Raw genomic sequence first — 72,089 nt, forward strand, 5'->3', positions numbered from 1 at the left:
TATCCTTGAAATCTCAAAGCTCCACCACTCATTTGCTAACATCGTTTCCTTCTACTAACATCATCCCTCCCCAAAACATTCATCTCCATGTTGACATTATATTTTTCTAATGTCACACTAATATCATCATTACTATTAGAATTTAATAGTATATCTTCCACTCTTTCCTTTGGCAAGCAGTTTTCTAGATCCCTAAGGTTTGATGCATGAGGACCCATTCAAGATGTGCATTAGAGGCATCTTAAGGATGGAATTTTGTCAGTCTTAGAGTACCATCTTGTAAAAAGATCAAATAAGTGTCTTTATTTTCATTTTGGCAAAATTCAGAGAAAAAATGACTATCATGAGGTAGTTGGAGCTTTTGATGGTTTCAAGAACCTTGTCAAACCCCAATTGTTAGACACACACACCAAATTAAATTAAAAAACAATAATAAAACTATATGTTTTTTTCTTTTCATGCATTGAAGTGTCACAAACATGTCAAATTAACTGCTTCTAGTTTTTATTGACAGATGTTTTTGCATCCATAATGATTAGTGCATGGGAGGAGAGAATAAATTAAATTAAACTAAAAAATAATAATAAAATTATATGTTTTTTTAAATCTTTTCATGCATTTAAGTGTCACAAACAAACGAATGTTTTTGCATCCATATGTGAGTATAAAATGTCTTGGCGTAACAAAAAGATATATTATAAATATTTTATTATAACTACCATACCTATCTTTAAAGGAATATAGGTAAAGTATGCCAAAGATATCATATTTGTTCATTATTTATTTAAAAAATATTATATTTCTATTAAACTATTGACCAAAGCAAAAAACCTATTAAAACTACATTATTATTATTAAAAAAAAATGGATTTTATAGATTATTTTATCAATAACCTATTAAAACTACATTATTATTATTTAAAAAAAGTGGATTGTATAGATTATTTAATATTGATAAATGGTGGAGATTGATGAGAAAATTCCATGAGATGGATTAATTGAGATAATTCTGAAGTTAATTGATTGCATGATGTAGATAGACAAGATCAGTTGATCAATTAAACTCAAATTAAACTCAAAGTGAGTTGGAGTTGAGAGGTGAAAGTGAAGATAAACCAATATAAAATTAAAAATAATAATAAATTGTTTTATTTTTTATTTTTCAAGTTCGTAAGTGTTACAAATACGCCATATTAAATGCTTTTAATTTTTACTAAATTTTTACTTGTTTTACAATAACTAATGCTAAATTTTTTAAACTGAATTTCATGTTTTATACAGCTAAAGATTCAGTTTAATACTGTAGTTAGGTATTTACAGCAAAATTTTTACTGTTTCAGCTTTGTTTATGACTATTGAACAACCATCTTTTTTTTTGTTCACTCTCCTCCAATTCAACTTTTGACTTTTGACATTACACTGTATTATTATTATTATTCCTATTCCAAACTTTGTATTATTATTATTCCTATTCCAAACTTTTTTGGTATGACTATCCTATTCTTCTCATTATACTATTGTTCTACCATCTCAAAACTCAACATAAATTCAATGTTAAAAAAAAAATCACTTCTCCCCAGCTAGCTGTTTTAGAATTATACCTCTTAGTACGACGAGTTAAATTATTTAGATATTCTTTATTCTTTATATGATTTGGACATTTTAACCATTTCACCAAAAAAGGTCATAGAAAAGTGTGATGGACAACTTTATATGACTTGGTAGCTACATGGCATCTTGAAGATGATGATAGTTCTCATAGTCCAAGTGGATATGGAAGAAATTCTAATAATTATAGAGGATAAGAATAATAATAGCCAATCCATGGCCAAGTGTTGTTATGTGAGGATCCCCAATTGAGAAGATCACAAGAAAATATGCCACATAGGCTATGACAGTAAATTAGTAAATTACATGAAAGGATAAGGACCATATCCAACATAAAATACATCAAAGAAGGTCATGGGGACACATTTATTGGCATTGATAATGATAGGGAATACAAAGGAGGAGAACCCCATTGCCCCCACTGGAGAAGGACAATGAGATATTGGAGATAACAATGTAAGTATTTGAGAATATATATGTAAACTTTTCCAAGGTTAATTTGGATTAGTTAAATGAATGTATTAACATTAAGTATGATTAATTTAAATGATATTGAGGATGACAAAGTATGCAAATAAGGGTTTTGAAATGAAATGAAATGCAAAGGAATGGTATATTTAGTTTTTGAATTGAAAATAAAGTATAAAAGTAGATAATTTGTAGAAGCAAATTTGTCGTTGTATAAAATTGATGATCTTGTAGTATAAACTATCTTTGAATTTTATATAGATCTAGTATTATCTAAAGATTGATCATAATTTTGGATCATTTCCAAATAGCATATATCCATTTTGTAACCCACAAACCTTATCAGAAAATCTATATTCATATGAATTCTATTTCGCTTAGATTTTTGGCCTCACAAATCTATTCAATAATTTAGAAGCCCGACTATACAAATTATGTACTTGTGAGATATAGTTTACTTAGATTTTTTTTTTAATTAATCCTTAAAGATTGGCTTTATTTAAAAATATCTAATGAAGATTTCTAATAGTGAGGGCTCTTATTATCATTAATCGAACCCCTAGAATACTCAACTTTATGACCTTGGTAGGTGTTGGTGGATAGGAAGAAATTAGGCAATTGATCTAGGATGCAAATTCTAATGCAAAACATTTTTCATTATATGGTGCATTAGTTTTGAATGGTCCTAACTATGGTCCTTGTGATGCACATAATAATTGTGTTTTTGTCATGTCCCTTTTTAAAAATAGTACTTACTATTTATAGTAAGTCTGATTATCCAAAAATGGTAAATCAAGACCTATAGATAAATCGAAAAACATTGTCCTTTATGGTTAAAGGATCAAATCAAATTTAATTTTGAATTAATAAATAAGATTTAAAATATTTTGGAGGCAAACTATGGAGTGAGAAATTCAAAAGCACGTTTTAGAATGTTAAGTGGTAATTAGCAATTTTGGACAACATGAGCAAGTGACAAGCTATAATCAGGAAAGTTAGGAGGTGGAATACAAGTGGAAGGGAAGTTGCATTTTTGGAAATGTTAAAAATCTTCCCTCTTGGTCATGAGTTTTGAGCATTAATGTTATTTAGAGGATTTTGGTACCATTCCTCATTTAATTGACATGTTATTTTTCTCATTGTTTTGTTGTTCTTTAGAGGTTGTCAAACCTGTGGAGGAGTATGAATAACAAGACTTTGAAGGTTTATAGGAAGGCTAAGGATGAGAGACTAGGGCTCTTTTAGGTGTAAACTCATACAAATTTTTCCATTGTGTAGATTGGTCTCACTTTCATTAGTTTATTTCAACAATTTGTGAGGGTTTGGTTGTGGGTTTACAGTGTGAGTTTGAATTTCTAAATTTTATTGTTATGGATTTAATAACAAAAATGGACTTGTTGGGACTCATTAAATTTAAGTCAAGTTTTGATCCTCATTTCAGAATTTTGTTATTCGCATTTTCAGAAAGACACCTAATCTCATTCAAGTGGCCTAGTTAGAAAGGGGGTAGAATACAGCTAGTTGTTTTTCAAAGGGTAAGGATTTGGAAAATGTTGTACAACTTTCCTTTGACCTATGCAGTGATGTGTAACTTTTAGATTTCAATTTGGATCAATTTATCAAGTACCCATTTCAAGGGGTGAGTTGAAAGTGCATTTTAGGTGCAAATGCAGATTTTACCAAGTAGCCTACTTTGAGTGTTTATATATTTTTCCCCATTGATCGTCATGGTAAAATTCAAAATGGATTAAATTCTATGCATAAATGTGAGTCAGCATGCAAATTTTCAAGTCTTTATGAATCCATTTGCTCAGTTTTCAAAGCTCAATCTGTTTGCATTTTGTATGGTTTGACAAGTCCCTGTTTCAACTGCTAGTCGGAGCCCTATTTTGCATAAGTGTACAAGTTGCCTCAGTGAGTGTCATGTCAGAATGTTTGTTCCGGGCTATCGTTGGTATAAATGACAAGATATGTTTCCAGTTTCAAGCTCCTGCCAATCCGTTTGATCGGTTTTCAAAAGGGTTTCTTGAGCCATCTATTTTCAGTGTTCTGTACTTTCATTGCTGTATCAGTTAAAGTAGCCATTTTCATGAGCGCACCATTTGTACCCAGTTAGCCTTTTGGTCGAACTGAGAACTCTAAGATTTGATATGTACTTCAAGGTACCTATGCCTCAGATTTGAGGGTCTATGAAGATCGTTTGATATTTTTAAGAAAGGCATCATGAGTTGCCTGCGCATTGACTTCATCAGGTCCACGGTGTCGACAAAGCCAGTTGGTCATTTTTGACCATTAATATCTCTTCACTCGGGATTCTTCTTGAGAAACCACTTGACAGAGTTCATGCTTGTATATCAGAGTACACGCCTGTCAGATGGCGAGGTCCAGAAAGGTGTTTTGACTGGTTTGAAAATTACATCTTCGCGATTAAATGCGAAAATGTGGCGCAAGTGCTTGAAAGTTGCAAAATTCAGTTGGATGATCCGAAAATGGTGTTGATCAATTCCAGAGGTATGTTTGAGGTTCTCGAGGCATTTCGAAGGTCAGTTGCATGAAAACAATTTTTTTTTTTTAGTCGAACCCACTTGGGGGCTCGACCTGGCTCATGCCTGTGCATTAAATTTTATGGTGAACTGTTCTTACTTCACGACAATGCAACTTTCCATGCCTTGGTATTCACATCACCATCATCACTATTCAAATGCTTCTACCTCTCATGATAGTAATAGTGATATGATTAAAGTCTACTCTGGAGTAATTTTGTTGTAGGAAATATTTGAGATTTTGGTATTGATAGGATGACAGTTTCATCTTATGATTGCAGACACTTTAGAGAAATCATTAAATGAGTATGTTTGTGCCTTTAACATTAAATGAGTATGTTTGTGCCTTTAACATCAGGTGGAGTTCAGTCGCCAGTCTTGCACAAAGATTTAACAACAAGAAAAAGATGAAATCTGACATGCATTCTATTCAATTAGCAAAGGAAGCTTAAAGAAAATGTCACCAAGACTGCAAAACCTGATGAGGCTGAGCAAACACCAAGTCAAGGAAAGCATAAAGAAGCACCTAAGGCAACAAGAGGTGAGGAACCTGAGCAATTTCAAAGTAAAGGGAAGAGAAAAAGGGCCATTCTCATGTGCCTTCCCCTCCACATGATGGCTGTTATAAGATTATGCAGAAACTCTTATTCAAATCGCATTGTCCAACAAACCCCCTGCGTGGAGTGGAGTTTAGGAAATGCAGAAGCTTTTAAGCTTTTATCCATAGCAAATTCTCTCTCTCTCTCTCTCTCTCTCTCTCTCTCTCTCTCTCTCTCTCTCTCTCTCTCTCTCTCTCTCTCTCTCTCCATGTGAAATCTCCTAGGCATGACGCCAATGTCTTGTGTGGTGGAGTGGTGATTGAAGAGGCAACAAAAAACCTTCTAGCAAATGCAACGTGGCAGGCGTAAAGCTCTGCATGGGGGTCTTGAGGTTTCAGCCAAATGTATTTTGGCAACTGGTGTAGCGTCTAAAAGAGGGTCTTTTGAAACTCCCAAGCAAATAACATGGCAAAGGTGCATAGCTTGCGTGGTTGGTAAGTAAGGCATCAACAGAAAAAATGCTAACGCAAATGCTTTTGGCATGTGAAGTGCCAACCGTTTTCTCCTCCTCCCTAAGTGATGGTTTATGAGAACCATTGAAAACTTCTGCAAATGGAAATTGGCAAGTCACGTGGGGGGTTTTCAGAGTGCAGCAAGTGCATTGGCAAACATAAAGCGTGAGTGGTGGGTGAGCTGAAGAAATGGTGGAGCTCCCTTGCCAGCATCCTCCCTTCACGTGGCATGGTGGTAAGAGTAGCATGCAGAAAATCCCAAGTTAATGCAATGAATAGATGTTTCCGCTCCTTCACCATGGTAATTCCAAGTGAATTCCCCTCTGCGTGGATGGTGAAGGGGCAGCGTCGAAGTCTCAAGCCAATGTAAACAGAAATTGCAGTCCTCCTCCCCCACGTGAAACCTCTGGCAAGGCGTTGAAGTTGAAGAAGGCTTCAGAAACTTTTAAAACCAAATGCAATCCACAGTTGCAAAGCAATATGCCCCTTCGTGGAGAGTATGGAGACTTAAAATAAAATGTAAATGGTCGTTTCTTCCTCCTTGTGTGAAGTGTGAAATGGAGGCAGATGAAGGTATTTAGCAAACACCATTGACAACCATGAAGGACTCTGAGAAATTTCAAGCAAATGCATAGTCTCTGGCAAAACACTTTATCCCACATTCGCTGGGAAATGAGAGTTTTAATGTCTAAAAGTAAAACCCCACACAAGTATAGTGTCAAAAGCTTGAGGCTTTTGACTCAAGGTGTTGATGGGCGCCTAGGTGGACCCCATGCACACGAGCATGCTTCTCGAGGTGAGCAAGGATGCCAACAAGTGGCGATCAGGTGGACTCACACAGGCATGGATCCTAAGGCAGGTGAGTTTTGTATAGAATGGATGGCTTAACCAGTGAGCAGGTTGCAGAGGATCTGACAAAGCGTGCTGATTTCGGAGCCCGAAGATGCACATTTGTTACCCATTGTGAAACAATGAAAGATGACGTGGCTGTCCAGGTGGAGGTCCAACTCGTGGGTCTCGGTGATGTGGCAGACAGGTGGCGACAAGCAAGTAGCCCAATGGCAATGACGAGGCCGACACGTGGTGGATCGATGAGGTGTGTGGACCCTATCAGCAAATCAGAGGCTGCCACGTGGTAGGGCGTCAGGCCAAAAAGGGGTGAAAAATCAAAGTTAAATTGTATAGTGCAGACTATAGAAAAAATTGAAAAATTTAAATGATGTGCACATATGAAGGATTTAATTCACCTAGAGGTCCATTTTTACCCAAAATAAAAAGTACTATATATCACTGGAAAGCTCTTGGGAAAAGGAATCGAATCATGTGGTTAATTTTAACAAATTTGGGATATTTTGAGAGCACTTTCCATGGGAAGAAAAGGAGATATTCTTGCAGTTATGAAAAAGGGACACTTGGCATGTTCTGATGGATTCTGATATTTTCCCCTCTCCTTCTTATTCCAAATTCTTCTCAATTATAGAGATTACATAATTTTGGAGGAAGGCTCCAGTTTTCATGGCTTCCATTTCTGAATTTATTGACCCAAACTTGTAAAGCTCTCTGGTTTGTTTTAGGATGGCTAATTGTTTTCTAGTTGCAGATCTTACTTGTGTCAGGCATGAGTAAATTCCCCATAATATTGTCTCTAGGCATGTATTTCATTGTTATGAATTGAATCCTCAAGGAGGCTTTAATTTGTCATCTCAAGGAGATTGTATGATTGTTTGTAGGCATTCTTCAGTGAAGAGTTTAAATTCTATAATCAGTCATAAACAATGGAATGTGTCCCAGATTTGATAAGTTTGTGAATGAATCAAGCAATGCATTAGTATAAGGTATTAATGTAGAAATATTGTTTAAGGAAAACCAATTTGTAACTAGGATATACATCTGTAGTTTTTTGAGTGACTCTATTGCCCAATGAATAAGGCACTAGTCTTGCAGATTTGGGGATAGATTGAGATTAATTCATTTAAAGAAAATCTTTTCCCTTTATGTTTAGGGGTTTGTGTTCTATTCATTCTAAGCTCTATTTCATCCTATTGTTTGTACAGATCTAGCCAATCTGTAGTGTTTCCTAACTTGTTGAGCTTGTGAAATGATCTATCTGCCTATTGTTTGATGCTGTCATGGTGAGTAAATGAGTTTGATTTAGTGCATCAAAAGGGTGTCCCCCCCTAGGTCTAGCAGAACCTGAAGTGCAGGAGGATCATTTAGAGTCCTGTATTATGTTATCCAAGCCCTGATGTGTTTCATAGACTGAAATTGGCCGTTTCATAGAAGGATTGTATGTGAACTTGGGTTAATCAATTTTGATGAACAACAAAATGGCGACTCTGCTGGGGAACTAACAATGTTTTGTAATTGCATTTTTCAGTTAGGTTGAGAAAAGTTGTAGTCATCTTGTTGATTGCAGTCAAACCCAGGAGTCTTGCTAAAATTCATTTGGGGAAGAGTCTTAGAAGTGTACAAATCTGAAAGTGATTTTCAGATTTTAAAGTGTATACCCTGGAAATTCTTTTTGCTAAGAAATTTGAAAATATTATGTGACTTTGTTGTGTGTGGTATGACCTAGAAATCTGAAAGTGTTTCAGAGTGAAGATCAGTAGTTTTAAAATTTATTCCTCTTCAAGGAGGTGGTGACTCTATAAGAACAAACCTGAGATTTGGAGGAATTATTCAAATTTCCAGTCAGAAGTAAAGTGAACAACAACATGAATTTTTTCTCCAGGTATTCCTCAAAGTATTAATTAGACAATTCATGTTCCTTATAAGGTGAAAAAGTCACCATAGAAAGGAAAAGAAATTTGTAGTATGCATACTTCATGTTTTAAAAAAAATTTCAGTCAAGTGATGGGAGAAGTGTGTATGATTCTGAAAATTAATGACTGCACGTGTTTTGAAAAGAATTTGTAAAATAGTAAGATGCATGGTCATGATAATGGTTTAGTAGATATTTCAAACTTGATGGATCTAGATGTAGTTCCTAGATCCAAAAATTATTTGTCAAATCTAAAAGAAATTGATAGAGAGATTGCAATATGTCTTCAAGAGATCCAAGATAAATTTGTCTGGTTTTTAAGAAAGAAAGTAGGGAAAAGAAAAGAGGAAGAGTCATCATATGTTTTCTATGAAAGACTTATAGCTGCATTAAATGAGCTTTCAGCTGATGCTAGACCCCATGTGTTTGTTTGGATTGAGTTATTCTTAGATCTTGATGAGCCTGACTCAATTAATTGGTCTACAACCTTGAGAGAAGAAAGTGTCGCATGTATTAAAGAATGGATAGATGAGATTGAGCTAAATAAATCTGAAAATGCACATAATATTGAGTATACTAGTGCTGACAGTGAAATTGATGAATACCAAAGTAATGAAGATGAATTTGTGAGTAGGGATATCTCCCGTGGTTTTGAAAATAATTCTTATGATCAACATGACAGTACAAAATTTTTTCCTCAATATGAGGAGGATGAAAATATAGATTGTTCTTCTAGTGTGTATGATTGTAACTCTTTAGAGTTTTTAGATTTGAGTAATATGAATGACAGTATTGTTAAGTTCAATCCATAAAATATTTGCAATCAAAGTTATGAAACTATGTTGCAACACATAGAAACACTTTATGAGCAACATGATAAAGGCTATGATGCGGATGCAAGTTGTTGTAATGATGAAATGAATGTGCTTAAAGACATGAGCACTGCTGATCTAATACCTTTATCAGATTGGGATAATGTTTACATCTTAGAGGATGAAGCCAAGGAAAATAAAAATGAAGAAGAAGGTTTAGTAAGTAGTGAACAAATTTCAGAACTCTTAGCTGCTGATTTTCAGAGGTATGCATCTAAAAATGTCCCCAATCTCTCATACCGAACCAGTACCTGTTTAGATACTGATGATGTTTTTGAGGGTGTGAAGTATGATACTTATGGTATTGATTCTTTCCCTATTTTTGATTTGAGTGATGAACAAGATGAAAATACATATACGGTTGATAGATGTGAAGATTTAGATTCATATGTTGATATGAACTCAAAATTTAATATGCATTGTGTGGATCTTTCTTTTAAAAGGCATGAAAAATCTAAAATAATTTTCCCTGATTTGCAAGTGGGAAGTGAACCATTGAAAAGTGATGATCATGTGTTTTTACTTGTGCAAGAGGCTGATAGAAATTGTGATCAACATGAAGATGAGTTGGAGTCATTTTATGAAGAGGTTTTCCTCTCTAGTTTGCAAGATAGTATTATGGAAGAGTGGTCATCATTTGAGCAAACTAGCAATAGATATGTGCCTGATGTTCTCAAATTTCATAATAAGTTAGGCCACTTTTCATTTCAGCTAGGAAAGAATGGTAAAGAGTATGGCACTCTTATGTCACCTAGTGATCAACCCTTTCAACAGTTGTTTGGTTTTCAAAGATTTGATGATTATGAACATGCTTTTGATTATGTTTTATGTGATCATTTGATTAGAAATGGAAGTGTGTTTTATCAGGCAAATGTGAATGATGATTTCACTTACCTTTGATTTGTGGAAACGAAAAATAATCTGTTTGATAGAGGTAAGAATTGATTTTAGTTTTGATGGTCTGGGGCCATTTATAAGTTGTATACTTTGTACAGTTTCTTTGCTTCAGTTGTGTGGTTTTCAATAAAGTTCCATGTTGTTTGGGTTAAATAAGGAGCCTTGTTTTTGAGAAGAGAAGAGATGTATTCCGTTTTTGGGTGGTCTGCTTAACCATAGATATCTGGTTTCTTGTGTTGATCTTACAATCAACCATCCCCAGTCAGAGCCACTGTTGGGACTCATTAAGTTTGAGTTATGTTTTGACCCTCATTTCAAAATTTTGTTATTCGCGTTTTCAGAAAGACACCTAATCTCATTCAGGTGGCCTAGTTAGAAAGGGGGTAGAATAGAGCCAGTTGTTTTTCACAGGGTAAGGCTTTGGAAACTTGTTGTACACCCTTCATTTGACCTATGCAGTGATGTGCAACTTTTAGATTTCAGTTTGGATCAATTTATCAGGTACCCATTTCAAGGGGTGAGCTAAAAGTGCATTTTAGGTGCAAATGCAGATTTTACATGGTAGCCTACTTTGAGTGTTTATATCTTTTGCCTCATTGATCGTCATGGTAAAATTCAAAATGGATTCAATTATATGCATAAATTTGAGTCAGCATGCAAATTTTCAAGTCTTTATGAATCCATTTGCTCAGTTTTCAAAGCTCAATCTGTTTGTAGTTTGTATGGTTTGACAAGTCCCTGTTTCAGCTGCTAGTCAGAGCCCTATTTTGCATAAGTGTAAAAGTTGCCTCAGCGAGTGTCATGTCAGAATGTTTGTTCCGGGATATCAATGGTATAAATGACAAGCTATGTTTCCATTTTCAAGCTCCTGCCAATCTGTTTGATCTGTTTTCAAAAGGGTATCTTTAGCCATATGTTTTTAGTGTTCCGTACTTTCATTGCTGTATAAGTTAAAGTAGCCATTTTCATGAGCGCACCATTTGTACCTAGTTAGCCTTTTGGTCGAACTAAGAATTCTAAGATTTGATATGTACTTCAAGGTACCTATGTGTTAGATTTGAGGGTCTACGGAGATCGTTTGATATTTTTAAGAAAGGCATCATGAGTTGCCTGTGCATTGACTTCATCAGGTCCACAGTGTCGACAAAGCCAGTTGGTCATTTTTGACCATTAATATCTCTTCAATCGGGATTCATCTTGAGAAACCGCTTGGTAGAGTTAATTCTTGTATATCAGAGTACACTCCTGTTAGGTGGCGAGGTCCAGAAAGGTGTTTTGATTGGTTTGAAAATTACGTCTTCGCGATTAAATGCGAAAATGTGCCGCAAGTGCCTGAAAATTGCAAAATTCAGTTTGATGATCCGAAAATGGTGTTGATTGATTCTAGAGGTATGTTTAAGGTTCACGAGGCATTTCAAAGGTCAATTGCATGAAAACAATTTTTTTTTTAGTCGGATCCACTTTGGGGCCTGACCTGGCTCATGCCCGTGCATTAAATTTTATGGTGAACTGTTCTTACTTCACGACAATGCAACTTTCCATGGCTTGGTCTTCACATAACCATCATCATTATTAAAATTCTTCTACCTCTCATGATAGTAATAGTGATATGATTAAAGTTTACTCTGGCATAATTTTGTTGCAGGAAATATTTGAGATTTTGGTATTGATAGGATGAAAGTTTCATCTTATGCACTACAAGAGGGGATGATTGCAGACACTTTAGAGAAATCATTAAATGAGTATGTTTGTGCGCCTAACATCAGGTGGAGTTTAGTCACCAGTCTTGCACAGAGATTTAACAACAAGAAAAAGATGAAATCTGACATGCATTCTGTTCAATTAGCAAAGGAAGCTTAAAGAAAATGACCAAGACTGCAAAACCTAATGAGGCTGAGCAAACACCAAGTCAAGGAAAGTAGAAAGAAGCACCTAAGGCAGCAAGAGGTGAGGAACCTGAGCAATTTCAAAGTAAAGGGAAGAGAAAAAGGGCCATTCTCACGTGCCTTACCCTCCACGTGATGGCTATTATAAGATTATGCAGAAACTCTTATTCAATTCGCATTGTCCAACAAACCCCCTACGTGGAGTGGAGTTTAGGAAATGCAGAAGCTTTTAAGCTTTTATCCATAGCAAATTCTCTCTCTCTCTCTCTCTCTCTCTCTCTCCACATGAAATCTCCTAGGCATGAGGCCAATGTCCTACGTGGTGGAGTGGTGATTGAAGAGGCAACATAAAACCTTCTAGCAAATGCAACGTGGCAGGCATAAAGCTCTGTGTGGGGGTCTTGAGGTTTCAGCCAAATGTATTTTGGCAACTGGTGCAGTGTCTAAAAGAGGGTCTTTTGAAACTCCCAAGCAAATAACATGGCAAAGGTGCGTAGCTTGCGTGGCTGGTAAGTAAGGCATCGAAAGAAAAAACTCTAACGCAAATGCTTTTGGCATGTGAAGTGCCAACCATTTTCTCCTCCTCCCTACATGATGGTTTATGAGAACCATCGAAAACTTCTGCAAATTGAAATTGGCAGGTCCTGTGGGGTGTTTTTAGACTGCAGCAAGTGCATTGGCAGACATAAAGTGTGAGTGGGGGGTGAGCTGAAGAAATGGTGGAGCTCCCTTTCCAGCATCCTCCCTTCACGTGGCATGGTGGTTAGAGTAGCATGCATAAAATCCCAAGTTAATGCAATTAATAGATGTTTCCCCTCCTTCACCGTGGTAATTCCATGTGAATTCCTCTCTGCGTGGATGGTGAAGGGGCAGCGTTGAAGTCTCAAGCCAATGTAAACAAAAATTGCAGTCGTCCTCCCCCACGTGAAACCTCTGGCAAGGCGTTGAAGTTGAAGAAGGCTTCAAAAACTTTTAAAACCAAATGCAATCCGCAGTTACAAAGCAATATGCCTCTATATGGAGAGTATGGAGAGTTAAAATAAAATGTAAATTGTCATTTCTTCCTTCCTGCGTGAAGTGTGAAATGGAGGCAGATGAAGGTATTTAGCAAACACCATTGACAACAATGAAGGAATCTGAGAAATTTCAAGCAAATGCACAGCCTCAGGCAAAACACTTTATCCCACATTCGCTGGGAAATGAGAGGTTTAATATTTAAAAGTAAAACCCCACACAAGTATAGTGTCGAAAGGTTGAGGCTTTTGATGCAGGGTGTTGATGGGTGCCCAAGTGGACCCCACGCGTGCGAGCGCGCTTCACGAGTGGACCAAGGAGGCCAACAAGTGGTGATCAGGTGGACTCACATAGATGCATGTTCATTACCCATTGCGAAATAGCGAAAGATGACGTGGCCGTCGAGGTGGAGGTCCAGCTCGCGGGTCTCGGTGATGTGGTAGACAGGTGGCGATGATGTGGCGACAAGCAAGCAGCCCAGTGGCAATGATGAGCCAGACACGTGGCGGATCGATGAGGTGTCATTTGAGGTGGCGCCCAGTGGACCCTATCAGTGAATCAGAGGCTACCAGTGGTAGGGCGTTAGACCAAAAAGGGTTGAAAACTCAAAGTTAAATTGTATAGTGTAGATTATAGAAAAAATTGAAAAATTTAAATGATGTGCACATATGAAGGATTCAGTTCGCCCAGAGGTCCATTTTTGCCCAGAATATCAAGTTTTATATATCACCAAAAATTTCTCAGGATAAGGAATCGAATCATGCAATTAATTTTAACCAATTTGGGATATTTTGAAAGAAGTTTCCACGGGAAGAAAAGGAGATATTCTTGTAGTTATGAAAAAGGGACACTTGACATGTTCTGATGGATTCTGATCTTTTTCCCTCTCCTTCTTATTCCCAATTCTTTTCAATTGTAGAGGTTCCAGAATTTTGGAGGAAGGCTCTAGTTTTCAGGGCTTCCATTTCTGAATTTCTTGACCCAAACCTGTAAAGCTCTCTGGTTTGTTTCAGGGTACAGAGATTACATTGCAGGATGGCTGATTGTTTTCTAGTTGCAAATCTTACTTGTGTCAGGCATGAGTAAATTCCTCATAATATTGTCTCTAGGCATGCATTTCATTGTTATGAATTGAATCCTCAAGGAGGCTATAATTTGTCATCTCAAGGAGATTGTATTATTGTTTGTAGGCATTCTTCAGTGAAGAGTTTAAATTCTATAATCAGTCATAAACAATGGATTGTGTCTCAGATCTGATAAGTTTGTGAATGAATCAAGCAATGCATTAGTATAAGGTATTAATGTAGGAATATTGTTTAAGGAAAACCAATGTGTAACTAGGATATACATCTGTAGTTCTTTGAGTGACTCTGTTGCCCAATGAACAAGGCACTGGTCTTGCAGATTTGGGGATAGTTTTAGATTAATTCATTTAAAGAAATTCTTTTCCTTTTATGTTTAGGGGTTTGTGTTCTATTATTTCCAAGCTCTATTTCATCCTATTGTTTGTATAGATCTAGCCAATCTGTAGTGTTTCCTAACTTGTTGAGCTTGTGAAATGATGTATCTGCCTATTGTTTGATGTTGTCATGGTGAGTAAATGAGTTTGATTCAGTGCATCAAAAGGGTGTCCCCCCTAGGTCTAGCGGAACCTGAAGTGCAGGAGGATCATTTAGGGTCCTATGTTATATTGCCAAGCCCTGATGTGTTTCATAGACTGAAATTGGCCATTTCATAGAAGGATTGCAGGTGAACTTGGCTTAATCAATTTTGATGAACAACAAAATGGTGACTCTGCTGGGGAACTAACAGTGTTTTGTAATTGCATTTTTCAGTAAGGTCTAGAAAAGTTGTAGTCATCTTGTTGATTGCAGTCAAACCCATGAGTCTTGCGAAAATTCATTTGGGGAAGAGTCTTAGAAGTGTACAAATTTGAAAGTGATTTTTAGATTTTAAAGTGTATACCCTGGAAATTCTTGTTGCTAAGAAATTTGAAAATATTATGTGACTCTGTTGTGTGTGGTATGACCCAGAAATCTGAAAGTGTTTCAGAGTGAAGATCAATAGTTTTAAAATTTATTCCTCTTCAGGGAGGTGGCGACTCTGTAAGAACGAACCTGAGATTTGGAGGAATTCTTCAAATTTCCAGTCAGAAGTAAAGTGAACGGCACCAAGAATTTTTTTCTCCAGGTATTCCTCAAAGTATTAATGAGACAATTCATGTTCCTTATAATGTGAAAAAGTCACCATAGAAAGGAAAAGAAATTTGCAGTATGCATACTTCATGTCTTAAGAAAAAATTGAGTTAAGTGATGGGAGAAGTGTGTATGATTCTGAAAATTAATGACTGCACATGTTTTGAAAAGAATTTGTAAAACAGTAAGATGCATGGTCATGATAATGGTTCAGTAGATGTTTCAAAATTGATGGATCTAGATGTAGTTCCTAGATCTAAAAATTCTTTGTCAGATCTGAAAGAAATTGATAGAGAGATTGCAATATGTCTTCAAGAGATCCAAGATAAATTTGTCTGGTTTTTAAGAAAGAAAGTAGGGAAAAGAAAAGAGGAAGAGTCATCATATGTTTTCTATGAAAGATTTATAGCTACATTAAATGAGCTTTCAGCTGATACTAGACCCCATGAGTCTGTTTGGATTGAGTTATTCTTAGAGCTTGATGAGCTTGACTCAATTAATTGGTCTACAACCTTGAGAGAAGAAAGTGTCGCATGTATTAAAGAATGGATAGATGAGATTGAGCTAAATAAATCCAAAAAATGCACATAATATTGAGTATACTGGCACTGATAGTGAAATTGGTGAATACCAAAGTAATGAAGATGAATTTGTGAGTAGGGATATCTCCTGTGGTTTTGAAAATGATTTTTATGATCAACATGACAGTACAAAATTTTGTTCTCAGTATGAGGAGGATGAAAACATAGATTGTTGTTCTAGTGTGTATGATTGTAACTCTTTAGAGTTTTTAGATTTGAGTAATATGAATGACAGTATTGTTAAGTTAAATCCACAAAATATTTGCAATCAAAGTTATGAAACTATGTTGCAACATATAGAAACACTTTATGAGCAGCATGATAAAGGCTATGATGCGGATGCAAGTTGTTGTAATGATGAAATGAATATGCATAAAGACATGAGAATTGCTGATCTAATACCTTTATCATATTGGGACAATGTTTACATCTCAGAGGATGAAGCCAAGGAAAATAAAAATGAAGAAGAAGGTTCATTGAGTAGTGAACAAATTTCAGAACTCTTAGCTGCTGATTTTTAGAGGTATGCATCTAAAAATGTCTCCAATCTCCCATACCCAACTAGTACCTGTTTAGATATTGATGATGTTTTTGAGGGTGTGAAGTATGATACTTATGGTATTGATTCTTTCCCTATTTTTGATTTGAGTGATGGACAAGATGAAAATGCATATACGGTTGATAGATGTGAAGATGTAGATTCATATGTTGATATGAACTCAAAATTTAATATGCATTGTGTGGATCTTTCTTTTAAAAGGCATAACAAATCTGAAATAGTTTTCCCTGATTTGCAAGTGGGAAGTGAACCATTGACAAGTGATGATCATGTGTTTTTACTTGTGCAAGAGGTTGATAGAAATTGTGATCAACATGAAGATGAGTTGCAGTCAATTTATGAAGAAGTTTTCCTCTCTAGTTTGCAAGATAGTATTATGGAAGAGTGGTCATCATTTGAGAAAACTAGCAATAGAGATGTGCGTGATGTTCTCAACTTTCAGAATAAGTTAGGCCACTTTTCATTTCAGCTGGGAAAGAATGGTAAAGAGTATGGCACTCTTATGTCATCTAGTGATCAACCCTTTCAGCATTTATTTGGTTTTCAAAGATTTGATGATTATGAACATGCTACTGATTATGTTTTATGTGATCAGCTGATTAGAAATGGAAGTGTTTTTGATCAGGCAGATGTGAATGATGATTTTATCTTACCTTTGATTTGTGGAAACGAAAATCATGTGTTTGATAGAGGTAGGAATTGATTTCAGTTTTGATGGCCCGGGGTCATTTATAAGTTGTATATTTTGTACTGTTTCTTTGCTTTAGTTGTGTGGTTTTCAATAAAGTGCCTTATTGTTCGGGTTAAATAAGGAGCCTTGTTTTTGAGAAGAGAAGAAATGTATTCCGTTTTTGGGTGGTCTGCTTAACCATAGATATCTGGATTATTGTTTTGATCTTACAATCAACCATCCCTAGTCAGAGACACTATTGGGACTCATTAAATTTGAGTCAAGTTTTGAGCCTCATTTCAAAATTTTGTTATTCACATTTTCAGAAAGACACCTAATCTCATTCACGTGGCCTAGTTAGAAAGGGGGTAGAATAGAGCCAGTTGTTTTTCAAAGGGTAAGGCTTTGGAAAATTGTTGTACACCTTTCATTTGACCTATGCAGTGATGTGCAACTTTCAAATTTCAGTTTGGATCAATTTATCAGGTACCCATTCCAAGGGGTGAGCTTAAAGTGCATTTTAGGTGCAAATGCAGATTTTACCAAGTAGCCTACTTTGAGTGTTTATATATTTTTCCCCATTGATTTTCATGGTAAAATTCAAAATGGATTCAATTCTATGCATAAATGTGAGTCAACATGCAAATTTTCAAGTCTTTATGAATCCATCTTCTCAGTTTTCAAAGCTTGATCTGTTTGCAGTTTATATGGTTTGACAAGTCCCTGTTTCAGTTGCTAGTTGGAGCTTTTTTTTGCATAAGTGTAAAAGTTGCCTCAGCGAGTGTCATGTCAGAATGTTTGTTCTGGGCTATTTTTGGTATAAATGGCAAGCTATGTTTCCAATTTCAAGCTCCTGCCAATCCATTTGATCGGTTTTCAAAAGGGTTTCTTAAGCCATATGTTTTCAGTGTTCCGTACTTTCATTGTTGTATCAGCTAAAGTTGCCATATTCATGAGCGCACCATTTGCACCTAGTCAGCCTTTTGGTCGAACTAAGCATTCTAAGATTTGATATGTACTTCAAGGTACCTATGTGTTAGATTTGAGCGTCTACGTAGATCATTTGATATTTTTAAGAAAGGCATCATGAGTTGCCTGCGCACTGATTTGATCAGGTCCACAATGTCGACAAAGCCAATTGGTCATTTTTGACCATTAATATCTCTTCACTCAGGATTTGTCTTGAGAAACCATTGGGTAGTGTTCATGCTTGTATATCAAAGTACACACCTGTCAGATGGCGAGGTCCAGAAAGGTGTTTTGACTGGTTTGAAAATTACGTCTTCGCGATTAAATGTAAAAATGTGCCGCAAGTGCCTGAAAGTTGCAAAATTCAGTTGGATGATCCGAAAATGGTGTTGCGATTACAGAGGTATGTTTAAGGTTCCCGAGGCATTTCGAAGGTCAGTTGCATGAAAATGAATTTTTTTATAGTCGGACCCACTTTGGGGCCCGACCTGGCTTATGCCCGTGCATTAAATTTTATGGTGAACTGTTCTTACTTCACGACAATGAAAATTTCCATGCCTTGGTCTTCACATCAGCCTCATCATTCTTCAAATGCTTCTTCCTCTCATGACAGTAATAGTGATATGATTAAAGTTTACTCTGGAGTAATTTTGTTGCAGGAAATATTTGAGATTTTGGTATTGATAGGATGACAGTTTCATCTTATGCACTACGGGAGGTGATGATTGCAGACACTTTAGAGAAATCATTAAATGAGTATGTTTGTGCCCCTAACATCAGGTGGAGTTCAGTCACCAGTCTTGCACAGAGATTTAACAATAAGAAAAAGATGAAATCTGACATGAATTTTGTTCAATTAGCAAAGGAATCTTAAAGAAAATGTCACCAAGATTGCAAAACCTGATGAGGCTGAGCAAACACCAAGTCAAGGAAAGCATAAAGAAGCACCTAAGGCAGCAAGAGGTGATGAACCTAAGCAATTTCAAAGTAAAGGGAAGCGAAAAAGGGCCATTCTCATGTGCCTTCCCCTCCATGTGATGGCTGTTATAAGATTATGCAGAAACTCTTATTCAAATCACATTGTCCAACAAACCCCCTGCGTGGAGTGGAGTTTAGGAAATGCAAAAGCTTTTAAGCTTTTATCCATAGCAAATTCTCTCTCTCTCTCTCTCTCTCCACATGAAATCTCCTAGGCATGAGGCCAATGTCTTGCGTGGTGGAGTGGTGATTGAAGAGGCAACAGAAAACCTTCTAGCAAATGCAACGTGGCAGGCATAAAGCTCTGCATGGGGGTCTTGAGGTTTCAGCCAAATGTATTTTGGCATCTGGTGCAATGTCTAAAAGAGGGTCTTTTGAAACTCCGAAAAAAAATAACATGTCAAAGGTGTATAGCTTGTGTGGTTGGTAAGTAAGGCATCAACATAAAAAAGTAACGCAAATTCTTTTGGCATGTGAAGTGCCAACCATTTTCTCCTCCTCCCTACGTGATGATTTATGAGAACCATTGAAAACTTCTACAAATAGAAATTGGCAGGTCACGTGGGGGGTTTTCAGACTAAAACAAGTGCATTGGCAGACATAAAGTGTTAGTGGTGGGTGAGCTAAAGAAATGGTGGAGCTCCCTTGCTAGCATCCTCCCTTCATGTGGCATGGTGGTAAGAGCAGCTTGCAGAAAAATTCCAAGTTAATGCAATTAATAGATGTTTCCCCTCCTTCACCATGGTAATTCCAAGCAAATTCCCCTCTGCCTGGATGGTGAAGGGGTAGTGTTGAAGTGTCAAGCCAATGTAAACAGATGTTGCAGTCCTCCTCCCACACGTGAAACCTCTCGTGAGGCATTGAAGTTGAAGAAGGCTTCAGAAACTTTTAAAACCAAATGCAATCCACAGTTACAAAGCAATATGCCCCTGCGTGGAGAGTATGGAGAGTTAAAATAAAATGTAAATGATCATTTCTTCCTCCCCACGTGAAGTGTGAAACGAAGGCAGATGAATGTATTTAGCAAACACCATTGACAGCCATGAAGGACTCTGAGAAATTTCAAGCAAATGCACAGTCTCAGGCAAAACACTTTATCCCACATTCGCTGGGAAATGAGAGTTTTAATGTTTAAAAGTAAAACCCCACATAAGTATAGTGTCGAAAGCTTGAGGCTTTTGATGCAAGGTGTTGATGGGCGCCCAGGTGGACCCCACGCGTGTGGGCATGCTTCCCGAGCGGACCAAGGAGGCCAACAATTGGCGATCAGGTGGAATCACACAGGCACATATCTTGAGGTAGGAGAGTTTTGCAAAGAATGAACGACTTAACCAGTGAGTAGGTTGCAGAGGATCCGATGAAGCGCGTTGTTTCGCGAAGCAGAGATTCTCGCCGGTTAAGCTTCGCGAAATGGTGAAGTGTTAAAGAGCTTGCAGGTTCCATGAAGATCGATAGTCGGCATTGATTCGCAAGCCAAAGATGCTCGCCTGTTAAACCCTGCGAAATGGCGAAAAGCTCAAGAAAGGGCGAGTTAAAGATCGAGCATGTTCCAAGGAGATCGATGACGTGTGTGATTTCGGAGCCTGAAGATGTACATTCATTATCCATTGTGAAACAGTGAAAGATGACGTGGCTGTCTAGGTGGAGGTCCAGCTTGCGGGTCCTGGTGATGTGGCAGACAGGTGGTGATGACATGGCGACAAGCAAGCAACCCAGTGGCAATGACAAGGCAGACATGTGGTGGATCGATGAGGTGCCATCCGAGGTGGTGCCCAGTGGACCATATCAATGAATTAGAGGTTGCCACATGGCTGGGCGTCAGGCCAAAAAGGGGTGAAAAATCAAAGCTAAATTGTATAGTGCAGACTATTAAAAAATTGAAAAATTTAAATGATGTCCACATATGAAGGATTTAATTCGCCCAGAGGTCCATTTGTGCCCAAAACATCAAGTATTATATATCACTGAAAATCTCTCGGGATAAGGAATCGAATCATGTAGGTAATTTTAACACATTTGGGATATTTTGAGAGCAGTTTCCACGGGAAGAAAAGGAGATATTCTTCCAGTTATGAAAAAGGGACACTTGGCATGTTCTGATGGATTCTGATATTTTTCCCTCTCCTTCTTATTCCCAATTCTTCTCAATTGTAGAAGTTCCAGAATTTTGGAGGAAGGCTCTAGTTTTCATGGCTTCCATTTCTGAATTTCTTGACCCAAACTTGTAAAGCTCTCTGGTTTGTTTTAGGGTACAAAGATTACATTGCAGGATGGCTGATTGTTTTCTAGTTGCAGATCTTACTTGTGTCAGGCATGAGTAAATTCCCCATAATATTGTCTCTAGGCATGTATTTCATTTTTATGAATTGAATCCTCAAGGAGGCTATAATTTGTCATCTCAAGGAGATTGTATGATTGTTTGTAGGAATTCTTCAGTGAAGAGTTTAAATTCTATAATCAGTCATAAACGATTGAATGTGTCCCAGATCTGATAAGTTTGTGAATGAATCAAGCAATGCATTAGTATAAGGTATTAATGTAGGAATATTGTTTAAGGAAAACTAATTTGTAACTAGGATATACATTTGTAGTTCTTTGAGTGACTCTGTTGCCCAATGAACAAGGCACTGGTCTTGCAGATTTGGGGATAGTTTCAGATTAATTCATTTAAAGAAAATCTTTTCCCTTTATGTTTAGGGGTTTGTGTTCTATTCTTTCCAAGCTCTATTTCATCCTATTGTTTGTACAGATCTAGCCAATCTGTAGTGTTTCCTAACTTGTTGAGCTTGTGAAATGATCTATCTACCTATTGTTTGATGCTATCATGGTGAGTAAATGAGTTTGATTCAGTGCATCAAGAGGGTGTCCCCCCCTAGGTCTAGCAGAACCTGAAGTGCAGGAGGATCATTTAGGGTCCTATGTTATGTTGTCCAAGCCCTGATGTGTTTCATAGACTGAAATTGGTCCTTTCATAGAAGGATTGCAGGTGAACTTGGGTTAATAAATTTTGATGAACAACAGGAGTCGTTTTACTAATTTTATTTCATGATAATACTAGACATTATATGTTATAGATCTTGGGTTATGAGTTAGGTGGCATCTCTATGCATTTTGTGTGGTCGATTATCTCTAGGATTGAGAGTATTGTTACATATATGTTTTTTTATCATTGATGCCAAACAATGTGGTCTAAAAGGGTTTTTATATGGACATCAGGAGAGTTAGCTACAACGTTAAAGTATTTGCAGTTATGTTTTTGGACCAGACGCACTCTGATTGGTACTGTAGTTTGGACGTGGACAAGTTGTGTTGGTAGTTGATCCGATTGATATCAGAATGCTTTTGATGGTGAGGATAGTTGGAAGCTTGAATTTTTTAGTCTAGGTGTTGCTTGTTTTGGTTCAGACTTTTGCAATTGTGAAATTATGTGATTGGTACATATGTGTGGGGTTATGATATCAAATTTAGATGTAACATATATTGTTCAATTGATTGCAAGTGAGGTGTTCTTTTAGCCCGTGTTGCACGATTGGCTTGGTTTGGTCAGTATTATATTCTATGTGTTTCATATTTTGGTCTTGTTGGGAGTATTTAAAACTGAGTCAAGTTTATAGGCCCATTTCAAAATTTTGCCCTGCATTTCCAAATGATTAAAATAAGTCAGTTTGAATGGCCTAGTTAGCAAGGGGGTAAAATGGAGCCGGTTGATTTTCAGAGGGTAAGGCTCGGGATTCATGTCCCACACCTTTCATTTGGCCTATGCAGTGATGTGCAACTTTCAAAATTCAGTTTGGATAAGTTTACTAGGTACCCATTTCGAGGGGTGAGCTGAAAGTGCATTCTAGGCACAAGTGCAAATTTTATTAAGTAGCCTACTTTGGGTGTTTATATCTTTTTCCATGTTTATTATCATGAAGAATTTCAAAATGGATTGAATTTTATGCATAAATGTGTGTCAACATGCAAAATTTCAAGTCCTTATGAATCCGTTTGCTCAGTTTTCAAAGCTCAATCCGTTTGTAGTTTGTGATGTTTGCACAAGTGTAAAAATGTCCTGGTGAGCGTCATGTCAGAATGTTTGTTCCAGGATAATGTTGGTATAAATGGTGAGCTACGTTTCAAATTTCAAGGCTCTACCAATCCGTTTGATCGGTTTTCAAAAGAGCTCATTTTGCCATCAAATTCAGTTATCCGCACTCTAGTGTTATATCAGTTAATGTAGCCGTTTTTGTGAGCGTGCCATTTGCACCCAGTCAGACTTTTGGTCAAAATGAGAATCCAAAAATTTAATATGTACTTAAAGGTACCTATGTTTCAAATTTGAGGGCCTACGAAGGTCGTTTGGTATTTTTAAGAAAGGCATCATGTGTTGCCAGAACATTGACTTCATCAGGTCCGTAGTGTCGACAAAGCCAGTTGGACATTTTCGGAAATTAATATCTCTTCGCTCGGGAATCATCTTGAGAAACCATTTGGTAGAATTCATCCTTGTATATCAGAGTACACGCCTGTCAGACGGCGAGCTCCAGAAAGGTGTTTTGACCACATTGAAAATTACGTCTTCGCGATTAAATGCGAAAATTGTGGCGTAATTGTCTGAAAGTTGCGAAACTCAGTTTAATGATCTGAAAACGATGCCGATCGTTTCCAGAGGTTTGTTTGTTGTCCGTGAGATATTTTAGAGGTCAGTTGCATGAAAACGAAATTTTTTTTAGTCAGACCCACTCTGAGGCCCGACTTGACTTGTTGCTCCAGGCATCTTTTCAGGCAAAGTTTTAATTGTTATTTTAAAATCATATGATATATGATTCAAGGTTTAAAGTGAAATCCAGATAGGAGGAGATTATGGACCCTAGCTTCTCACTAGACCATGAGTGGTGGTTCTTAGTCTTATTGTTTGGTAGCATGGTATGGAAAGAAGAATTTCAACTTTCATGGTGGTGTATGATATTAGCATTGTGGATTGGCATGGTTCTTAACTTTTCCAATTGGAGTCATTCAAGCAACTACAAATCAGCAACCAGGTTACATGTCCAAAATATAGAGACCACTTAAGTGAATCATTTATGATTTAAGAGTGAAGTCGAGTCATCTTGCTGAACATTGGAAACCTCAAAGCAGATTTAATGAAGAGCCCAGCCAATCCTCCCTACGCATGGAGTGGAGTCTTGAAGATGTAGGACCATTGAAAACTCCATGGCAAATGAAATTGCCAAGTTCTCTGTGTGGATGGTGGAGGACAGGATTTTAAAAGATCTTTTAAACAAGTTTTTTGCTGGCAGCAACATCCTCCATTTGCAAGCTCCCAGCCAAAACCCCCCACGTGTTAGCAACCACAGAAAAATTCCAAAACGAATGCAATTTGCAGCCAAATCACTCCTCTTGTGTAGTGATTGAAAGGTTTAACAGCGAAACCCACTTCCTTGGCTAAATTTCCTTGCATGGAGTTTGGAGGGCAGCAAAAATACTTCCAAATCAAATGCAAGCAGCAGTTAATCCTATCCTCCTATGTGGCTGTTTGGAGACCATGTTAAAACAATCAAATGCATTGAAACAACTGAGTCCTCCTGCATGGTATTTGTGGGAGGGCATCTGCAGTCTTAATAAACAAATGAGGCAAATGAGAGGGGCAGCGTTGAAGGAAGTATTGAAGAGTTAAGCTTTAAATACAAATGGAAATTTCTACAGTCTCCCCTCCCTCACGTGGTGTCTAGTGTATGAGTGTGGTGTTGTGAGAGGATAGAGTGTTCAAGAAAAAATGCAGTTTGCTGGGTGTAAAGCCACTTCCTCCCCATGTGAAGTCTCTGGTAGCAGCTACAGCAGTTAAAGAATTTCTCAAACAAAATGCAATGATCAACAAATCCATTATTCCCTCTCACGTGGCAGGGTAAAGGATTAAAACTCTTGCATCAGATGTTTCAAGCAAAAGAAAATGATAAAAACGCCATTAAGTTGTAGAGAAAGCTTCAAAAATGCATTCCCAGGTATAATGCATTATCCCACATTCACTGTGGAGGGTAACTTTGTGGTATTTAAATGCAAAACCTTACTATAGTAATATGTCTAAGCCATAAAGGCTTTTGACGGATGGTGCCCGATGGCGCCCAAGGTGGGCCCACGCATGAGCACGGATCCTTAGGTGATGGAGGAGTTGACTGGATGGCGACTAGGTGGACCCCATGCAGGCACGCTTCCTGAGGCAGGCAGGCAAAATTTTGCAGAGGAAGGCCGGCTTAACGAGTGAGCAAGTTCGAGATGGATCAACAGTGCGCGCTATTTCGCGAAAGGAAGATGCATGCGAGTTACACCCTGTGAAATAGCGAAAGTGAACGAGAGCCGTCCACGTGTCATGATAGATGGTCATGGCAGTCCAGTGGTGATGACATGGCAATGAAGTGGCGTACAAGCAAGCAGCCTAGTGGCGGTGACGTGGCCGACAGGTGGCAAAGGATGAGGTGTCGTCCCAGGTGGCGTCCGATCAACCCCATCGACCAATCAGAGGCCGCCACATGGCAAGGCGTCAGAGCACAAATGGAGGCAAAAATCAAAATTAAAATGAATAAATGATATAGTTCTGACTATATTAAAATTTGAAATATTTAAATGACTGAGCACAAATGGGAATTAATTCGCCCAAGGTCTAAATTTTGGCCAAAATATAAAGTATTATATATCGCTGGAAAGCTCTCGGAGTGAAGAATCTGATTATGAGGTTAATTTTGACAAATGTGGGATATTTTGGAGGCAGTTTCCATGGGAACAAAATTTAGTTAGAGAGGAGACACTTGACAATTTAGTTGCAAATTTGATTTGGTTCCCTCTCCTTTTTATTCCCAATTCTTCTCTATTGTAAGGGTTCCAAAAATTTGGAAAATGCTCCAGATTTGATGGCTTCCATTTTATGAAGATCTTGACCCAAGTTTGTAAATGCTTATGTTTGGTTTCAGGGTATAGAGATTGCAGTGCACTGTTGTAAATATGGTTTTAATTGCAGGTCTTACTTGTGTCAGGCATGAGTAATTTCCCACAAGATTGTCTCTGTGATATATTTTTTCATTATTATGAATTCAATCCTCAAGGAGGATGAAATTTGTCATCTCAAGGAGATTGTATGATTGTTTGTAGGCATTCTTCAATGAAGAGTTTAAATTCTATAGTCAGTCATAAATAATGAAATATGTATCCAAATCTGATGAATTTGTGAATGAATCAAATAGTGCATTAATATAACGTATTGATGCATGAATATCTTGTTTAAGGAAAACAAACTTGCATCTATGATTCATATTTGTAGTTCTGTGAGTGACTCTGCTGCCCAATGAACAAGGCACTAGTCTTTGACAGATTTGGGAATGGTCTCAGATATACATTTTAAAAGACAAATCTATTTCCCTTTATGTTTAGGGGTTAATGTTCTATCCTTCCAAAGCTCTATTTCACCTATTATTTGTATAAGATCCAGCCCATCTATACATGTTACCTAATTTGGTGAGCTTGTGGAATGGTTTGTCTGCTCATTGTTGATGCAGTCTTATGTTTGTGATTGTTGTATTCAATGCATCAAAAGGGTGTCCCCCCCTAGGTCTAGCAGAACTTGAAGTGCAGGAGGATCATTAGGATCCTATGTTATGTTGTCCCAGCCCTGAAGTGTTTCATTGATTGAGATTGGCTATCTCATAGATAGATTTACAGGTGTCTTGGGTTATCACTTTTGGTGAACAACAGGTCTGATTGTATATCTTGGGTCAGAAATATGCATACATGTTTCAATCTTTCTTTTGGCTGATTTGGTGAAGATAAATTTGGTTCTTGATTGGTATATATGTGATGCTTTGTTGAAAAGAAATTGAGCTTGACATATATGCATGCGAAATTTAGTGGTGAGTGTGTGTTCAACTTGATGCAAGGATGTCGATGTGATTATAATTGCTACATCATAAGGGATTGCATTGCAGAGGTGACAGTTGATATAGAAGCTATGATCTAGAGGTTTGGAGGTCCAGATATTTGAGTAAGGTCAGAGTTTGTGCTATAACAAAGACTGTAATTTTCATACTAAGATGCACTTGTTCATACAATTATTTTTCTATAAGTTGTAATTTTATATCTTGCCCTATTGTAGGTAGCATCAATGAGCAAGTCTTTTTGTTGTATCTTGCACCAAGTGTAGTTAGCCTTTGTCTGTAAGTTTGGAGCAGTGAGCTCTCTTTCTATAAATCATTTCTATATAGTGGATTGATTCCATGAGTTGACACTCACTGTGGTTTTTCCCAGTTTAGGTTTTCCACGTATAAAATATTGGTTTTCATGGTATAAATTCTTAATAATATTATTCTATACTCTTTGATGTGCATGTTTGAAATAAACTTTTTGAAGCAAGATTGAAGTATGAGATTTTAGTTAATGTTGATTCATGCCCCCCCTCTTAGCATCCCGTTTGTGTTCAACAATTTGTATTAGAGAAAGGTTCCTCTTGAATAAGCTTAACCACTTGAGGTAGATCCGAAGTCTTGAACACTATGTTTAAAGAAGAGTTGAATAATATGGACTCTTTAGATCAAGGTGATTGGTATGATGTTGGAGTTGTCAATATGGAAGGAGAACTGAGATCTACATTGGATGATCTGGATGAGTGTAGAGACAAATATAAGAAGGTAGTTGAGAATATTTCTTTCTTAAGGGGTTTATTGGACAAAGGAAAGAAGGCTATTGATGAATATGAAACAAATCTTGATGGCAAGACTAAAGAATGTTCAAAATTAGAAGAAGTGATGAATCTGAAAAAGAACTCAAAGATGTTAAAGATTAGATTAGTAATGGATTAAGTTTGAAAGGTGGAAAGGAGATTTAGAAATATTTCTTGTACAGTTCAAAATAATGAAGAGTTTGGTGAATGCTCGAAGATCAATGAAGAAAAAGGAAAAGAAATGAAGAATACTACTGATGATAAGATGAATTTCATGTCTAATGAAAATTTCAATTTTTTTGTGATAAACCGAAGACCTCCTCTTGCTTCTTCAATGTATTTATCTTTCAAAGGCAATTGTTTTTCATGTAATGCAGTAGGGCACAAAGCAAATGATTATAGAAATTAGATAAGGAGTTATTCTTTCAATGCAAACTTTTATTATTGCAACAAATTTGGATACAAGGTTAGTGAATGTAGAAGCATAATGAATACAAACAGATATGTCAGATCTTTCAAAGGATATTGCTATGTTTGCAATGGATACACGCACAAAGCCGTTGAATGCAGGATGAATAAAAACTTCAGAAGGGATGTGAATGGGAACTCTATCCAGAATGGTCCAGTATGTTATAATTGTAGCACTGTTGGGCATATTGCAAAATTTTGTAAAAGCAACAAAGGAAAGATTGTTGGTTCGAAGAATGTAGTAGACTCTAAAGTAAAAAGAAAGTTTTTGTGGGTGAAAAAATAAGAAGAAAGGACTATTCAAGAAATGTTGAAGGTGTCTTGACATTCATTATTGATGTAGTTCCCTCTTCTTGTAATTGACTTAGATTGCAAGGTGTGTGAGGAGAGCTTTAATGAAAACATCTTTTGATCCTTTCTTGGTTTGATGCTAAGCTTCTTCTCAACATAGTAGATGTGTGTGAATATTTTTCAGAGGTTCTAAGCATATCTTGCGGTCCAGATGTGAGTTTTGATGGTTTGGCAAATAATGTATCATCTTTTTGGAAAACCTAACTTGTGAGTATTTATTTCTGTGATTACGATCATTTGTGCATTTTTTATTTGAGAAGCAAAGAAGAGAGAAGTAACGAGATCAAGTGAAAGTGAATAAAAGATTGTAGAATAGTGATTTGGTAGTATGTCAAAAATTGTAAGTATTAATGATAATCCTAGACCTAAAAATGAATTGAAACCCTTTAATCTGACAAATGTAGATTTGGTTAGAGATTTTTTTGGTATTGATGATTGTGTTATTTTCAAGGAATTTTTTTCAGTACATTCATGTTGATCTAGAAGAATACAATCATGAGAAGATTAGGACTTTCAGGCAGAATTATTTTGTTGATAATTCACAAAGGTTGAAGAGTGAATTTGGCAGTCCAGGGCACAAGGGTTTAGATACTTCGAATTGTTTTTTGATGATTAATGATGAAGAGATTATAAGAATTGTTCTCAGCATAATTAATGGTGAATTTATTTGGCTTTATAGACCATATTTGATTTTAAAAGACATATTACAAATTGTGACAGGGTTGTGCACGATTGGAGAAGTACCTATGCTGAAATTCTATAAAGAATGTTGAAGTGAATTGATTGACTTGGGTAATTTCAGATGGAAGAGTTTTAAAGATTGATACTATAAAGGATGTGGACATTAGGTATGCAACAATGGGGATATCTTACAAATTCTATTATAGGAACAAAAAGGGATTTTGTGCATCCACCGAAGTGCACATGTGGTGTATAAGATGGTTAAGGAGAATGCAGAATATGATCTATGCGAGATTATATGACGACAATTGTTAAATAGAATCAAATTGACAAAGAGTGAAATCTATTCATTCCAGTATGGTTCTCTAATTGTCTGTTTAGTATTCTATTTTATGAATGTTATGCCCAATGTTGAAAATGTTGCTTGGAGAAACAACATGACCACTGGGTCGCAGAATAAAGGTTATTTACATGGATTAGGTGATAGTTTGTGTAGAAATTTCATTGAGAAGCTCAGAAGTGTTTTTATTTGAGGAACCATATTCTTCCTAAGGTTATAGATTGGTATGGAAATGACATTGTATTTCTAGTAGATAAAGACAATTTCTTTTTGGAAGTTGTGGTTCTGATAGTTTCTTGGGTAAACCTGTTACCCTATGAAGTGTTTGAAAATGAATGTACGAGTTTAGTAGAAAAATTCCTGAAAATGCTAAAGGATCAGAATGTAAAAAGGTTTGGAATAAAAGATTAGATTCTAGGAGGGTCCAGAGTAATGAAGCCATAGAAAAGAGCAAATAAATCAAGGAAGATATCTATAGAGGCTTCTCCTTCTAGTTCTGAAATTTAGAAGAGTATAAAGAGGGTTTTGAAGAACAAAGACATTGAACTAGTGACTATTGATAGTAATGATGAAGAAGAGGATAAGAAAGTAGAATATAGAGTTGCTCAATGTGAGGAAGGTGAAAAATAGTAGAAAGGTTTTTATGAGGTAACTGATGATGATGATCTTACTAAAGAAAAGGTGCTTGAAATGATCATAAAGCCTGACAATGTGCAACGTATTGGTGATTCATATCACAATCATGTTTCTTATGAGCAAGATTTTATTGGAAAGGCATTTGTGAAGTATCTAGTTCAAAATAATTTGGTTGCTATTGATATTGTTGATCTTCTTCTAGAGGATCTTGTGTAGATACTTGTAGAGAGAATGGCCGAAGTAGATGACAATGGTGCTATGGAAGGACTTACAAAAATAAATTTGCAAGAAAAGATGGTATAAAAATGTAAGCAAGCACATCAAGTGCTAATTCTTAATTTAATAAATTTCAGGTGATCATTGGAAGCTGCAGAAATGTTCCATAAATTCTATCTGAGGTGTCTTGCTACTACACAAAATTTCAAGGATGAAATTGATCGAATTGAGTCTCAGTTAGTGGAAATGACTAAGAATTATAAATTCTATGAAGATTCTTATGGAAAAGAAAAAGACAAGGCTCAAAAATTACATGATCAATTAGCTTTGATAAGGAGACAAAGAGATGAGTACATGAGGATGTTTGGAGAGCTACGAGATGACATACAATTGAAAATTTCTTCATACACAAGAGTTTTGGCTAATGCAAAAATTGTTGAGAAAGATGTTAAAAATATACTCTTTTGATGATGTAGTAGACAAGCGTATTGACTGTGAATATTAGAGTAGGATTCTAGTTGCTGCTACTTGTGCTTGAAACACCTTAGTGATTAGGATGAAGAAACAATTCAAAGATATTTGGCTAGGTAACTCTAAATAATTTTTGTATTATGAGACTTTACAATTTGGCCTTTGTCTTTGATGGCAAAGGGGGAGAAGATTACTGAATTTTTTCTTTATATATGCTTTAGAGGATTTTTATAGTTAGCGGGAGTTGTCCTAGTTGTGCAAACATTTTTGGTTGTTTTCCATCAATGACAGAGGGCTATTGTTATAGATATATGATTTGTTGTCATTGTTGAATATCTGAGCAACCAAGAGGATGGGTGAATCAATTGATAATAAAATAAATTTTTAAACTTTATTCATAGATCTGGAACAACTAGCAAAATTAATAAAACAAATAAACATGAAAACATATGCACATAATAGATTAGACACAAGAAACACCAGAATTTAAGTGGAAAACCCAAGAAGCGAAAAACCACAGAGAATACTAATTCTCAATATATAAACACCAGTTAATGTGACACTAGTTAATGTGATTTTTATTAAGGATGGCTCATTGTCAGGATGCTCATTGTGGGAGGGCTCACTGCCCAAAAAGGCTCACTGTTGAAGAGAGAAAGATACAAGAGAATCCACAATTGAAATATAGCCTACACAACCGGAATTGCTTCCGATATCAATCCGCAACACAACTCAACACAACAATTGGATTCTTTCAATCTTGCATTTCTTCAACACAAAGCCACACTCAAAATCATCTAGATCAAACTTTTATATGTTGTAGATCTGAAGAAACATAATCCTCAATGTCGGCCAAGACAAAGATCTAAAATAGGTCTCTACTAAACATTCTAGTGGTAGGAAGGAATGAGAAGTAGACTCCATTACAACTTTCCTCATAAATCATATCAACATGCTACAAAAATTGCCAATGTCAAACCCAAAATATTATCCACATGCTATACAACTGTCGTTACACAACTTCAATGTCCAAACCAAAAACCTTGACTTCTGGACCTACGAATGATATTAGCAACACATCTTTCAAAAAGCCAAGACATATGGGAAATCTGGGAAACCTCCAAACGCTCAATGCCATCTCATACATACACAACTGCTTGATATACTACATCCTTTACCACATTTAGACCTAATCCAAACCACAAGATTTGACATCAATGACAACATATAGCATAATTCTAATAGTCATTGATGCCAAGCAGTGTGGTCCAGACGAGTTCTGTTTGAAATGGTTGAATGGACTAGAATACTGATATTCCCACCGAATCTAAAACTTTCCACAATTTTTAAGCTTTTACTAATATGATAATTTCATCAATTAAATTCGTCAACATGAAATAGAAAATGCAGAATAAACAAATAACACAACCACAAATGGAACACCAGATTTTATATGTGGAAAACCCAAATGTGAAAAACACAAAGAGTGTTAGCTCTCAAGATAATATAACTAGTTATGTGGTGTTTACAAAAGGGGTGGCTCACTATTGGATGACTCACTGCTAGATTACAAAAAGAGGCTCATTGCCAGAGTGCTCATTGCAATAGAAAATAATGAACTGAGAAAAATTGTATCTCCTAATGCATGGGTCAGTTCCAGATTAAGCTCAAATAATAACTTACAAAACTCATAGAAGATCCAGTAAAGGATTATTGTTGTACTATCCACAATCACTAGCAAAAAATTCGGTTAGGGATTATTGCACTACTTTTTCAAACCAATCACTTGTAGCACATCTGATAAAGGATTACTACAACATTGTCTGGATTTTGACTCTTCTATATACTCCTTCAGTCATACAACTTATTTTATTACTACAATTGATTCATTGTCCACAACTATGTCATTTGCATACTTCTTACTCTGCTATACACACTCTACTTTCTATATCATACTCTTCACACACTCTTCTTTGTTCATTTTCCTACATACGTTCTATATGTATATATACTAGTAAGCTCATACATTGAGATAATATACCATCCAAACAAAAATGATTTACGCAATAATATGTTGCTTAGATCAACATGTTATCCAATAAAGCCTTAATTGAAAACATGATAACAAAGTCCGCCTCCACATAATCACCTTCACACTTCCTTCACTCATTTCATTTACTGATGCATACATGTTAATTATTGGAATAGAATAGGGGTCTACCGGACCCATAGACTCAAACCCATAAGCACAAAACTCCAACTCCTAACTCCAAAATGTAGATACCACAAATGCCAGAACATGAATTGTAAAGTGGAAAATTGGATCCTAGTGACTCCCCATCTAGGAGAGAGAAAGGAAGTCACTAGGATGATTTTCACTTGGAAGAAGTCTACATTCAAAAGAGGGGCTTGAATCCACTAGATCCAAATCCAAGGGAAACAAGGATGAGAATTCCAAGTGGATTACAAGGGTTGAAGTATGATTTACCCTCTTTTGTAAATAAGAAAGTTGACTTGTTGACTATACGGAAAAGAGATAGGAAATGAGTGATATGAGAAGCTATCAGTTTGGGATCACATTGTAACTTCGGATCTAAGATAATTAGACTAATATGGATCTATCCTACAAATTTGGAGAAAATTCGTCGGGACCGTGGTGGGACTGTACATGGTCCTCCACAAAATCCGTGAAATGAAAATGGTTCTTTCATCTCTACAAATGAAACCCAAACCTGCAATTACAGTTGTGCACCTACAACCTACAAACAAAAAAGAGAGGAAAAGGGGGTTGTGGATAAGGGTTTACCTCAGTCAAACCTTGGTTGAGGAATCAACCTTGAAAGAAAGTAATTACAAATTCTTGAATGCAAACAATGAAAATGTATACCTTGTAGATCTGCAACTTGTTGATGATGATTGGTTTGCTTCTTGAATGTAACCACCAATGTTGTATGAAATAGTATTTAACATGATAAAACCCTAACACACACACATGCTTGCAAATAAATGTTGCAATGTTGCTCCAATGGATGAATGAAGAAGACTTGAATGCCTGATGATGACCTTGAAATCTTGTATCTTATCCTTATTCCTCTTATCCCCCCCCCCAAAATGAGGTAATTGAATCCCCTTTAATAAATGCCTCAAGGATTAATTTTCAACCACTGAAGGCCGACAAAGAGGAACTACAAACCCCAAAGACAAATTATGCATAGGAGACCAGGTAGAACTAACTTAGAGCCACCCTAAGGGGTGGGGACAGGGGCACCATGCCCCTGTCTTGCCCTATTTTGGGGCCCGGACAGGTTCTAGAGTCTAGCCAAGAAGGGTTCAATCATTAAAATACAAAAAAGGGGTCTCGGTTAGGAAGGAAGATGTCATCACCGAGGTGAGGACCTAAAATATGGTTAAAATTGAAGGGGTCGCAATTTTATGACACTACATTTATCCCCCACTTTAGCGGGAGTATGGCCTATGCCAATACTACCGGTAAAGTAGAAGAAAAGGAAAGATGAAGATGAGAGATGTGGAGCAATATCACAAGGAGTATAAGACATCACTAATATTGAGGAGCAAAAAGCCCCCAACCTTAGGGTCTCAACTCATGCCAACATACGCAAGAGAACACAAAAAGGCACAAGACACACAAAAACAAAGACAAAGCATAAAAGAAATAGGACACGAACAAGACACAAGATAACAAACCAACTAGCCGAAGAGACCTCGATACTCAGATGTATCAACAACTAATCAGGACACAAAGACCAATGCCATCACATAAACACGAGCGATCACATAAAAGAGAAAAGATGACATCATCCATGAACCATCAATAGTAAACTTATGAGTTCATGAGAGGAATAAGAGAGAGAACATGAATACACACTTTGGTGATCCATGAGAAGAAAGGCGAAGGAGAAAGAAACCATGGACGTCTTGCCCCTAAAACTAGGTGATCCATGGAGATCAAGACATGGAAAATGTCTCCCCTAGAGCCTATCTAGGTGATCCATGTAAACAAAGAGTGAGAATACCGTTAGTTCCACCCAACCTCATGCGCATGTGTGCAAGTGAGGTTTGAAGCGCCTCATAGGAGTCTATGCCCGAGTACGCTACAACTTGTATAGAATCTATTGTACAAGTGTCAAGAAAGGTGTGACATCTCGCTCTAAGAGTTTGTGTTCTGGTTCTGAGAATAATCACCCCACATAAAAAGAAAAGTGGCATCATCTCTCTCTAAGAGACCATGCTCTGGTTTTGAGAATGACCCATTGTACAAAAAAGAAGTTAAGACATCTCGCTCTAAGAGTCCGTGCTTTGGTTCCGAGAATGACCCACTGTACAAGAGAAAAAATGATGACACCTTTCTCTAAGAGGTTTCCCTCTAGTTCCAAGAATGTCTCACTATACAAGAAAAGGAACGACATCTTTCTCTAAGAGGCTTCCCTCTAGTTCCAAGAATGTCCCACTGTACAAGAGAAAAAGTGATGAAATCTTGCTCTAAGAGGTTTCCCTCTGGTTCCAAGAATGTCTCACTGAACAAGAAAAGTGACAACATCTTTCTCTAAGAGGCTTTCCTCTGGTTCCAAGAATGTCCCACTATACAATGCATGAGAGAAGTATAGTACAAAGGAGCAGTGTGGATGCCCCCCCCTTAAGATGTCAACATAGGGTAATGTTGATATCTTAAGGAAATAAGAACAAGGATACCTACCTTCATCACAAAGAAGATATCCATTATAAAACAATGTCATAAATCCAAACAAGAGAGGGAATACTCTTTAAGCAAGGATAAGATAGTTGAAAAGAGATATCTTGTTGTAAGTGTAAAGGTGATCCTTGGAGGAGAAGAGATATTTGTTCAAAAGACATGTACCCCCAAGAGGAGTTTTCTTAGACAAATATAACATCTTCTAGAGAAAATAATAAGAGAGAACAAGAATGAAATCCTTCCTCCTATTCCTAGGTGAAAGGGATTCTTGATGAGGAATGAATCACTTTTAGCCCCAGAGGGATGGGTGAATTTATCATAGATGTACATTACCAAGTGTAAAAGAGGTCATAGTCGAGGACTAACACCTCTTGTATAAGAGAGTATCCTTGATCCAACAACCAACAACTGTGCAAAAGGAATGACATCAAATAACTCACACCATCCACTTAATAGGGCAAAGTGGATCCCTAGATAAAGAGAGAGAGAGAAGGATCATTGCCCCCCAGTCTAAGGGACAATGAGAAGAGCTTACGCAATCTACTAGAGAGAGATTAAATATAAGCAAATGTGCAATGAACTTACATGACCACATGCAAGAAAAGACATTAGTAAATGTAAAATACATGTCTCAAGAAGTGGTAATCTTCAAAAGGAAAGAAAAAAACATCATATATTCCCCAAGGGGGATTAATCATAAAAGCATACCATTGTAAGAAATGATAATCACATATGAAAAATGCAGCCCCTAAAAGAAATAATGATAAGAAAAAAAAGGAAAAGGAGTGAAAATCCTTACCCCCTAAGTGAGGAGAACAAGGAGAAACATTACACATTTTATGATGGTGATTAGTTTCAAGTGATATGTCGTCCTAGTGGAACATATCCTTTCAAGGAAGGGATAGATAATTCTCAAGACATCATTCCTTGCTAAGGGGCATATCATACTTGCGAATAATCGAAACCATAGAAGAGATAAAATTTACAAGAGAATGAAGGAAAGAGAAGAAGTATAATACGCATTAAAGATGCCCCTCTCCAAGAAAAGAAGGAAATCAAAGAACAATTATATGCTCACATAAGAATAACCCTATGCAAGAAAAGAGATCAAATAATGAATTATGCACAAAGATAGAGATAAATGTATAGAAAGAAGAAAAAATGGACTTCATGTTTCTTCCCCAAAGTATGTGAAAGTGAAACAATACCACCACTATTGATAAAGAGCCTGCATTAAATGGGCTAATTATGCTATAGGGTGAAGAGCAACATGAAGGGAAAAGAAATGCTAAGGCACTATGTTTTTACCAAGAAATATAGCTAGATCTATTGTGAGACAAATTTGTGCAAGATCATATTGCAGTTGAACAAATTTCTTAAATGCATAACATTTTTCAAGAGAATGTGAATATGAATCATGAAAAATGCAATATTCAATACTTTTCACTTGCTTAATATTTTTGTTTTTATTTTGAGGGAAGGAAATGTTCTTGTCATATTTCAATCTCCAATAGATTATTGCAACTAATCTGTCAGGATGATAAATATTGTCTTGACATAAAGGAGAGGGTTTGTTAGAAGAAGAAGTTTCATTATCCATAATTCTAATTTTTCCACTATGCCATCTTGAATAGATTTTTGAAAATCAGTACAATCATCAACATTATGGTCATGGGTTTAATGAAATGAACAAAAAGGACGCTTTGAAAAAGAAGCATTCTTGTGGGCTCTCTTGATTTGTTGTTTTTGAAGGTAATCTTTAAAGTTTTGAAGCCTAAGGGATTCATCCATAGAAAGAGGGGTACTACTTCCTAGGCCTCTTGTAGTAGTTTGTGTAGGAGGATTTATAGGTACACGGATTCCATGCTCAAATTTCCCAATTCCTTGTCCTTTGAAACCTTGTTTTGTAATTATATGAAAACCACGACTATAAGAATGTTTCAATTGACTAGATGGAGGAACAAGATCATGAATTTATTTGAAATATGATGTGTAAGGAGGCAAAAAAGGATTTGTAGATGAAGGAGGAGTATCATGTGAAATGACAATCTCTTTTCCTTTATCAAGCTTATCCTTTTTGGAAGGTTGGGGAAGAACATATTCATCATCTAAAAGCTCATTATTAGTGATTTCTATGCGAAGGGAAAGGTCATGAATAAAACACATGACATCATCCTCCCTACATATACTTTGATGTTGAAGATAGGTTCTAGGAGAATAAGGAGAATCTAAAGATGTGATAATGTTGATGTTTTTATTTTGCCCCCTTTTCTCAAGGGTGCCTGTAGAAGAATAAGATGGATCCATTTTACTTTCTAATGCTTGCTCTTTTTTAGAGAGATCATTGGTTAAAGAATTAGGTCTCATCTCATCCACACCAGATACCCTAGGAGAGGTACAAAGGTTAAGATCTCTAGATTTAGGGTCCACAAAATATTTAAGGTGGTTAACATAGGAAATGCATTGTGTTAACAACATCACCATAATGCAACACAAATGATATATGAAACCTTTGAGATCTAATTGAAAAGCAAATAATTTGGAAATCCTAACAACACAATATGACCAAGTGCTATGAATAAAGAGAAGCAACAGGAAATGAAAGAAACTCTTATTTGACACATGATTTTAGTAAATGTATGCAAAAAGCAATGTAATCATATGTGAAAGAGAAAGTAAATCCAATTTATTAATTGCCATTAAAAGTCTCTTAAGTGAAATCTGAATTTGCTGGAAAAGCATATCTAAAATTAGAACCTTTCTACGAAAATTAATTTTATGATGTTAATTAGATGAATTTTGAATTTGTGCTTGACCTTTGAGAGTATTAAAATTGATAAAGTATGTTGATTTTCTAGATTTGAGCAGAAAAATACAGTCAATTCCGTTTCGCAAAATCTTGGGAAAAAAGATGAGGACCGTGGCGGGAGCGTACACGGTTCAACCAACTTTTTTCAAAATTTTCAGGGATGATAGGTATTATGATTTTAATACGGAATCCAAAAAAACGACCAACTTGGAGATGTCTAGATCAATCAAACTTGCAACCAAAGGTTGAAATTAGAAGAATCTTAAAAATTAGGGTTTTATGATTTAACCACTGAATTTTCAGAATAAAGAGACAGATTTGAATTGCAATTGTGAAATAGAAATAAGATCTATAACAAGCAATTAAAATTTTACACCTCACAAGCTTAATTTGCTCAAAATGAAAAATTAGGGTTTTTATGCAATTAACCTCTAAAATTTGCAAATAGATCAAACCTGAAAATGAAAATTTGAAATTTAAATTGCAATTAATCAGATCTAAAAATTGAGAAATTGGAATTAATGTGTAAGACGTCAGGTTCACCAAAATGTAAAGTGGAAAATTAGATCGTAGTGACTCCCCACCTAGGAGAGAGAAAGGAAGTCACTAGGATGATTTTCTCTTGGAGGAAGTCTACATTCAAAAGAGGGGCTTGAATCCACTAGATCCAAATCCGAGGGAAACAATGATGTGAATTCTAAGTGGATTGCAAGGGTTGAAGTGTGATTTACCCTCTTTTGTAAATGAGAAAGTTGACTTGTTGACTATGCAAAAAAGAGAGAGGAAAGGAGTGAAATGAGGAGCTACTAGTTCGGGATCGCGTTGTAACTTCGGATTTGAGCTAATTAGACTGATACGGATCTGCCCTACAAATTTGGAGAAAATTCATCATGACCGTGGCGGGAATGTACATGGTCCTCCACAAAATCTGTGAAATGAAAAGGGTTCTTCCGTCTCTACAAATGAAACCCAAACCTGCAATTATAGCTATGCACCTGCAACCTACACACAGAAAAGAGAGGAAAAGGGGGTTGAAGATAGGGGTTTGCCTCAGTCAAACCCCAGTTGAGGAATCAACCTTGAAATAAATTAATTGAAAATGCTTGAATGTAAACAATGGAAATGTATACCTTGTAGATCTGCAACTTGTTGATGATGATTGGTTTGATTCTTGAATGTAACCACCAATGTTGTATGAAATGGCATGTAACATGACAAAACCCTAACACACACACATGCTTGCAAATGAATGTTGCAATGTTTCTCAAATGGATGAATGAAGAAGACTTGAATGCTTGAATGTTTGATGATGACCTTGAAATCCCATATCATATCTGTATGCCTTTTATTCTCCCCCAAATGAGGGAATTGAATCCCCTTTTATACATGCCTCAAGGATTAATTTTCAACCACCAAAGGCCGACAAAGAGGAATTGGAAACCCCAAAGACAAATTATGCATAGGAGACCAGGAAAACCTAGCTTAGGGACACCCTAAGGGGTGCCATGCCCCTGTCCTACCTTATTTTGGGGCTCAAACAAGGTCTAAAGTCTAGAAAAAGAGGGTTCAAGGATGAAAATGCAGAAAAGGGGTCTCAGTTAGGAAGGAAGATGTCGTTGCCGAGGTGAGGACCTAAAATGTGGTTAAAATTGCAGGGGTCACAATTTTATGACACTACACGAACAATGATTGATGCAATAAATACAGTTGATATAACTACTATGATTGATACTGGAGCTTACACAACTGATACTAGAACATGGTACCAACCAAGATAATCATAACTCAGGATTTCAGAGATGAGAATCTTCCAGAAATAGTTAGTTATAGTGTTGAAGTATTTGTAGTTATGTTTTTGGACCAGAGGTCACTATGATTGGTATTGTGGTTTAGACATGGATAGGTTGTGTTGGCAATTGATCTGATTGATATCAACTTGTTTTTTATGGAGAGGACAATTGGAAGCTTTATTTTTGTATCCTGGGTGTTGCTTGTTTTGGTCTATACTTTTTCAATTGTGAAATGATATGATTGGTACATGTGTTAGATTATGTTATCAAATTTATACGTAACATATATTGGTTTGATGATTGCGTGTGAATTTTTCTTTTAGCCTGTGTTGCATGATTGGTTTGGTTTGGTATGGATTATGTTCTATGTGTTTCATATTTTGATCCAGTTGTATATTTTTGGTAAAAAATATGCATACACCTTTTAATATTTCTTTTGGCCGACTTGGTGATGATGTGTTTGGTTTTGAATTGGTATATATGTGATGATTTGTTAAAAATAAATTCAGCATGACATATGTGTGTGCAAAATTTAGTAGTGTGTGTGTGTGTGTGTGTGTGTGTGTGTGTGACTTGATGTAAGGATGTCGATGTGATTGTATTTGCTACATCAGAAAGAATTGGATTGCAGAGGTGATAGTTGATATAGAAGCTACGATTCAGAGGTTTGGAGGTTCGAATATTTGAGTAAGGTTAGAGTTAATTGTGCTATAACAAACTATAATCAACATACTAAGATGCCCTTGTTTATACAATTCTTTTTCGATAAGTTGTAATTTTGTATCTTGCTTTGTTGTAGTTAGCATTATAAGTCTTTTTGTTGTATCTTGCACCAAGTGTAGTTATCCTTGGTCTACAAGTTTGGAGAACTGAGCTCACCTTCTGTAAATCATTTCTTTATAGTGGATTGATTCTGTGAGTTGGAACTCACCACGGTTTTTCCCAATTTTGGTTTTCCACATATAAAATAATGGTGTTCATGGTATGAATTTTTTATGATTTTATCCTTCTATACTCTTTGATGTTCATGTTTGAAATAAACTTGATTTGAGATTGAAGTATGAGATTTTAGCTAGTAATAATTCACCCTCCCCCCTCTCAGCATCTGGTATGTGTTCAACAAGTATTTGTGTGATTTGTATTTCTAAGTGTGAGTAAATCCTTTGCATCCTTGAGGCCATGGGTATTACTATTATTGGATTATTTTATCATGTGGTTTTTTATTAAAAACATTTATTAATAATTTGGAGAGTTTATCTAGTAGTTATAGTAGTTTATCTGTATGTTTGATTGCAGATTTTCAGTTCAATTTGATGTATTTTTCAATAGAAGAGTATCAATGTTACTTGATGTATTTAGCATAAAATATGATGTAACAAAAAAGTACAAAATTGTAATATAAATTCTACTTTGGTTTCATTAAGTTTAAGATTTATTTAGTTGTGTTTTGGAGAGATTTTTGGTATACCCAATTTCACTGTTTATGTGTATTTTGTAAATTTGAGTTGGAATGAAGTTTAGTTTTCAGATCTAATATAAACTTATACAAAATAATATTATATTGGTATCAAAGATTTTATCTTTCCATCTTGATGGTTTAACATAATTTATGTAGCCTAGTGGAAGAGGAGGAAGGCATTTACAACAAGAGAGAAATACATGGCTTTTGCATAGTTCTTCAGAAGAAGAAACTGAAATATAAGCTTCCAAGAAAGTGAGCATGTGTGATACTAAGGAAATAAATAGGAAGTTCCTTCAAGAAATCCAAAATGGTCAAAGAAAAATTATAGAAATCCTTGTAGAAAGTAGAGAAAAGATGAGATTACTTGTAAATAAACTACAGGGTTCATTGTTTGCACATGAGAAGGGTAGTCTTTTAGAAATTGATTTTTTTTCAAAGACATACTCTTAAAAATCCCCACAAAGTATTTTCTTACTTGTAGATGAAGCACCCACTCAAGATCCACCTTCTAATTATTGAAGCCAAGGCATGATAGAGATGGGGGGTTTAACTCACTAGAAACAAATTTTAAATGCAACACATAAACAATTAATCAGCAACACACATCCAACACATGAACACCAAGATTTATATGTGGAAACCCATATAAGGAAAAACCATAGTGAGAACATGCCCACAAAATGTATCCATTATGTATATTATATTACAAAGAAAAGATCTCACTACTTTGGACTTGCACACCAAGGCTAACTACTCATGGGGCAAGATACAAAGAGGACTTGTAAAATCTGATGCTAACCACAGTGAGGACAAGATACAAAAAATGATCTAAAAATAAGGATATCATAATCATGAAGTTATCCTTGAACTCTGCATCAAACGACCAACATAAACACACACAACTATGACCTCAATTGCTAACACTTTATCTCAAATTATCTCTGTCACAACCTCAACACAACTTGCATATTATTTGAACACAACTCTTCTTCTTCTCTTCACCAAACCTCATTGACTATCTTCACATTAGACATCTACACTCCACACCTCATCACATACTTCAATCAATCACATTCATCCCTATATACAACATAGATCATAAAAAATCAAACCAAGTCTGCCTGAACCAAAATACACTTTTAAAACCAAAAATACACACACTGATCCACTCTAGGAGAAAGAGGGGACCAAAATAGATCTTCCAAAGATCAATTCACTGATCCGCAATCATTGGAAAATAACCAATAACATATCCACATGAAAAATAACCAATAACATATCCACATGCTACATATCCATATAAGTAATTAATGGTCAAAACATACTCTCCAATGTAAATAACTCAAATCTGGATCTCGACACGCTATGGTGAGATCCATAACATTGTTGGCATTCTACACTCTTAGGAGAATAGTTGATGTTGTCATTGTTGGCAACCAACTGGAAACCAACTAGTAAACATTTGTCAACCCATCGACAGTCACCGACACCGGCAATAGACTCCTACATACACTGACAGACACTTCACCGACAATGACAATAATGCATATCGACACTAAGGCCAACATGGAATAAACTTTGTTTATTGTTTTATATTGTAATTATCTTTTGTAAGAGCTGACATGGCATATTGTAAAAGACTCATATATATGCACAAGATCTTATAGGTCATTGTGTAAGTAAGAGAGTGAGGATGATATTTTGTGATATAGTTGATAGCGAAGGTTTTTGGTAATAGACCGAGCTTAAACCGGTACTGGACCTGTCATAGTTGATGTTGATCTAAAGCAGTACATTGTATTGGATTTTGATAATCCATTTTGTAAGTCAGTGTGACTTCTGTTTTATGATTTCTTTCAAGCATTCAGAATACTTTAAGGCAGCTAAAGGTATTTTTCAATGGCTTCTTCTTCTGCTCCCGAATTTATTCGAAACCCTACTATTATGGAAAATGTGAAACACCCTAGGCCCATATTTATAAATTTCTTGAGTAGCTAAGCAAGATGATTCTATAGGGGCATTTTTGAAAATTCCTAAAGGTGTAGCTTTTGTTGAATACCCTAGGATGTATATACATTGCAATATAGAAGAACTAGGTTCTGAAGAATTGATGAAAATATATACTAAGGTGATTTGTGATGAAAATGGTGCTATCAAACCCAAACACAAGATTATAGAAACTCTAGGTTTTGTGGAAATACTGAACATTCCCCAATTTCTGGAAGTAGTAAGAATTGTCTTAAGTAGAACACATGGATAATTTCTATGGTTGGATTCTGTCTGCAAAATTACTGAACAAGCAATTAGGGCAATGACTAGTTTACCCTCAGTCGACAACAGATCTGGCAAAACAAAGAAGATCCCTATTAACAAAGTGATGACCCTAACCGGAGCAATATCTGACAATAGATCACTAAGAGTGAATGATATAAAAGACATCAATGTGAGATTTGTGAGTATGGTGCTAGGTTACAAGACTACACATGCTAACAGACTAAATTTAGTTTCTAGTCTTTGTATAAACAATGCTTATGAGATGGTCAACAACAATACAATGATAGATGTATGTGAATGGCTAAAAGATGAACTCATTGATAATTTGAAGAAGATTAAAGGAGACAAGAAAGGGACATTCTAATTTGGAAATATTTTGGTATGTTTGATGTTGTATTTCACTAAGGAAATCCCCGGTATAGGACCTAAAGACTTTGGATATGATATACTGGTAGGAAAACAATTACAGGAATCTTTTACCAGCATGGGATATTGTAAAAGAGAAATTGAAGAAAATTTTAGAGGAGCTTGATGACATGCTAAAAAGTTAGAAACCTAATGGAGATACAAATGGACTTGGATTTGAGATTGGAGAAAGTTTTGGTATTGCAAACAATCCAGAACAGAACAAACCGGTAAGACAACCTAATGCTTATAAGTTTAATGGCAAATGTTTTAATTGCAACAAATATGGTCATAGAGCAAATCAATGTAGATTTAGAAAAAATCATAGTATTAATGCACCCACCGATCAATGTTCCAAATGCAACAAAGTTGGTCATAATTCGGAAAATTACAGAATGAATGTGAAATGCTATGTTTGTGGAAGATATGGACACCTATCTAATCAATGTAGAACACAAACCGACGTAGGATATGGAAAGGCTATTCAGAGGAATAATGTGACTTGTTATGCTTGTAACAAAATTGGACATATTGCCAAATTTTGTAGAAGCAAGACTTCACCTGCGAACAATAAATGATCCAGTTTGAAAGGCAAAGAAAAAGTAGATGAGGTAAAGCAAGAATTTTTAAAACAATGGATTAGGAAGATAGATCAGAATGTTGATGAAACTATCTATATACCGGTAGAACAGAGTAATCCTCCACCGGTAGGAGATTACTCATACAACTAAGAAGTAACCCTTTGGGGGTATTGCAATAAGTTGGAAATCATGTAGATTACTCTCGATCGATGGTGAGAAGATAAATTTCTTCTTTACTGGAAAATGTGTTAAGTTTTCACGTAACCAACAAGCATTTATTGCGGTTGGTAAGAGAAATGTCATTATAAACCAGCTAACTTCCCTCTTTTTGAACTCATCGAGCATTCAAATTAGCAGAGAGCACAAAAACAAAGCGAAGGCATTCAAGGTGAAGGTGCAGAGTGATTTCTTTCAAGCATTCATAATACTTTAAGGCAACTAAAGGTATTTTTCAATGGCTTCTTCTTCTACTCCTGAATTTATTCAAAACCCTACTATTGTGGAAAATGTGAAATGCCCTAGGCCCGTATTTATAAATTTACCGAAGTAGCTAAGCAAGATGATTCTATAGGGCATTTTCAAAAATTCCTAAAGGTGTAGCTTTTGCTGAAGACCCTAGGATGTATATACATTGCAATATAGAAGAAATAGGTTTTGAAGAATTGATGAAAATATATACTAAGGTGATTTGTGATGAAAATGGTGCTATCAAACCCAAACACAAGATTATAGAAAATCTAGGTTTTGTGGAAATATTGAACATTCCCCAATTTCTAGGAGAAGTAGTAAGAATTGTCTTAAGTAGAGAACATGGAGAATTTATATGGTTGGATTCTGTCTACAAAATTACCCAACAAGCAATTAGGGCAATGAATGGTTTACCCTCAACTGACAACAGACATGGCAAAACAAAGAAGATCCCTAACAACAAAGTGATGACCCTAACCGAGGCAATATCTGACAATAGATCACTAAGAGTGAATGATATCAAAGACATCAATGTGATATTTGTGAGTATGGTGCTAGGTTACAAGACTACACATGCTAACAGACTAAATTTAGTTTCTAGTCTTTGTATAAATAGTTCTTATGAGATGGTCAACAACAATACAATGATAGATGTATGTGAATGGCTGAAAGATGAACTCATTGATAATTTGAAGAAGATTAAAGGAGATAAGAAAGGGACATTCTGATTTGGAAATCTTTTGGTATGTTTGATGTTGTATTTCACTAAGGAAATCCTCGGTATAGGACCTAAAGACTTTGGATATGATATACCGGTAGGAAAACAATTACAAGAATCTTTTACCGGCATGGGAAATGCAAAGGTAAGCAACATAATTGACTACTTCAAAACCTTCTAGGCTAACATGAAAACTAGAGAAAGGCTACCATAGAGTGTAGTGGACAAGTATGACAAAGAAATCTATTTTGTTATCAAGAGAGATGAGACATGGATGGAAGTTGTACTCCCTAGGACTGTATGGGTGACTGCAATGGGATATGAGGTAGATCTAAACATTCTTGAGACATATGCTAAAGCATTACTAGATGCACCGAGAGAACCATCAGAACAAGTTTTTGGTAGTGCTGAAACTATTGAAAGTGATGTAAAAACATTGAAGGAAAGAAAGAAAAGAGAAAAATTTATCAGAGATGCTTCTAAGAAAGTGAAGGAAATCAAGGAAAATGTAATGAACATCAGTGGCATATCGGCTAGTGAGCTTGAACAACTACAACCAGAGGCACACATTTCATCGGTTGACATAACTTTTGGAACCTACAGTGACAAGGCAACAAAGTTTAAGAGAGTATAAAGGAGGAAGAGAAAACCTTCATCGGTACCCTCTCCTTCACCCAAGAGAACAAGGACTTTAAGGAAGAAACAATAGGTAGTAAAGGGACCACCAAATAAATTAACACCAAAGAAGAAACAACAACCTATCACCCCTTCTTTAAATGATTTACTAAATGAAATAACCGATGATGGAAATTTGGCCAATGTACACCAACTGTATAACACATTTAATGATTCAGACAGGGAAAGCATTGAGAACAGTATAATTTTACATATGGACATATACAAAAAGGTTTTAATTGAAGTAGTGGATGACTTACCCAATGATCTATATAGGAGATTGGAAGCAAAAAGGATTGTAGTAATGGAGTTGGATAAGAAACTAAAAGTTGAGAAACTTCTAGCTGTACATCTTGTGATTTCAAAAGAAGAAATTGATGAGCTAATCTCTGAGGCTAACTGATCTGTGTTTACCAGTGGACACCTACAAGTAAGTTTAATGGCCGTAAGAGTAAAAGAGATTGTAGATGAAATTGTTGATAATTGGGATATATTATTTGTGGAAAAGGAAAAACTAGAGGAAATGAACTGGCCAAAGAAAACATTCAAAGTGTATCAGAAGGATAAGGACAAGGGAAAAGGTAAAATTGGTGGTATTCCAAACATCAAGATCACTGACAATTTACTGCCACCTTTGGATACTACACCAGTACATACTGATGATCCATTGGTTATTGACACTGAAGGTGTCACACATGATGACACTAATCCAGAATCTAAGATACTATTCACCATGAATGTGGACACTTAGAAAGTGAATATTTTTGTGGACAAGGACAATGCAGAGGTTAAGGATGACAAAGTTAACTGTGGCAACATGACTGAGAAACTGGTAGAAACTGTTTAGGTTGAGATCCCAACCCAAACAGAGAAATCATTAGATATTGAGAAACCTACCGAAGGAACAAATGCAGGTACAGGGCCACCAAAGATTGAGATACCGATAGAACTTACAAAGAAACCTACTGAGGAAGAGGTACATACTGAGACAAAGAAACTGACAGTAACTGAGACATCAAAACAGTCTGAGAAATCCTTGCTATTTGAGATGCAAACATAGAAGGATCCACTAGATGTAAACACAAGTAAAATGGTTACAACTAATGGAAGCACAGAGGTAATAAAGGTAATTGGTGAGACTTTTGGCGTGAATTCAGACCTACAAATGTTACAAAGGTACTCTTGGACTAAATAAAAAAGATAACAAATTGCAATGCTTTGGCCTAGAAAGTAATTGATAACACTATACCTATTCTTAAATTGATTGAACCTAATTATAACATAGATCATATTAAGGATTCTTTAGGAAAACTGGACACATTGTCCAAATTTATTGTTGACAATGTAATAACGGTTGATAAAGTGAATGAGGACACAATAAAGGAAAGAGTTGAAAAGGAGAAGAACAAATTATTTGATGACACCATAAAGAAGTGCACTGAACACCTGAATACATTATTACCGACACTGAACTCTACTATTTTGGAGTACAAAGAGCTATTTAGGGAAACATGCAAACCTCACCTTCTGACAGAGGACATAGACAAGGAGGTTAGTAAAATACAAAAGGAAATTGATGACATAGCGGATAACTTATTTGGTTCATCTGGTCACATATCAGTTTTTGAGCAAGAAATGGTAGGATTTGAAGAAAAATTAGAGAAACTTGAAAAAGAAAAGGCAAGGATAAGGTCTAATGCCAGAGAGCTTAAAAATAAGCTTGGTCCTAAGTTGGACAATCTTATTTCCCAGAGAATATAAATATCTAAGGCATTACTTCAGGGAGAACAGTCATTGGAAGATCACATGCATTATCTCATCGACACGATCCAACAAACTGAGGTAACTCTGAAGGATAACAAAAGGTTTATGTAGAGTTTGAACTTGGTTTTGGCAGATATCTTTCAGATGGTAACCAACCGGTTACAGACTTTGAGGTGTTATTGCACTCTTTTGACTATTTTTGATAACCTTTGTCATTGATATCAAAGGGGGAGTAGTGGAGAGAAAAATACTTCTTTAGAGGAGATCATTTTCTCAGGGTGACCACACCTTTTTGGAAAATTTTTGGACTTCAGTTTTTGGAACAGTTTTTGGATTTTTCTCATGAGTGTTGCCATCAATGCCAAATGGGGAGATTGTTGGCATTCTACACTCTTATGAGAATATTTGATGTTGTCATTGCTGGCAACCAACTGGCAACCAACTAGAAAACATCTGTCAACCCACTGATAGTTACCAACACTGGCAATAGACTTCTACATACACCGGCAGTGGCAATAATGCATATCGACACTCAGGTTGACATGGAATAAACTTTGTTTATTGTTTTTATATTGTAATTATCTTTTGTAAAAGTCGACATGGCATATTGTAAAAGACTCATATATATGGATGAGATTTTATAGGTCATTGTGTTTTGTGATATAGTTGATAGCGAAGGTTTTTGGTAATAGACCGAGCTTAAACTGGTACTGAACCTGGCATAATGCTAATCTAAAGAAGTACATTGTATTGAATTTTGATAATCCATTTTGTAAGTTAGTGTGACTTCTGTTTTGTGATTGAGCAGTGAGCTCTAGGCTACTAGCCTTCCTGCATGTGCAGGCCCCTCATTGTAAGTAATATTTATTCATTGGCCAGTGAGTGAATATTGTGGGTCACAAATCCCATCGAGGTTTTTCCCACACCGGTTTTTCCTCGTTAAATATCTTGTGTTATGGTGTTATCCATGTTGTCTCTGTTATTCTTATTTGGTGCATTAATTCTTATTTACCGGTACAATGCTTTGGGATACAAAGTTCTTAATAAGTTTAAATATTCTGCTAACTGATTAGACACCGATTCATCCCCCCTCTCAGTGTCTTTGGGACTGTCATTGATTCTAACAAACATATCAAACATGCTTCCACAATTAATATTTGGACCAAAGGATAGGTCCAACATAGAATCTCACAGCCAACAATGATCAATGCCACAACACTCAAAGAACACAAAGACATTTTTGGACCATAGAACCATCATATCCATGATACCAAAACTATATCCAATAAATATAACAATAATAATCAACATCAACAACACATTCCAAACCCAAACACTTCTAGAACAACTGATAGAACAATTGCATCAACAACATAGAAAGATAACTCTACATCATAGACATTTTAGACCAATCTGAAATAAAAAGATTGACATCAATGATAACCACAAAAATACATCAAAAATACATCAACACATACTTCCAACAATCTCCCCCTTTGTCAATGATGGAAACACTTGATAACACTTTCACTTGGAAAAAAATCAACCTACAACCAAAACTTAGAGATGAATAATACTACTCAATATCTCTCTAAAAAATATACATCACATGCCTGCACTATCTCTCCTAATCTCAATCTCAAACAACTTAATCACTACTCAAACCAATACTCAAACTGCTCAATCTCTCGCTTTTTCGAGAACTAACTCAATTTCTTTTCCTTTCTTTTCCTTTTGCATCAAGGAAAAAGGTCACAACAAAAATGTACACATCATTGCTCCCCCTAAGAGCAACCACAACATCAATCTAAGAAAAAGAAATAGGCATGAACGTTCCCCCTAGAAAGATGCATCCCCATAATGCACCTAGCTAGAAGGAGGGGCAATAACCCCAAGCTTCTCCCAAAGAAACTCAAATTTATCCTTCGCTAATGCCTTAGTGAAAATATATTCAACCCTGTCTTTTGTAGAAATGTATTCCAATTGAACTTCCTTCTCAACAAATTTCTCCCTTAAGTAATGATATTTGATTGAAATATGCTTTGTTCTTGAGTGCATAACAAGATTCTTCAAAATGTTTATTGAACTTTTATTGTTACTCAAAATAGGAATTATTTAATCATATGTTACCTTGATATCCTTAAGAGTCTATCTCATTCACATCACTTGAGTACAACAAGATGCCGCTGCAATATACTCTACTTCAACAGTAGATAGGGAAACTTAGTCTTGTTTCTTACTAACTAGGAAACCAATCTGTCCCCCAAAAAGAATGCACCACCACTAGTATTCTTCTGGTCATCAACACTTATAGCCCAATCTGCATCACTATAGGCTTTGAACATAAAATCTCCACCCTTTTTGTACCAAAGTCCAATGTCCACAATACTTTTCAAGTATTTGAAAATTCTTTTCATAGAATGTTCATGTGTCACCTTTAGATTCACCTAAAATATAGCTACTAGACAAATAGCCTACATGATATTAGGTCTGGATGCAGTCAAATACAACAATCCACTAATCATTGATCTATACTTATTTTGTTCAACTTCTAGAGACTCATCATCTTTTCTCAACTCGCATCCAATGGTTAAAGGAGTTGTAACCAGTTTGCAATCATCAAAACCAAACTTCTTCAACATTTCCTTTACATGCTTTCTCTAAGAAATAAAAATTCCATCTTCTAATTGAATACCTTGCAATCCAAGAAAGAAGGACAACTCACCAATCATTAACATCGCAAATTTATTTTGCATCTACTTAGCAAATTCTTTACATAGATCATCATTGACATAAACTATAACAATCAACAACTTATCTCCATCAATCTTGAAATAAAGATTACCATCTATTGTACCTTTCTTGAAATTCTATTGAAGCAAATACTTGTCTAATCTTGCATATAGGCTTTAGGTGCCTATTTAAGCCCATACAATTCCTTCTTCAATCTACACACCATATCTAACTTCTATCAATCTAAATCCATCTGGTTGCTCAATGTAAACTTCTTCTTCTAGATCTCCATTTAAAAATGTTGATTTGACATCCATCTGATAAACTTTAAAGATCTTGTAAGAAGAAAGTGCAAGAAACATGCGAATAACTTCCATCCTTTCTACTAGAGCAAAATTTTCTTTAAAGTCTATACCTTACACTTGAGAATATTCTTTACATACGAGTCTTTATTTATTCCTTGTCACTTGTCCTTTCCCATTCAACTTATTTCTGAATAGCCACTTAGTTCCTATTACATTCTTGTCCATCAGTCTAGGTACTAGTTCCCAAGTCTTATTCTTCTGAATTTGGTTTAGTTCTTCTTCCATTTCCTTTACCCAACTTTCATCTTTAGTTGTTTCCTCATAAGTCTTCGACTTAGTCATTTATAAAAAATAATAATTAGCTTGATATTGAGCTTTTGCAATCTTCCTTCTTGTCTGAACACATTTTGATTTATCTTCAATTATTTGGTTCTCTAAATGATGCTACTGAACATACTTGGCAGGAACTTTCATTGAATCTTCCTCTTCCTCTTCTTCTTATTCTTCTTCATTTTATTCCTTCTCTCCTCTTTTTTCGGGATCACTTGTCTTTTTTGGAACTATTGGAACAATCTCAACACTAGTCTCATTATTAGGTTCAATCTGATTCCATTCTTCCCATACCTTCACATTTGTACTTTCTTCTATTCTATTTAGCCTCTTGTTGAAACACCAATAAGCCTTTATGTTTGTAGCATATCCTAGAAATATTCCTTCATCTGATCTAGAGTCAATTTTCACAAGATTGTCTTCATCTCTTCTAATATAATATTTTCTTCCAAAGATCTTAAAATACTTCACAATAGGAGGTCTTCCATTCCATAATTCATAAGGTGTTTTGGTATGGCTTGCTCTGATTTTCACCCTATTAAGAAGATACACAATAGTATGTATAACTTCTTTCCAACACACATTAGTTAGATTAGCATCTTTTAACAAAGTTCTAGCCATTTCAATAATAGTCCTATTTTGCCATTCTACAATGCCATTTTGCCGAGGAGTCCTCAGAGCAAAAAAATGTCTCCTGATCCCATGAATTTCATAAAAAATGATCAAACTCCCATGAAGTAAATGCTCCTCCTATGTTTAATCTTAAGCACTTAATCTTGGCATCTACTTGATTCTAAACCATGGATTTGAAAACTTTAAATCTATCATTTGTCCTTTAGAAACGTAACCCAAATCTTTCTAGAGAAGTCATCAATGAGTAATATGAAATGCCTTTCTTTGTTTAAACCTCTTGTCCTTGTAGGTCCACATAAGTTTGTATGAATCAACTACAAAGGTTTCATAGTATAATACTCCTTATTATTGAATCTTCTCTTTGTCTGCTTTCCCAATTGACATTCACTGCACAAAGTATCAGTGTGCTTCACAAGTTAGGTAAATCTCTAATTGTTTTAGATCTACAAATCTTGATCATGTTATCAAAATTGACATATCCTATTCTCTTGTGCCATAACCAACATTCATTACTGTGTCTGAAAACACTTACTTTATTTTCTATCCTTAATGTAGCAAACATTTCCACCTGTTTTAACTCCTGCAACTCTTTTACTAGTCTTCTCCTTTTTTATCACACATTCAGTGTTACTAAATGAAACTGCATACCCTATTATACACATCTAAATAACACTTAACAAACTATGTCTTAATCCTTCAACATAATAAACATCATTAGTCTTATGCTTAACATCAATAGAAATGCTTCCAATACCTTGAATAGCTACACCGTCTTCTCTAGCAAACTTTCTAGATTCTCCATATTTCTTGAGATTTATAAACTTGTCTTTATCATCGGTCATATGATTTGAACATCCAGAGTCTATAATCCATGTATTTAGTTCTATCTTAGAATGCAATTTAGTCTTAACTAATTTCTTTGCTTCCAATTTCTGCAAAGAATTATCCTTATCCTCAATTGCTAGAAGCAAAGATTATTCATTCGAGTCATCATCAACTTCATCTTTAGATGCATGTTCTTCAATATAACATAAGCTCTTCTTCTTCTTTCTATTGAAATTGCATCTTCTAAACTTATTATTCTTCTCATCACCATACACTCTCTTATAGTATTCTCTGTAACTGCAATTAGAAGTATAATGTCCAATTCTACCACAAGAAAAACAATTCAGAGGTAATTCACCTTTGCATTTTATAGTGCCACGTTGTAATCTTCTCACAAAATTTGCTTCAACTTTGTCTAGATCTCCATTGCATTTTGGATCATCAAGTCTTAAAACATTAAATACTTCTTTCTTTTCTCTTTTCTCTTGCTCAATTTCTAAAATATCATAGGTTTCTAATGTGGAAAAAAGTTGATCAATGGTATGCTTACTTAAATCATTAATCTCTTGAATAACATATCTTTGTGGCTTGTAGAATTTAAGAAAAGACAATAAAATCTTATGAAAAACATCAAATTCCTCTAAATTTCCACTAGCATCTCTAATGCCCTCAACAAGACCAGTCACTCTATGAATATAGTTCTCAATTCTCTCATCTTCTAACATTCTCGTGTACTCATACTTTTGCTTCAAATTCATTATCCTAGCTTTCTTTGTCTTTAGATCTCCTTCATGTGCCAAACACATCTTGTTCCACATAGTTTTAACTTCCTTCAAACTTTTTACCCTTCCAAACACTAAATGTTGCAAGGTGTGTGCCCTTGGTCTCCTTGTGTTGTGCAACGCAACACTCAGGTTTGTGACATGGCTTAATTGCCTCCTATGGATCCTATAAGTCTAGTGGTTGTATCAAGCATTAATAGGTCAATCTTTTGGTGCAACAACAACAACACTTGTAACAAGTGGTATCAGAGCTTGGCCATAGGTTCAAACCCCTCACTTTCGCTTGGGGGGATTTTTTCAAGGTGTATGCCCTTGGTCTCCTTGTGTTGTGCACTATAGCACTCAAGTTTGTGACATGGCTTAACCACCTCCTGTGGATTCTATAAGTCTAGTGGTTGTATCATGCATTAATAGGTCGATATTTTAGTGCAACGACAACCACACTTATAACACTAAATCACTTATACAACTAATAATTATAGCTCTAGCCTTTGCATTAGCCTCCTTCAAATTTATCTCATCCAAAGTTTGAGCAGCACCCCTGAGAGGTGTATATCTAGTTTGAATGATTTCCCAATTTTCTATTTTGCAATGTCTCCAAATGCAATTACATTCCTTCCGTCCAGTAAGAAAAATTTGTACCATCGAAGATAGGAACTTTGTAATGCATGTCCTACGCCATACTGAATCTACCTCAAGCAGTTAATCTTACTTAAGGGGAACCTTGCTCTGTTGGCATATGTGCAGAGCTTGATGACATGATGATATTGTATGTTGTCATTGATGTCAATATGCTAAAGTATGAACCAATATATTGATACAAGCAAACTAGCAAGAGAACCAGTATGATGATGTGAACCGGTACATATATGAAAAAGTGAAGTGGTATGTTTGTTAAAGGTGAACTGATATGTTGGAATGAGAACTGGTATATGGGAAGTTTTGTATCGGGGTTTCATTTGGCATGACTACCGGTTGGTAGTCTCAGCTTCAGGGTTTTTGGTTGATGCATTCCAAGCCTATGTGATTCAACCGATGAAATCTTATGATGAGTTAGCATTGTAATGAAGATCACATCATGTTGCCACAACAACCTTGTGTGCGTGAAGGATTTCCTTGAGGATCTTGCATGGAAATTGATCCTATCTACCTCGGAAATGTGCGAAGTCTCTGTAAACGGTGGAGAGCGTGTGATGATTTATCAACTTCCTGAAGCGGCAAAGAATGAATGTTGGAGAACATCTTGAGATCTGTTTAAGAGTATTGCATTCAATGCAGTGTGATTAACAATCAGGATTGAACCGACTAAATTGTTAAACCAAAATGTTTAGGGTTTAGGGTTTATGCTACCGACCTATCTATTTCCTATAAGGTCGACGATGTTTTTAATTTTGTAGTTGTTGGCAAATGTTATGTTTGTATCCAAGTGAAGAGATACTTGATTCTTTCCAGACTGGAGAAGTGTGTTGATACTTGCAGAGTGTAATTGCAGAAGAAAAGGAGCTAAAGAGGATATGCCTTGGCATTGTGTGTTGTTATCAAATCAGTGTACTACTTGTTGACTTCTAACCATTTCAGTAGTTGGAAAATCCCTTAACCGGGTAGCTTTAACAGGATTTTGTGTAAACCCTTTAACAGGGTGACTCAATTCAATGAGTTCTTCAAATCCTCTTGCAAGGTAACCTTTAACAGGGTTCTAACCTTTAATCGGGTATTTAGCCATCCCTTAACTGGGTGATCTCTAGTAGGATCGGTTCCTAGCAAAACCTATTATAAAAGTCTTTAACTGGACTAGGCTCCTAACAGAGCGGACTTCAGAAGAGTTCAAAGAATAGCTTGTGGGCATTCATCCCCATTGTGGTTTTTCCTAGTTGGGTTTCCACGTGAAAAATCAGTGTGTCATGTGTGATGCTTTTCATGTGATGGTTTAGTGTTTTATGTTAAGTGGTAATGCAAGTTGATTCAATGGTCATAAGTATTCCTGATGTATTACTTGCTTAAGCATTTGGGTGAAGTTGTGGTAAGGTATTAGGTCTTGAATTGATCTAGGTGTTACCGGTTTGTGTCTTTCACAATCTCACTGTGTTTTACTGATAGTGTCCTGACTGAGATCAGTAATGTTGCTTATTGGTTAATGCAGTCTCTGCTATTTGAATTGTGAAGAAAGTTTTTGCATGTACTGATTCATCCCCCCCTTCTTAGTATCAGTTTGGTACTAAGTGTTCATCATTATTCATCATGCTTTGGTACCAATTGTTGAATCCAAGGCAAGACTGAGAGGGGGGTGAATCAATCCAAACAAATTGTTAATGTAAAACATAAACAATTAATTAATGTTGGCATAGCAACTATATCCATGATGAGATCCCTCTCCACCACAAGTATGTGGTTTTGGTGTGACAACAAAATATACATGGTATCTGAGCAGAGGTCATCAGTTCGAGTCCCTCAAGCCCTAGGCCCTTCATCTACATAAGCTTGGCTTATCGACATGGTACATAGTGCGTACGAATCCTAAATGGTGCGTGGTTGTATCTGGCTCTATCATGTGGGGGGGTATTGAAGTAGTGACTATATCCATGATGAGATCCCTCTCCACCACAAGTATGTGCTTTTGGTGTGACAACAAAAATCTACAATCAACAACACACATCCAACACATGAACACCAAGATTTATATGTGGAAAACCTAAACAAGGAAAAACCATGGTGAGCACCTGCCCACAAAATATATCCACTATGTATATTTGATTTCAAAGAAAAGAGCTCATTTCTCTAGACTTGCACACCAAGGTTAACTACTCATGGAGAAACATACAAAGAGGACTTGCAAAACCTGAAGCTAACTTCACTCAAGGTAAGATACATAAAATGGTCTCAAAAGAAGGATCTCCTGATCATGAAGATGTTCTTGAACTCCATATCAAGCGATCAACATCAACACACATAACTTTGACCTCATCTGCTAACACTTTGTCTCAAATATCTGTAGACACCTAAAATTAATATTTAATTAATTCATGCTTGTCAACATAATTAATTGACTTAATTGTGTTATCCTTATTCTTCTCAGTGTTAATTAAATCCTGTGACTACTATCCAATAATTAATTTATCAAATAAATTAATCGTTCCTCTATTCTTCTAAAGTCCCTCCAACAATTTTTTCCTCTAAACCCACTCAATTAATTAACTTAGTCATGTGATTCCTACAAATCACTTTTCCTAATCCCCACTCAACTTAATTAATTCTTCTAGAATCTCTCTTAATCCCGCTTAGTATTATTCTCCAATTTTAAATTCCCCACTCATGTCACATCAACATTGAGCCTCTCAAAGAAATTCAAATTTATTTGAATCCCTCCATGCATCCTTTATTTTGGAATTTTTAATTCCTCTCCCCTTTCCCCAAGGAATTTTATGTTCCTGTTTATTTTCCCAAGGCATCCTTGATCCATGCCCACCATTTCAAATCAATCTTGGCCCTCCATTTTTGGCCTCCTCCAATCTATAAATTGTAGTATTTTCTCCTCACAAAGGGATCCACTTCCTCTATAGCATTCTCATGCTACCAATTCTCTCTTCTATTCTCTTCTATCATATCCTTATCATGTCCTCATAATCCTTCAATCCATCAATCCAAATCTATCCAATCCATCATAATTACAAACTCAAATCCATATCCCAATCTTGTTGAGCAAAGAAGATCAATCCACATCCACATCAAGCAAGGAGCACATCAAGTGGAGCATCAAAGGGCGCATCTTCCACTTAATCAAGCTCAATCAGAGGAACAAGAGATAACTATGAGGTATAATGGTGTTGCATTTGTTTGATATTTTATGCATATTTTGATTCAAACTAACCATTTTCCTTCTCTCTAGTTTTCCCTTGGTTCATTCTGGTATGCTCAGTGGGACCCACGTTCCTAAATTTAATGTTTATGATGAGCTTTTGTGATTTTTTAGTCACAGGTGTCGGAATAGCGTGAGCAACTGTACTCTAGTGCGACCGCCACAGGATTAGCGCGAGCGCTACCTACTTTGAAGTGTGGGCACGTGCTTTAGTGCAAATGATTCAAATTTGAAAATTTCAACTCACTCTTTTGCAGGTTTGTAGATTAGGGTGAGTGCTACCATTTGCAACATCATCTCATCCATTTTCCTCTCTTCTATTCTTCCACATTTTATTTTGTTCCATAATTAACAATTAAAAACACACAAAAAAGGGAAAAAATTTAAAAATAAAAAATAAATTAGTTAGTTTTTGCATCTATCTTTTTTATTTCAGAAGTGTCTCTTTAGCACGAGCACTCTACGAATAGCACGAGCGCTCTAGCAAAATCCCGCCCATTTTTAAATTTTAAAAAAATTCAAAATTTTTGTTGTACTAACTTGTTTCAGCACGACCACCATCCAAGCAGCGCGTCCGACGACAGGTATGATCCGTTCTTTTTAGGAATTTTCTCATTCTCTATATTTTCCTGTTTTTGGCTTTTTGACCCCCTGCAATGCATACATAGGCGTTTCAACGCGTGCGCAGGCGCTTCAGTGCGGGTGTCTGTAGAACAATGCGAGTGTTGTTTTTTAAGAATTTTGTTTATTAATCAGATTTTTGATTTTTATAGGTCCTACCCGAGCGGTCCAAGATGTAATAAAAACTACTAATCTGATATTTTGTAGGTTGCCTAAGGAAATCCAACCAAACATTGTGTTTTTCTTAATCTTTTTTTTCTAGGCACCTAGATCTAATTAGGGGTAAAAGAGAAACTTGCTTTTTGTGTTTGAGGAAAACGTAGAGGTAGGAGAGTATGCTCTTGTCTATATAGACAATCAGTAATTTAGACCCTTGAAACTTTTCTTGTTTGCTTGCACACTTTTACCCTTACTGGGCATGCCCTCCCGATTTGGTGAAAGGGGAATGACCCAAGTGAGTACGGCTAAAACCCAAGCATTCCAACTCACTATAATAAATAGGCCTCTTGGGATAAACATTCCAGAGGACAGAGCTATTTGAGAGTTAACTCTCATATTGAGGACTTTGTAGGGCCCCTTGATGTCTAAATCATGCCTGTGTGACTACATATTGCTTGGTACTTTGTAGGGCTATAGGCCTCAATCATGCTTGCACAACTACAAGTATTAGTCTTCAAAAGGAAATCCTAACTAAGAACTCTAGGAATAGAAACTACCCGGTTCACCTCTGAAAGGTGGATAATCTTTGTGCACGAGAGATAGTAACTCCCCCAAGAGACTTTCCATTTCGTGCCCCCATTAGCGTTTGGAGTTGGCTAATACGATGTTGATAATCCTTTGCGTGAGACTCAGCGACCATATTCTGATTAGCTATTGGGTGTATACCTCAGTCAGCAAGCAAAGGATTTCCTCCTCATCCAACTTTCTAGGATAGCGCATTGTGTGGTCAACGTGTATTCATTGCTTGATATCTCTTGCCAAGTCCATCCTTCCTCAAACTAATCAACCTTTCCTCTTTCAATCATCAAAACAAACCCCAATCTATCTATCCAAGCAATTCTCTAATCCCCAATCCACTTTCATCCCTTCAAGCAATTATCCTTCCTCAACCAACATTTTTGTCCAAATCATTCATCTAACTTTTGGTAGCCTCCTCCTTTATTCTTCCTATTATCTATCAATTCTTCCATAATCTTTCTCCCTCTAATCCAATCAAATCTCCAAAATTCCAATCAATCAATCAATCCATCTTTCTACTCTAATAATCCAATCCAATCCAATCAAGTCCTAATCCAAGGACCAATCCAATCGAGTCCTAATCCAAGGACCAATCCAATCAAATCAAATCCAATCCAAATCTAGTCAAATCCAATCCATCATCATTCGAAGCCAAGTCCTAATCCTTATTTTCATTTAACATCATCTTCATCATCTTTCTCCTCCAAAACATATTCACCCAATTCCAATCTAATCCCTCATTTTCAACATGGCTGCCCAAAATTTCAGAGCTTGGTATGAGCAAATGCTCATGCAAGTTCACAAACCACCTCAACCTACCTACCAAGTCAATCCCATAACCTCCCATTCATCTATCAAATCCCCATCTAGTTCATCTCAACACACTATATCCAATCCCAATCTATATCATATCTTTTACCTTTCCTCTACCTTTGACAAGGGAAATCCATCTTATTCCCCATTTGTATCTCCATATTATACCTCATCCACATATATACCTCCATCTCCCCTCCCATCCATATCATAATCCCCATTCTTTTACAACACATTCATTACCTCTACTCCCCATCGAAATCCTTTACTCCATAATCCTCCAATCATTAATCCTAATTCCCTAATCCATTTTCCCAATCCTCCATCTAATCCCAATCCTCCATCTAATCCTAATCCTCCAAAATCCATATTATCTACATCCTCCAAGTCCATCATCCATAATCTTATCCAAGACATGCTAGCAAAGGAGACAAAATCCACACCTCAAAACAAAGTTGCCAAATCTCCTCAAGTCCTCCATCCACCTCCATCACCTCCACCTCAAAAAAAATCCCAATCCCCTGCACTTCATGATACCCCCATTCCTCCATCTACTCACATCGAAGGTTCTGTATCCTCCTCCTTCACATAATCCCCACAACTCCAAACATGCCAAAATCTTGTTCCAAAGTATGCTACCATAGAATCCTCTCCATCTCATGATGAATCGCCCTCTGCTCCATCTAATGATATCATTCTCTCCACTTCCTCTCAATGTGATCCTCTTCCATGTCATGGTACCCTCCCTAGTCAAGATCAAAGTATCCCTTATTCTATATGTCATGATCCCAATCCATCTAAAGATCCTAATCCTCCTTCCACATCCCATCCCCCTCAAAATGGACTCGCATCTTGTTTCTGAAATAATAAGGGCCCTCAAGCTAATGCTCAAGATGTTGGTACATCCTCTATTCCTCCTAAATCCAAAAATCCTTCATGCAAATCAAAATCCCATCATCCCCTATCATCCACATCCATTTTGGGACCCTATATTCCAAAGCTAAATCCTCCATTCCTTCCATCCATTTTGGGTCCTTACGTCCCTCCATCCACCACTCCACCACCTCAAATGATCCCTAAGAAATATCAACAAAGGCACACATCATTGAATGCCTCCCAATACTCTCCTCCCATCATACCACCATCCATAAAACCCTTAATTCGTTCATTCTCATGCACTCATCTCATTGCTATTGGAAGCAATTTAGATGCCCAATCTAAAAAGTATAAATCTCAAAATCCACAAAAATCAAAGGATCAACATGTCCCCTCAAAATGACATGCTCAAATGGAAAATATGATCCAAAAGAAAGAAAAATAAAAAAGGCCACAAAGGCCCCAAAAGAAAAAATCAAAAACTATGTGGATTCCAAAGATACTTCTAGAAGTAGAGCACTCAAAATTGGCATCCAAACTTGCTAATCCAAAAGCTCCATCCATTCATAAGTCCTCCAATCCTCCATCTAACACTCCTCCATCTTCAAAATCCATTTTGGGTCCTTATGTCTTAAAATCCACCATCCCAACTCCATCATCCCCTTCTTCTATTTTAGGTCTTCATGTCCCAAAATCCACAGTTTATCCTTTGTGTAATTCAAAACACTCTCCTCCACTACTCCACCACCCATCAAGGTGTGTGCCAATGCTGATCTTCCACAAGTTTTTCAGAACCCCATCCATTATCCATAATCCATTTTTTACAATCCCATTCCATTAGTCCAATCCTTTGCAAATCCTTATCTTACATCCCCTATCCATTTCATCTCCCAAATTATTGTTACCAACATCTATGAGCATACCTCCAATTCAAAGAAATATTAAAGGGTTCCATCCATGGAGATAGATGCTTGAGTCCTCCCTTCCTCATTCACACATCCATTATCTTCCATATGTACTCATCCTCATCCTCATCCTTATCCATCCAACCTATTCCAAAAATTCAAAAAATCAAGGAAAAAGGAAAAAAATGAAAAACTAAAAAGAAACAAAATTAAAAAAAAAAGAAAAGTAAAGAACAATAATTTTATCCAATGGTAAAAACCACTCCTTGTGGCGCCTTGGATAAGTACCATGATGAAAACTTGGAAAATAAGTGTCGTGTAATCCCCTCATCCTCTTGCACTCTACACCTGGGGGCAAGCTTCATCCATTTTATCCTACCATCTTCATTATCCATATCTCTTATCCTTTATCCACCTCCTATCTGCATTCATCCTCCTTTCCTATCTTTGATCTTGACTATCCTATCCATATCCTCCATCTCATAACCCTCATCCTATCCAAATGCAATCCTCCATTTTCATCTTTGGTCTTGATCATATCAAAGGAAAAATAATATACATGCATGCTTTCAAAAAAACAAGCCTTGATTCCTCTACCATCCATATCCATTGCAATTTATCCTTCCATCTCATACATTATTATCCACCATATTTCCTATCCTTCATTGCACTACCCTTAGTGGGCCAGTTTTCTCCATTGCAACATAGTCCCTGGGTCTCCATCATACTACCCTCCATCTTTTATTCCTCCATTTCTTATCCATATGCATCCACTCAATCCATTTGTCTCCTATCCAAACAATATCTCCCTCCATTCTTCCATCCTTTTATCAAATTTGTGGTTCTCACTTGTCAGTGGTTCCACCCCATCTATTCTATATCCACCAATCCACCCCATCCTATCCAATTATATTTTTAATCAAATCCTATCTCATCCAATCAAATTCTCCATCTCTTCTAATTCAATCATTAATCCCATCCCCAATCCAATCCTACTCAATCATCCATCCCCCTTTTTTTTCATCCTATCTAATCATTTATCCTTCTTCCATTCCTATTCGATCCATCAAATTGAGCTTTTCCCATCTACCTGAGCTTATACTGACTTGTGCCTAATCCAAACACCCATCCATACTTTGATAATCTAATCCAAACAAAAATCCTCTCATCTGTAGACCTTTCACACCCAAATTGTCTTTTGTCGTCCATCAATCTATCCACACCCTGCCCATTGGGATGAATCCTTCCCATGTCTGGCAATTCATCCAAATCCATCACCTGCCCATCATGATGCATCCTTCCCTAGTCTGGCAGTTTATCCAAATCTACTTCCTACTCTTGGCAAGAGATATTAGTTGGTCATGTGCATGTTGTTTGCATGCTTGAGATTTTCCCTTTAATGTTCATCTTGTGTCCCAGGACTATACTTGTTCAGGACTGCCTTGATCATCCTATATCTTGGTATGTCTCGGCTGGTGTATAATGGGGCATATTTTTCATGGTATGGTGTGTTTGAAGGTTTTCCCTTGTACGAATCAACAACCCTACATTAGTGTTTATCAACACTTGGATTATTGTGTGCAAGGCGTACCTGTTTGTTTGAGCATCATTCTATGCCTCAAATCTTCATATCATCCTGGTTCTTATAATTAGTGGTGTAGAATATCCATGGCAATATAAAACCTAGGTTTTTTCTCTATATTTTCTCAACAAGAAATCCCATCCATTTATTATTTCTTTATCTCATTTCATTCACAAGATTCCAATCCATTTATTTATTCCCTCTTTCATCATCTTCATCCTTTCAGTACCTAGTCTTCTAATCCATTTCGAGAGCACACCCATGTTCTTCGAACCCGCATGTCCTCTCGAGGGAGCACACAACTACTTCCTTGTCATCCTTCCTCCTTGTCATTCTTCCTCATCTTATGACTGGGGCATCATGCTACTAGTCCTTATCCTTTTCTTCCACTATGTTTTATTCTTCTTTGATATAACATCATCTCACGACGCTATACCAAAGAGGGGCAAAATGTAGACACCTAAAATTAATATTTAATTGATTCAAGCTTGTCAACATAATTAATTGACTTAATTGTGTTATCCTTATTCTTCTCAGTGTTAATTAAATCCAATTTAATTAATCTTGTGAATATTGTCCAATAATTAATTTATCAAATAAATTAATTGTTCCTCTATTCTTCTAAAGTCCCTCCAATAATTATTTCCTCTAAATCCATTCAGTTAATTCATTTTAATTAATTAACCTAGTCATGTGATTCCTACAAATCACTTTTCCTAATCCCCACTCAACCTAATTAATTCTTCTAGAATCTCTATTAATCCCACTTATCATTATTCTCCAATTTTAAATTCCCCACTCATGTCACATCAACATTGAGCCTCTAAAAAAAAACATTTTTTTTGAATACCTCAATGCATCCTTTATTTTGGAATTGTTAACTCCTCTCCCCTTTCCCCAAGGAATTTTATATTCCTGTTTATTTTCCCAAGGCATCCTTGTGTTGGTATTATGGATGACTTCATCATGTGTTGCATTGATTTTGTCATTGATGTCAACACTTATCTTCTTGGAGGTCTACATTGTTGATTTGGCACTATGGTTATATTGGTTTATTGTTACACCGACATATTGTGTTCACTGGCATGGTTAGTGGCTGATGCATAGTCACCAGTATATGTTCACTAGTAGGATATATGGTTCACCGATAGCGATGATAACTTGGAGGTCATTTGGTTATATCGAAGACATGGATTGGATGTTTGGATTTGGTGTTTTGTTTATTGGTCTAATCAGGTTGAAATATTTGCCTTTACTGGTAGATAGGTCTAGGTTATGGACCGATACGTGATATCTATTCTAGATCAGCACGACACATTTTGGAAATGGTTTATTGACTGGATATTGTATTGAGCCGACATATTGTATCGCATCAAGATTTATTTGTAATTGATTTTTGTTTAAATATCTTTAGTGAGCCAACCTCATGTATAGGTCTTAGGTTTTGTATAAATGATTGTAAGATCTTATTAAAGATCAAATATGGTATGAGTGTGTGCGAATATTGAAGAATAAAAATAAGCAGATCCCTGTGCGAATCAGACAAACATTATCTGAAGGTTGAAGGAAAGATTATGAAGGTGTTTGACACTCATGTTCACAACTTAAACCGGTACTGAATCCAACATTGTAGATGCTATTCTGAATCAGTACATTGTTATTGGATTTAACCATCCAATTATAGTCAGTGTGACTCCTATTTTGTGATTGAGCAGTGAGCTCTAGGTGGTTGGCCTTTCTACATGTGCAGAACCCATTTGTATACACTTACTATCAGCAGCAGGATCATCTGATTGTGGGTAAGGTTTCCCACCGTGGTTTTTCTCCTTACAGGGTTTCCACGTCAAAATCTCTGTGTCATGTGTTGTAGATGTTGTTTCTCTTTCTGTTTCATGCATTAAGTTATACAGGTACTGCTATAACTGTTAATCTATTTTACCGACACTTAAGTTTAGTTTTTAGGCACTAAGTTTCAAGTTGGAATAATTTGTTTTGATTTATAAATTACTGAGAACTGGTTCACAACTGATTCACCCCCCCTCCCAGTTGTCCTTCTCGGTTCCTAACACCTTGATCCATGCCCATCATTTCAAATCAATCTTGGCTCTCCATTTTGGCCTCGTCCAATCTATAAATTGGAGGCTTTTCTCCTCACAAAGGGATCCACTTCCTCTATAGAATTCTCATGCTGCCAATTCTCTCTTCTATTGTCTTCTACTATATCCTTATCATATCCTCATAATCCTTCAATCCATCAATCCAAATCTATCCAATCCATCATAATCCCAAACTCAAATGCATATCCCAATCCTATTGAGCAAACGAAAGCAATCCACTTCCACATCAAGTGGAGCATCAAATGGCACATCTTTCACTTCATCAAGCTCAATATAAGGAACATGAGATAACTATGAGGTATAATGGTGTGTGTTGCATTTGTTTGATATTTAATGCATATTTTGATTCAAACTAACCATTTTACTCCTCTCTAGGTTTTCCTTGGTTCAATCTCTATCATAGCCTCAACATAGCTTACATATCATTTGAACACAACCCTTCTTCTGCTCTTCACTGAACGACATTGACTATCTTCGCATCATACATCTACACTCCACACCTCATTAGATACTTAGCTCAATCACATTCATCCTTATATACAAGATAGGTCATGAAAACTCAAACCAAATTGGATTGAACCAAAAAGCACTTTCTTGAACCAAAAACACACACACTTGTCCACTCCAAGAGAAAGAAGGGACCAGAACACATCTACCAAAGATCAATTCACTAATCTGTATGCACCAAAACTTAATCAACAACATATCCACATGCTATGCATCCATATAAGAAATTCAAATTAAAAGTATATTCTCCAATGCAAATAACTCAAATTGGATCTTCACATGCTCTGGTGAGACCCATAACATATCAAAAATGCTTCCACAAATCATATCTAGACCAAAGGATAGGTCTAACATAGAATCTTACAACCAACAATGATCAATGCCACAACACTTTGAGAACACAAAGATGTTTCCAGACCACAAAACCATCATATCCATGATACCAAAACTAAATCTAATGAAGATAACAACAATAATCAACATCAACAACACATTCCAGACTCAAACACTTTCAGAGAAACCAATAGAACGACTAAACCAACAACATAGCAAGATAACTCTGCACCACAGACATTCTAGACCAATCTGGAACAACAAGTTTCATATCAATGACAACCATAACAACACATAAACACATACTTCCAACACTAGTATCATGAAAGAAACTGCAAGATATTTGGTTGCAATGAGGGAAACCTATAACAATCTAGGTGAAGAATTTAGGAGTTTGGTTCCATTTAGATTTATGTAGACATGATGAATACCTTGCTATCAAGGAAGGGTTATAATAAGAACCAAGATAATAGTGGGAAAGAGATCAAGAATAAGTTGAGTAAACTCTTATCTCCTACCTTTTATGTGATAAACAAGACTTGAACAAAAGCTTGGATACAAAACTTACAAACTTTATTCACTCTCAACCCCATGAGGAGAAGGATGATATTCAATATATAATTCTACACCTTGAATATGTAGCTTATGATTGGTGGTTTCATGGTGTAACTACTGAAGGTCATGATCAAGTAAATATTTTTCACAAGTTTATTCAAATATTGATAAATAGATTTGAATTCAAGGATGAGGATGAGTATTTTAAGGAGTTGTGAAAGTTGAGACAAACTAAATCCGTCAATGAGTATGTAGAATATTTCCAAAAAGTTTCTATTATGGTACTTGAGGTATGTTTGAAAAGAGAATTAGTTTTCTATTCCTTAATGGCCTTGGAGAACATATTACGGGTGTGGTTAAGGATTTTTCACCTTCAACCTTCTAGGAAGCTATCAAAATAAGTTTGCAGCTTGAAAATTAAATTTATAAGATAATATTGACTAATTAAAATCCCCCTTATCTACCTCTACTATCAAAGAATTTACCAAATGTAGAAAAAAAAGCTAGATGATGAGACAAGGAGTGAGCTTCAAAGATTTGTTTTTTGTTTTACATATTACAGAGAATCATGGGCTCCAAGACATAGATGCTTGGGTAAAGGACAAGTAAAATTTGTTTAATTTGTTTAACATTCTAATTTAGATGGTAATGAGGAATTTCATGACACTAATGAAGAATAAGAAGGAGAAAAAGAAAAAGAAATTAGTGTAGGAGACACTTTTGAAGTCTTATTAGGAGCTCCAAGGAATCATCCTTTTGGGATTCAAAGAGTGCTAGCTCGACAAAGGATGAATGTTTTACTTGATATTGAGTTTACCCATAACATTTTTGGATGAAGGATTTATTGTGAGAAGAGGACTTAAAGTAGAATAATTTGAAGGCTTCAATATCACTATTGCAAATGGGTTCACCATGCCTTGCACCAGAGTGATTAGACAACTTAAGATGACTTTGGGTGATTATGAGCTATGTGATGACTTCTATGTAGTGGGTATTGGAGAAACATACATTGTTTAAGGTGTCAAATGAATGAACTCTATTAGAGGCTACTATATGAATCATCAAACAACAAAATTCAAGTTCTAATATGATGGGAAATAGGTTCTATTGAGAGGCTTATCGAATGGAGCACCTTGAATAGTCACAACAAAAAGTATGGAGAGTATTTTTCAAAGAGGACAAGAAGCTTGGGAAAAAAAATCATAATTCATCCAACAAGCTCCTCCAAGAAGAAACACAATTCTCATTTTGAAATTCAAAAAATTATTGATAAGCATAGTTTAGTTTTCAATTATATGCCTTTAGGATTATCTCTAGATAGGGTATTTGCACATGTTATTGAGTTGGAATATGGTGCCAAAAATGTTATAATTACTCCATACCATCATTCAAATGGTTATTAGGAAGAGATATATAAGACCATTAAGGAAGTCTTTGACATGAGATTCATATTGCCTAGCTCTAGTCCATTTGGTTCCTCAGTGGTACTTGTGAAAAATAACGACGACACAATGATAATGTGCATAAAATACAAGGATGTTAACAAGAAGACCATAAAAAATAGATATCTCATATTGAGAGTAGCTAAACTCATTGATGAGTTACATGGTCTTGTGTACTTCTCTAAAATTTATTTGAGATTAGGGTATCACCAAATTCACAGGAGGAAGGAAGATATAAAGAAGACTACTTTTTGATGTCACTATGGGCACTTTGAATTTCTTGTCATGCCATTTGGTCTCACCAATGCTCTAGTAATATTACAATCTTTCATGAATAAGGTATTCAATAAATATCTCAGGAAATCTATTTTGGTGTTCTTTGATAATATTTTGATTTATAGTAAAACATGAAAAGAGCGTTTAGAATATCTAGATACTATCTTGGACATTTTGGAGCTGAATTATTTCTATGTTAAGTTATACAAATGTTATTTTGGTTTAATTGAGGTTCTATATTCAAGAGATGCCATAAGTTCTAAGAGAGCACATGTTGACCAACAAAAGATTTAGGCAATATTAGATTGGCCACCATTAACAAATCTTACTTAGTTGAGATGGTTCTTCAGTTTGTGTAGTTACGATAGAAGATTTTTCAAAGGGTTTTCTTATTTTTTTCCCCTTTGATTGATTTAACTAAGAAAGGATATTTTTCCTAGACAAAAGAAGCTCAAAAAATATATAACAAGTTTAAAGAGGTAATGAGCTTAGGCCTCGTGCTTGCAATTCTAGATCTTTCTTTATTTTTTTGTTGTTGAATGTGATGCATTTGGAGAAGGTATATGGTATTTCCTAACTCAAAAATGGAATCCCATACAATTTGAGAGCAGAAAATTGAGCCAACTAGAGAGAGAATACTCTATTTATGACAAAGAAATGTCGGCAATCTTGCCTACTCTTGATAAGTTTAGGCAATATTTGGTATGTGGAAAGTTTCTTGTTAAAACTAATCATAAAAGTCTCAAGTTATTCTTGAACCAAAGAGATTTGAATGACCTTCAACAAAAATGGGTGAGTAAATTGCATCTTATGATTTTGGGATTGAGTATATGCAAGAGAAGAAAAATGTAGTTATTGGTGCCCTTTTTAGGAAGCCTACTTTATGTTCTCTATCTTCTATTTTTGTTAATTGGAAAGTATCCATCTTGTAAGAATATCCTAATAATTATTTTTCCACTAATATATTGGATGAGTTACTAGAGGATGGCATGCATATAGTTATTGATGGTTTGATCTACTACAAGAATAGCGTATTTTTGGTACATGGATCCAATGTTAAGGAGACGATATTAAGAGTTTTTCATGATATAACCTTGGCTGGTCATCAAGTATATTTCAAAACATATAGGTAGATTTGAGAGAGATTTTCTTGTAAAGGGATGAAGGAGGATGTCCTCAAACATATCAAAGATAGTATGGCTTGCTAGCTAAACAAGAGTGAGCAAATTTTTCTAGTAGGATTAATACAACCACTTCTAATTCGTGGGCAAAGGTGGGAAAGCATCTCCATGGACTTTATCATTGGTTTTCCAAAGGCTCAAGGTAAAGATTGAATATATGTTTCAGTAGATATATTGATCAAGTATGCACATTTTTTCCCTATCACATATAAATTTAAGGGATCCCAAGTACTAGGATTATTTTTTAAGGAGATTTTTAGAGTGCATGGATTACCCAAGAATATTGTCAATGATACAGATAGTAGGTTCCTTTGTTCTTTTTGGAAGGAAATTTTTCATTTGACAAGTACAAAACTTACACCTAGCACAAGTTATAATCCTCAAATGGATGGACAAATAAACATAGTTAACAGATGGATAGAAGGATACTTGAGGAAATATTTTTCAAATCAATAGAGTGCTTGGGTAAAATGGTTTCATAGATAGAGGAGTATTGTTATAATACCTCCCATAATATTTCTATTTTTATGCATCCTTTTTGAGCTCTCTATAGATATGATGTGCTTTTATTTACTGATCATTTAGTTTTAGATAGTAGAGATCCTACAAGTAATTTTGTTAAACAAAGCCAAGATGTGTTGAGGTCACTCAAAGACAATTTGCATCATGCTCAAAATCAACAAAAGATGTATGCAGATAAGAAGAGAATAAAGAGAGTTTTTTTATGTTGGGGACTTAGTTTTGTTAGATTGCAACAATATAAGAAGAGTTATTTGAAGAGAAATGGAGTAGAGGAACTCAAGCCAATGTTTTATGGATCATACATGATTACCCAAAAGATAGGGGAGGTAACCTAAAAATTGGAGCTTCCACCAAATAGAAAAATACATAATGTTTTTCATGTTTATAATCTCAAGAAGGTTGTGGACAAGTAGTGGTTTCATCTGATCAACCACCTTTCGATGATGAAATAAATTTGATTTTAATTCTTGAAGAGGTGTTGGAAACAATAGAGAAGAAGTTAAGAAATAGAAGCATGCCATAACATTTAATCAAATAGAAAGGTTTGAATATTGAAGATGCAACTTGGGAAGGCTATAATTTCTTGACCATACAAATATCCATCACTTGAGGACAAGCAATATTTGGGAGGGAGGACTTGTCATGTACCCTTTTAAAAAATAGTACTTACCAATTATAGTAAGCCTGATTTCCCATAAATGGTAAATCTAGACTTGCAAATAAATTAGGAAACAATGTCCTTTATGGTTAAACGATCAAATAAGATTTAATTTTAATTAATAAATAATATTTCAAATATTTTGGAGGCAAAATATGGAGTGAGAAATTAGAAAGTACATTTTAAAATGTTAAGTAGCCATTGGTAGTTTTTTACAATGTGGGCAAGTGACAAGTTATAACTCGGAAAGTTAGGAGGTGGAAGAAAAGTGGAGGGGAGGTTACATTCTTGGAAATGAAAAGAAAATTATCTCTTGGTTGTGGGTTTTGAGTATGAATGTTATTTAGAGGGTCTGGGTACCATTTGTCATTTTATTGACATGTTATTTTGCTCATTGTTTTGCTACTCTTTAGAGGCTATTGAACCTATGTAGAAGGAGAGTAAATAAAAAGTGTTTAAAGTTTTCTAGGAAGGCTAAGGATGGGGGTTTGAGGCTCTTCTAGGTGCAAAATTATATAGATTTTTTCATTATGTAGATTGGACTCACTTTCATTAGTTTATTTCAGTAGTTTCTGAGGGTTTGGTTGTGGGTTTGTGTAAGTTTGTATTTCCGGATTTTTTTATAGCTTTAACAATAAAAATGGAATCGTTTTATACTATTATTTAATTATTATATGATACATTATATGTTCTAGGTGTTGGGTTGTGAGTTTGGTGGTCTTTCTATGCATTTTGTGTTGTCAGTTGGCTTTAGGATTGAGAGTATTTGTGTGCTATGTATTTCTAAGTGTAAATAAACCCTTTAAAAACTTAAGGCCATGATTATTACTATTATTGGGGTATTTTATCGTGTTATTTTCTATTAAAAATATTTATTAATAATTTGGGGAGTTTATCTTGAAGTTGCAATGGTCTATCTCTATGTTTGAGCTCTAGATTTTGGG

This window comes from Cryptomeria japonica, chromosome 5 (genome assembly GCF_030272615.1).
Source record: "Cryptomeria japonica chromosome 5, Sugi_1.0, whole genome shotgun sequence".
NCBI lineage: Eukaryota > Viridiplantae > Streptophyta > Pinopsida > Cupressales > Cupressaceae > Cryptomeria > Cryptomeria japonica.